General features: G+C 40.5%; 1 long non-coding RNA gene and 2 pseudogenes across 1 annotated transcript; all 3 read right to left on the bottom strand.

The window, feature by feature from the left end:
• Nucleotides 1–6,028: 6,028 nt before the first annotated feature.
• Nucleotides 6,029–10,232, bottom strand: LOC138922195 (uncharacterized). Its single transcript, XR_011435263.1, has 2 exons — nt 9,341–10,232; nt 6,029–9,226 (listed from the first exon to the last, which is right to left on the bottom strand). It is a non-coding gene; the product is annotated as an uncharacterized lncRNA (long non-coding RNA).
• Nucleotides 10,233–46,955: 36,723 nt separating this feature from the next.
• LOC138922192 (large ribosomal subunit protein uL15m-like) lies at nt 46,956–55,246 on the bottom strand (annotated as a pseudogene).
• A 5,215-nt stretch (nt 55,247–60,461) lies between these two features.
• On the bottom strand, nt 60,462–61,491 carry LOC138922194 (ligand-dependent nuclear receptor corepressor-like protein; annotated as a pseudogene).
• Between the last annotated feature and the right edge of the window lie 10,598 nt (nt 61,492–72,089).

Genomic DNA, 72,089 nt, shown 5'->3' with positions numbered 1-72,089 from the left:
TGAGGGTGCTAGAGGGTGGACTGCCAATCAGTGACAGTCCCAATCGCTCAGTGCTCAGCTTATTATTTTGACTTGAATTTTACTAATGAGTTTGTGTCATTTACTCAGTATACAACATGCTTGATTGGGCTAAATGAGGAGAATTCCATAACTCAGGACCTGCAGGGAGGCTGATGCATGCACAGCAATCTGCAGTACTGTCCCCAAAGTGGGATTACACAAGTCTGGGCAAAGTCCTCGGAGGACCAGGAGAGGGGGCCCAAGGAGGATGTGGTTGAAAACCAGAACAGTGATGACATCGCTTCACATTTTGCTCCCTTGACACCCTCAGACCTCAGGGCTTTGCTGTCTATGATCATTCTCAGAGTGCTGGGAAGCCCGTTATGTATCGCACTACTGCCGTCCCCACTACTGTAGATTTTGGTAGAGTGTTTACCTTGGCTTTGATTGCGTCTCTACAGAGCCAGCCACCTGGTGGTCTGCTCATGTCGGGTCACACTTGATATTTAGCCTTTTGTGGTCAGAGACAGCGCTGTCCTGTGTATTCATTCCTCTGGGGCCTAGAACACAGCAGGTGTCCAATCACTAGGTGGAAGGCATCCATCCTCATAGAGCCTTCAACTCTGTGCTTTGTAATTATCGACTTTAACAGAAAGATTTGAAAGTACAGTGCTTCGCAGTAATTTTCTGATATTGTCAAGAAAGACTGTCCCATCAAGAATATGAAGCGTATCTTTATGAAGTGTCTTTACTTGAATGGGGATTAAGTTGGCTGCCCTGGAGACATTTTCCTGTCATTTCTGTTCGTCTACTTGCTAGTTGCATTGTATCTTTGATAAGTACTTTCTCAAGATATTGAGCAGTGTTTGCTAAATCTTGACTTCTGTTTCTTTTATAGATAGTCACTGATGATTTTCTCCCATTCCTATCGGTCCAAAACTCTTTCATAAAGAACAGATTTGAGTATCTTCTTATTCACTGTGGAGGCTTTTGTGGTCATGATGTATATCTCATAGACTAGACCTCAGGGATATGATGCTTTTGATTAAAGATGAGTATTTATTATATTATTATGGTGTATGTAGGAGGAGAAAAATTGAGAAGGAGTGATGGTTTTCAGTTTCTCAGGTATGTGTGTATATATATATATATAAACATATATATTGAAAATTTTGGGGGCCGGCCCAGTGGCGCAGTGGTTAAGTTTGCACGTTCTGCTTCTCGGCAGCCTGGGGTTTGCTGGTTTGGATCCCAGGTGCGGACATGGTACCGCTTGGCAAAAGCCATGCTGTGGTAGGCATCCCACGTATAAAGTAGAGGACGATAGGCACAGATGTTAGCTCAGAGCCAGTCTTCCTCAGCAAAAAGAGGACGATTGGCAGTAGTTAGCTCAGGGCTAATCTTCCTCAAAAAAAAAAAAGTTTCTTAATAATGAACGTGTTACTTTTTAACTCAGGATAAGATAAAATTTAAAAAAAAGAAGCTTGTTTATGATATAAAGGTGGAGTTGAGAACTGGGATATAATGCAGGTAAGTCATACCCAATGGAATTTACTGCAGAGCCGTGTGTTTTCATCCCGCCATTGACAAGGTGGACATTCACGCGGGTCCAAGTCAGGCTGAGTTTGCCTGGTGACCAGCTCTTTCTTCTGACCATCACCTCTGGGATGTGAGTTGCTGTCAGTGGCCCTGCTGTGGGGACCAGGGCCGGTCACAAGGTCTGCTGCAAGCCCAGGAGAGTCCCCAGTGATCCTGCTCCAGGGCCAGAACATCAGCATACCGGTGACTCCGTGTGGCTTTGTTTCCTGGGTGTATCTTGTAGGTAGCCTTGTAGACTCATCGGGTCATATTCTGATCCCTGGAATCTATGACCACGTGGCTCCTCTTACTGAAGAGGAAAAAAAAAATGTACGAAGCCATTGACCTGGACCTAGAAGAATACCGGAATAGCAGCCAGGTTAAGAAAATTCTGTTTGACACCAAGGTATGATCACAAGTTGATGGATAATCTGAACAAAGAATGATGGTAACAAATATTTTCCCAAGGCTTAATTTACTGTGTCCTGTTTATCTGCACATCTTAGAACTGAAAGCAGATGTTAATTCCAAGGGGGACTTTCACTTTCAAGGCCACTTCCCTGTGGTCTAGATCAAGCAGACCTTTATCTGGGGTCCCACTGGCACCGGACTCAGGCACCTAACCGTGGAGCAATTGCTCATTTCACAGATGCGTTTTTCCAAATCAGTTTTCTGGACTCAATCCCAAGCCGGCCTGCAGCCGGTGAGCTGGGCTCCCTAACTGTTTAAAGATTGAGGATAGTCTGAGGTTATTCCAGCTCCATGACCCTAATTGTTCATTTTTCTAGACAAAACCAAGAGACTTAGGGGCTAATCTGTAGACTGCCACGTCACTGCTGCCTTGGTGTAATAAGTAGACCCAAAGCCGAAAGCGTTACTGGCAAATTTAGATTTTTTCCTTTTCCCTTCTCCTCCTCCTCCTCCTCCTTTCTAAAACGCTTGCCTGCTAGGGTGTTTGCTAGCTATGGCTGGTTCCTGGGGGAACAGCCAAGAGAGGGAGAAGCATGCAGAAGAGAGCGATAGAGTTTCTTATCATGAAGTGTAGCTCTTCCTCAGACTAGCTCTACAGCGGCCATAGCAAGATTGAAAACTGGCTCAAACATCTGCAGAGTTCTTTGAAGCCTTCTGAAAAATAAAATACATTTAGCACACAAATTATCATCGCAATGACTGGGATAGAAATTTATAAATGAACCCAAGTTTCTGAAAGGGCCCTTTTGCCATCTAGTAACTGCAAACTTCAGCGACGAGGGGCCCTCGCCAATGGGAGTGGCTTGGGCAGGCGAAGGCAGCAGAGATCTCGTGTCCTGAGGGGAAAGTCCACTTGTACTGTTTGTCCAGACATATCTAAGTGAGGCGATAATTAACTTGCCATTAACCGTGTCACAGATGTACAGAAATTGGTGATGCAAGCAATACAATTCAACTGAGTTTTAATTAAACATTCTTTCATATAATAAAATACTTTTATTTCAATTTAGGAGGAAATTCTAATGCACCTATGGAGGTACCCATCTCTTTCTATTCACGGGATTGAGGGCGCCTTTGAGGAGCCTGGAGCTAAAACAGTCATACCTGGCCGAGTTGTAGGAAAATTTTCAATCCGTCTAGTCCCTCACATGAACATGTCCGTGGTGGAAACACAGGTAACAAACGTGCATTGTTCTTCTGTCCAGCAGCGCCGTTCCTGAGAGCCACATGCCACACAGTAGTGAGCAACTCAGTTGTTAGCATTGAAGTATCACTTTTTTCCAATACAGAAGGGACTGGAACAAATGTCAAGAAACCAACAGGATTTTTGTTCAGTAAAAATCTCTTCCCTCAATTATATGCAATTACAGTCATCAGACAAATAACCATTTGGAGTTGGAGTGATGGGAAATTTTTGAAAACTAAATGGTGCATAAAAAGGCAAGATGGGTTTTACACACAGACGGAGAAGCTACTTGTCTACGGCTGGACTGAGCCGGAAAATCTTTACCCCCAGCGTTGGTTCGTCCATGATGTCTGAAATGAACCCCCTGAAAGCAGCCACCTTAATGAAAATGTTTGTGTCTGGAAGGAGGTGCGTGCCTGAAGTATCGACCTATCATCAGTGTACCTCAAGTTGCACAGAAGGTAGACTCTGAAGAAGGGAGCTCAAGGAATACCTCGGCGCCCTCTCTCCATCCACTGTCCGCTTTTATCGTCGTCTTAGCGCTAATTACATTCTCAAAGATCCTCCTTCCCCTCTGCGTCCCTCCGTCTTTTTGTTTCCATCTTCCTCCCTCCTTCCCTTTCTGGATGGACTGTTCCTCCTCCTCACAGCACACACTTTACATGAGCGCAGGACGGTCTTCGTCTTGCTCACAGCTATGTCCCAGCACCTAGAACAGTTCCTGCCACGTGACAGGTGTGCCTTAAATCTTTGTCGAAGGGATGAATATTTCAGAGTATGGAGTTTTTCTCTGGTGGATTTCCATAATGGCAACCGGAATGGAGCCCAGGGGAGAGAGAAAGATGCTGTCAATGAGCCTCCTTCACAGCTTAGCGTGAAATTGCTCCCACTTTTTGGAAATTTCCAAGTGTGTAATGTTCCCAAAATATTCCTTAAGATACTGATAAGTCCAAAAAGAGGGATATTCAAATTGAGAAGTTCTACTTGTGTTGTGTTTCATAATTACCTCAAACATTCATCATATTTGTATTACCCACAATATCATTCAAGGTTTCATAATTACCCAAATTCATAATAAGCCGACATTAACAGTGAGACACTGTGGTCGGGGAGGGGTGGGGACAGGAGGGGGGATTGGGGGGTCTCGGGAGGGGTGGGAGTGAGAGCAAGCATTCCTCACACTGGGCGCAGCTCTCCGTCCTGGAGACCCGGCTCACTCCGCGTCCTCCCTCTGGAAGAGCTGAGGGAAAATCAGAACGCTTGAATGCGTCAGCTTGGGATTCCAATCAGTTTCTTGATACAAGGCTATGAGAGCTACTCAAAATTTTCTCTTACAACTGAAAATGTTACCTTTAGGTAAAGCAGCATCTTGAATATATATTTTCCCAAAGAAATCGTTCCAACCAGACGGTTGTTTCTATGGCACTAGGACTACACCCATGGATCGCAAATATTAAAGATAATCAGTATCTTGCAGCAAAAAGAGCCATCAAAACAGGTTAGACTTATGCTATTTTGATTGCTGGTTTACACTGGGAACAAGGGGTGGTACCCGGTGGGGCTGTAGATAAAGCAGACACTTTTAAAACTTCACTGTGGACTCTCCTTTTATATGGGCTGCATTACTGACGGTAAACGGTGTGGTTCAGGGCTCTTTACACACACTGTCTCATGAATCCTCCCAACAGCCCTCCCCGGGGTGCAGATTAAGGCGAGAAGAGATTAAATAATTTGCTGGAGGGCACTCAGCTAGAAGTAGCGAAGCCAGGGTTCAAACTCACGTTCTGGAGACCTGAATTTGGGGGAAAATGATGGACTTGGAAACCTCCCAACCCTCCTTCTGCAAAACTCATGGAAATATTGGCCGATACATAAAAACTTTTAAAAGCACAGCTGAACTTGCACGAAAGTAAAGGAAGTCCTCTGGGGTTAAAAATGAAGAAGCTAAACTGTAGTGGAGCGAGCAAGCTGGCACCGGGCTGCCCTGTGGGGACTTGCTCTTCCCGGTCACAGAGCTCTGGGTTTAATGGCCTCCAGACCTCCTTGGAGCACTAACTCTCTGCGTCTATGAGTACAAGGGACACAGACGTCAAAAATTAGAGGACAAGTCCAACACCGAGAGCCATACTTCTCTACACAATCATCCCCACTGCCCTCAATTGTAGCAGTATTTTACCAGTAAAATTTGGGGGTGAAGAAAAGAGGAAGAAGAGTTAGGAAGTTGAATGGAATGCCAGCTGAAGAGAGATGTGTGATTGAAATGTCAAATTCAACAGTAAAGACATGAAATACAGGAAAATGCAGGAATGCATAAGGCACCTTTTTGTCTGTCTGTGTGCTAAACCAGTCCTGCCAACAAAGGACAGTCGTCTGCCACATAATGAGTTTTTCGTCAACAACGGACTGCATGTATGACAGTGGTCCCATAAGATTAGCACCATATCACCTAGGCGTGTGGTAGGCTATACCACCTAGGTTTGTGTGAGTACACAACAATTAAACCATCTAACAATTAAATCACCTAACGATGAATGTCTCAGAATGTATCCTGTCGTTAAGCAATGCACGAGTGTACATCATCTTTATTCACATTCACGCCTTGCTCTGTGGATCCAGAAGACACGGCATGTTCTCTTTTGTGTCTTCATTTATTTTTCATTCCCACTCCATCTCTGGCAACTTTCCCTATAGCCTAGAAGGTTTCAACTCATCTCTTTCTAGACCCCAGGATATCCATTAAAACTGTTTCCTGGGATACCTTGAAAGTTGAGTACAAACACTGCAACATTCAGGTGAAAGTTGAGTACAGCGATTTATTCATATGTTGGTTACAAAAGAAACACAAAACACCAAAGAAATGTGTTCCTAATATTTAATATTAGTGTTTCTAATACTTAATTCGTGAAGCAACCATAAAAGTAGGTAGGTACATCTTCTGTGGTACTCTGGCCAAAAACACATGACCTCTTCCAATCGTGAAAAAACGTCAGATAAACCCAAACTGAGGGACATTTTACAAAACAACTGATCAGTACTCTTCAGCAGGGTCAAGGTCATGAAAGACAAGGGAAGACTGAGAAACAGTCACAGACAAGAGGAGACTAAGGAGCAATGACAAAATGCCGTGTGGGATTCTGCATTGGATCCTGGTACAGCAGAAGGGAAAGAGTGAAATTCAAATAAAGGCTGAGTCTAGTTAATAATATTATCCAATGTTAATTTCCTATTCTTGATAATTGTACAATAGTTATGTAAGATGTTAACATTAGGGAAAGCAGAGTAAGGAATATATGAGAACTCTCTCTGTACTACTTTTGCAACTTTTCTGTAAGTCTAACGTTACTTTAAAATATTATTTAAAAATATTTTTTGAAAGTAGATAATAGTAAATAAGGCAACCACAGTTTTCTTCTTGACTCTATTGACTATTTTAGAATATAAATTGCATGATATCAGGACGCTTACTTATCCCAGCCACCAAATTTCATGGTGGGAAAAAAAAAAAAAAAGAAAGAAAGATAAAGTGAACACGACATTTGCGGAGATCACTGGGGGTAGTCTTCTCATTAATTTATTCAATGCCTTCTTTTCCTGTGTTTCAGTGTTTGGAACAGAACCAGATATGATCCGGGATGGATCAACCACACCAATTGCCAATATATTCCAGGATGTTATCCAAAAGAGTGTGATGATGCTCCCGCTGGGCACTGTGGACGATGGAGAGCACGCGCAGAAGGAGAAAATCAACAGTGAGCAGGTTCTTGAGGGGGCTGATCTCTCAGTGTGCAAACCACAGGGTGTCCACATCAGTAACCTTCCGACATGCTGCATATTTTAGATTGAATTTATGTCATCAAATCTTCCTGTTTAAATTGTAGACTACTTTTCCTCCATTATTTGAATGGAAATAACAGTTTCTCTTTATTTCTTCTTTTGTTAGGTGGAACTACATAGAAGGATCCCAATTATTTGCTGCCTTTTTCCTAGAGACGGCTAAGCTGCATTAACAACGACGGGAACCTTCCAGCTTACATCTGAGCTGCTGACATATCCCCTCTCTCACATCCCTGGACAGGAATAGAATCTAAATATCCAGAGAATTTCTGTCCAGTAAACAATATTTTCCCTCTTTAATACGTCTTTGGACATTTGGACCAGTAATAAACTATTTTAAAGGTAGAGACACTGGAAATGGCTTAATGTCTCTGTTGCACACCTCTCTAAAGTCACAGCTACCTTCAACAACTTGATTTCCCCAAGTCTGGCCCCAGTAGTCCCCGGACTGGACTCATTCTGCCCTTCCAGCACAAGGAGGGTTCTTCGATTAGACTTCTCTTGCCATTTGATTGGTGGAATTGCTCTAGTTTGCTGTGTCCTGAGGTGCTCAGGACACATAATCATTCATCCACTGACTGTCAGTACTTATGTCACCGTTGCTTTCACCACACATTCCTTTTATATTGTTAATAAAAACATTGGTCTACCCCACCGACTACCATGATTTCCCTGGGGGTTCATTTTCAGATGAGTTATTGAAGCGTGATACATATTCACTTCTTGCCTCCCCTTCACTTTTTCCTTTCTTGAAAAGTTTTGAAACAGAAATGACCAATATTCACACTCTTATGCCATTTGGGATTCCTTGTGAGAAGATGCGTCTATCTTTATTCTAAGCCTCTTTACCTTTGCTGTGAGTGACGCCAGCCCACCGCCCCTCCTGCATCCTGTTCTGTCTCACTACCCCATCGGGAGAGGCCACTCTCCCTCTGACACCTGCGCACGTGGAAATTCACCACAGCAGAATCAGCCCTGATGGAATTCTCTCACCCCGTTGGGATTTTACTCAGTGACTACATCTAAATTGTTCAAAGCTTTAAATAGCATCAATTTTAGACAGAGAACTGATCAACCTGACATCAGTAACACATCCCAAATTTAAAGCTGTCAGCTCAGGTTGCATTCATCAGTCATTTCAGTCGACCATCTTGTTTGGCTTGATTGGATTTGATGGTGTAAACAAATAAACAAAAGCACGTAAGTTTTCTACAGCTAAGTATAAGTAAACAAATCACTTCAGTCTTTATGAATTCACTATTTAAATAGCATTAATGGAGAAGAAGTTAAGGGTTTATTAAAAATGTTTCTCTTATGATTCCAAATAAAAACAAAGTGCCACACATTCCATCTCTTTGTGGGTGCTTGAAACGTCAGTTTTAAAGCTTGCTGCGTCATCTCTAAAACGGCTGGATCATGGGGCCAGCTTACCCTGCCTCTTGTCACAGAAACGGGACCCACCTGTGGCATCAGCCTCGCTGAGGCATCCATAAGGAGCCACTTCTTCTCTGGTGCTGGACAACATCAAGTCCTCTTGGTTAAATATTCGCAGGTGTTTGGTACTCGTCACTATTTAAGCACAGTCCATGCTCGCCAGATTTGGTTGAATCTTGTGAGGTTTTCGGATTCCGTGGACCTACCTGATGTATTTGGCAGAGGTCCCAAGGACTAACTGTACACGAGGTTTCTGACGCCAATTTATATTTTAACAAGGGTGTTCATAGTAGTCAATTAACAAAAGTTGGTTGTAAAATATAACCATTTCTGAGCAAGGGAACATCAGTTTTACCAAGTCACTAAATAAGAAGATGTATTTGCTGATCTGCATTCCTGCTGAATCTCTGAGACCTGCAGTGTCTTGGTCAATTATTCAGCTGCCACCAGGTGAGGAGAGGAGGAGGACGAATGAGGTCATTGAATCTAGGAGATTCCAACCCTGGGATGCCTGAGTCCAGAGCCGTGGTTTTCTGCCTCCCCGGGTCATGATGGGTCTCCCCAGCTCTCATTGATGGGTCCACGTTTTCTACCCAAACCCAAGCCATGTGGCTACCTGGGTCTTGCTGTGGTTTGGGAGCCAGATAGGAAGTATTTTCCGGATAGATTACATTCAGAGGGATGACAGAAATCCGCCCAGTGATTAGCCAGAAGACCAATTAACTAGTAATAAGAAGACAAAGAGGTTGGGGATAGAGAAATTTAAGTATTTGCTTTAAAAAATTTTACCAAAGAAGCATATGCACATGGATAAAGATGACCACCCAGTATACTTACTGGGAGTATATAGTGACATGATCAGGAGGGGACGTCATCGTATTGAAGGAGGGCAACATGTCAGGTTTGGGACTGTCCAGGTTTGGACTGTCAGTTAGATTTGGTAGATGCTCTTATGGAAGATAACGAGGACTGGGAATGTTCTTGGTTTTACGTTGTATTCATAAAAATAAACCTTGCGTGAGTGTGTGCTGGACAGTGCAAGAGCCCTGTGGTGACACACGTTCTCTGCACTTGCAGCTGGAGGAAGGCAGTCGGCCACAGACACACAAAGAACCTGGTCTGGGCTTCTTCTCGCTCCACATGTTCATTCCAGCGCATCCCTCCCTCAGCCTCTGTGTTAGCCAGACACCAGCCCAGCCCAGCGCAGCCCAGCCCCCTCTTCTGAGAACTGGACCCCGATCCTCCTGCATTTTTCATTAGAACCCGTTAGAATCCGAATTCGGCTCGTGGCTTCCTAGGGTCTGCGACTCTGAGGACCCCTGCTAGGAGCATCCAGAGGCTGTTCTCCTAACCCGGAGGTGCGCACGCGCCTGGCACAGCAGGAAAACCTCGCTCCGTTAGAGGAGGCCTCAGAGGCGCCGGGCATCGCTTGGGCCGGTGGAGGCGGAGGCCGGCCGCCCGGCCCGCAGGCCTCCGGCTCCCGCCCGGCCCGGGCGCGTCCGTTTCTCCCGCACCGCCCTCGGGGTTCTTTACCGCGGGCGGGCGAGCGAAGGGGTGGAGTGAGGAGGGATGGAGAGGGAGGAGGCGGGATCGCCCGGGGGTTACCCGCTCGGGGAGCCGCTGGAAGTGCCAGGTGGCCTTCCCGGTCAGACGCCGCCAGGCTCTCAGCCTGACGCGCGTCTCCCCTTCCTTAGATTGACTCCTTCGGCTTTCCGTTTTCCTCTTGGGTAGGGGTGGGACTTCCGGTTTCATCACCGGAAGACGACGAGCCGGAGGAGTCCGTCAGAGGGGCCAGCAGGAGCGATTGCGTCGGCAAACGGGTAAGTTATTCTCTGACCGGGCCGGGGGGGGGAGGTTTGGAGGCGGGGACCGTCCAGCGTCTGCGCGGGGCCTGGGGGCGGTGGCTTGAGGGCTCGGGCCGGGCAGCTGGGCGCCGGGAGTCCCGCCAGGGCCCTTCGCTCTTCCTCCTCCCTCCTCCCCCCGCCTCAGCCCCTCCCCCGCTCGCCGGTCCCTCCCGACGCCGCCCAGACTCGCCCGACACCCGCCCGCCGCCCGCGCGGCGTCGCAGCCGCCCTGCCCCCGCCGTCACCTGCTCGCTCCGCGAGCCGGGCTCCCGGGGACCCGGCGGGCCTCCGTTTCCCCGCGGGCCCGGGCTCTCGGCGCGGAAGCGGCGCCCCGGGCGCCCCACGCAGCCCTGCACGCAGTCGGGGCGCTTCCGACCGCCTGGCTTCTCCGACTGGAACGCGGGCGCCCAGGCGGGGAGCTGCCCGGTGGGGGCGGGTTTCTAGTCCGGGCGGTGGTGTCCGTGGCTGCCCGCCCACTCCCTGTTTTCCCCAGCGCACCGATGCGCTGCTGCCACCCTCGCCTCCTTCGGTTGAGGATGCTGGTGCCCGAGAGCACCACGCCTGGAAGTGGACGGTCCTGGCCACTCAGGGTCCAGCTGCTCTCAGCAACTAGCGGGAGACCCCAGGCTGCCGCACGTCGCTGCTGGCAGCAGCGGGATCGTCCCTGGAGATACCCACCTCTTCCTAGTGGGCGAGCACGGCCTGAGTGTGCGTGCCCGCTTTCTGGAGCTTAGTCGGGGGGAGGTGGGTGCCAGGAGCTGCTGACCCCTGCGGTTGCGTTGAGTTTTGAATAGCCTGTTTATTGGGTTGGGGGGTTCTGGACTAGGACATCTTGGCAGGGTTGGCATCTGTGGACACATATGTAGGATTATTTTCTAGGTAATCATAGCCCGAATGGTGATTGTGTCGGGACTTTACAGTCTGTGCCGGTGGAACTAGTTACAGTATGCACCTGGTTTGCGGTGAAGCGTTAGTCCAGATGCAGCACTGCCTGGGGAAGGTCACTAACACGTATTGATTAGAACATCGTTAGGAGAGATTTTGATGCCTTTTGCTTTAATTAGCAAAAGGGAATGAACAGATATAATTGGGTTTTGAAATAAGCCTGTCACTATCAACAAGCATCCTGTTTCCTCCAACTTTGTTAAATGTACTTCTAGAGGCAGAATTCTGTGGAGGGAATGACGTTTTTCTGTTATTGTCCACATTAAAATGTTGCCATATTAACATTAATGCAAATTTTTGAACACTTCAAATAGTTATATTTTAACAGAATTTTGACCTGAAAAAGTCTATAACTTCCGTTCAAAGAGGTGATAATTATTTTGTTTGTTCATGTGAATATACCAAAGATGGAACTTTCACTGCAATTTTGTACTTGTATATTTGTGATAGATTTTTAACCCAGTTTTCAATTAGGAAAGATAAATTTTAACTTTTAAAAGTTTACCAAAATGTATAAACTTTCATGATTTTTGGATATTATGTCTATTTTATTTAATTACTTTGGCTAGTTCTACAGAGTTTACACACATTAATAGAAAAATGAAATTGAAGAAATGGTATAAACTTTTCCAGTGTGGTATGAGATTTCTAATTTTCATTTTTTCTAGTGTAGGAGTATTGATTTTTGTTTTAATATTTTCAATTTAAAATTCTAATTAATTCAGATTTCTCTTACTGAGTAGAAATGTGTAATTATACATTTTCTTCATTTTTTTTTCTAATGATCATATCTAAAATAATTGAATAGTGTAGTTTGGGGAAATGTTATAATGTTTTTACTGAATTTAGGTTTTCCCCCTCTATCCTTAATAGGTACTATTCTTTTTCCCACAGCTATTCAGACAGTGTGAATACTGTCCTCATGGGCCGAGGCAGCTGTACACTTAATAACTTTGGGATTGTCAACATCACCTCTCTTCTCTGAGTGTTATTGAAAAATTTGAGTAATATTTCTGTAACTATACCTCACAGTGATGCTAGCGTCAAATGAGATAATAAGAATGCTTTTTAAGTGGTAAAGAGCTATAAGTTTTACTACTGTATTTTTAGTATCTAATATGTTTACTAATGTTCACTAGCTTACAAGTTGACAATCAAAATGAGTTAGTCATTGTCTTTGAGTTTTGCCCTCTGCATTTTAAATCAATGTAGTGAACCTGAGTGGAGAAGGGAAAAACAGTCTCTGAAAATAAAAGTCAGAGCAGTCAAACTTAGTTGTATAAGAAGGAATAGTTCCAAGTTCAATGAATGTGATAAATCCTTCATTTTACTGGGTAATTGGGCAGAGTCTTTTAAAGTAGCACTCTTGTTATTTTATCTGATGTCCTGTCAGAATTAGACAAGTGGATATGAGTTGTTTCTGTCCATTCCTCATGGACCCATTTCATGGAGAGGGGGCACAAAACTTCAAAATTAAATTTGGATTTTAATTAGTATCCAATTGTAATCTTGCTTATTTTGGTTGGCAGAATAATGCAACTCCTCCTTAGCCCTATCCCTCCCAATACAAAAGATTCCACGTCCTAGTTGCTAGAATCTGTGACTATGTTATGTTACATAGTCTATGGAATATGTAGTAACGTGTAAAATGTAATAATATGTAGTGTTATAATTTAAAGCAAAGTTATTCGTTAAGGTCTATTTCAAAGTGAAATATTTTTTTTGGTAAGGTTGATTGGCCCTGAGCTAATGTCTGTTGCCAATCTTCCTCTTTTTGCTTGTACACTTAATAACTTTGGGATTGTCAACTGACCTAACGTCTGAGCCCATCTTCCTCTATTTTATGTAGGATACTGCGAAAGTGTGGCTTGACAAGTGGTGCTAGATCCGTGCCCAGGATTGGAACCTGCGAACCCCTGGCTGCTGGAGCAGAGTGTATGAACTAACCATTACACCACTGGGACGGCTCCAAAAGTGAACCATTTTATTAATGTTCATTCATTCTGTTTTTTATTGTGAACTTCAGAAGAACGCTAGGTGAGTGGTTTGGCCCTGGCATGCATCATGTATGTGTCCTGGGTTAGTGTTCTGAGGCCTGTATTGGACATCTTTAAAATGTGGTTGTTAGGGAGGCAATGTAGTTAGTGTTAGAATTCTTGGGGGTTCATATTCCAGCCTCTATGTATTAGTTGTAGGAAAATGGCCTTAGTTTCTTCCTCTCCAAGTGGAGAAATGATGTGTCTTTGAGTAGTTGATGAGATAATGTGTGTGAGCGTGGCTTAGAAACTATAAAATGCTGTCTCTGCACAGATTATTAAGACTACTCTACAGTCTTTAAATCCAGCCTTAATACATGCAACGTGAGAGTTCTGCACAACAAGAGGTCGGAAACATGGATTCTGTACCATGGGTTCTGTGGAGCAGGCAGAACCTTACCTTGCTGCCATATTGGTTTTGCCTTCTCTTACTTGAAAAACCAGACAGGCGCTTCCTTCCTTCTTTTTAGTCCCATTTGTAAGATTGATTCAGAATGGGAGTATAGGAATTAGTTTGCATTTTTCCAGAACTAATTTGTTACCTTTTTCATTTCTTGTCAAACATTTTAAGTTTAAAGAAAATGATTATTTTCCGTTTATTTAAATTCCCAAAATGCTTTATGTTCCAACAAATTCACTTCATTTAAAATTAATGAAGTTTTTGAAAAGTCTTTGTGCTAGGCACAAAAAGTAAACCATCCCACTTCTTGTCCTTGTAATCTTCAGTAACCCCAGCAGTCAGTCCCAAGATACTGGCTGCAACAGAACATTTGTCAGTGCCAGAGGTGCACGGCGGAGTAATTAGGTTGGCCTGGAGAAGTCACAGAAAATATCACAGCAACGTGGAAGACCCATGGGAGTTCTCTGTGCGGATGTAGGAGGAGAGGGCTTTTTAGGCAAAGAGGGCAGCTTGTTGGAAGGCACACCTGGTTGAGAACCAGTCAGCAGCCTAATGTGGGTCTTAGCAGGGCCTAAAAGAGGGAGAAGCGCCGAAAGAGGACAAGGTTTAGTTTGTCAAGGGCTTTGAATTGAAGGCTGTGTGCTTTACTTGGTACTTTTTCCTATGGTCAAGTTGAAACCGTCAAAGCTGTCAGATCTCCCACCCTCTGGTGTTGTCCCTTTTCCTTAATAGGTACCATTCCCTTTCGCACAGCTATTCAGACACTGAATACTGTCCTCAGGGGCTGTGTGAGAAGCTCGCTTCAGTAACTGAGGCTTTTCTGTGGAGGCCCCATTAGAGGAGGCTCTCTCCCTGGAGCCACTGAGGCACGCGAGAGGCTGGAGTTGATGACGTTCCACATAAGGCAGTAGAAGTAGAGTACAGAGGATAGAGTGGAGAGACATTTTTGATGTGGAAAGGACAGGATTAAGGGCCAGTGAAGGAGGAGGTGAGAGAGGGAGGAACTAAGAATAGTTTAGAGCACTGATCTTTGTGTAGAGAGCTGGCAGACTAGCTCCATGGAAGCAGGTTTGGGAGAGGAGAGCAAGATGAATTTGTTTTTGGTTGTATTGAGTGTTTGATATCTGTAGGTCATCCAGGAAGAGATGCTGAGATTAGAAGTAAGGTAGAGACTGGAAATAAAGGCAATGAGTCCCTGGACCATTTGAGGTGGCTGGAGAGCACGCAGAATGAATGAAGTAGACCAGGGAGGAAGATCGAGGCTGGGCAGGGGAAAGAAAAATACAAATAGCTGGGATTTGAGCATGTTCCTTCTTAGTATATGCCCGATGACGTCTGCAGAGTTTATCATTCCCTTTTAAATAGCAGGGGTCAGAACAAAGAGGACCCGAAAGGCCAGGTATTTGCTTTATTGGTGATTGTGTTTCAGCTCTGTGTGCTTTATGTTTCTCCTGTTGTACGATCAGTGTCTGAGTTGGTGATCTCTAAGCAGACGTGGAACCGTGAAATAGCATATCTCAAATTGCAGTCCAAGTTAGGAAAAAAACACACGAGGGATTTGAAATAAAAGATTTCCAAGATTCTCAAAATTCTAGGACTTTTTATTAAGTCTTGAATATACATTGAGTTGACACCTTCACAAACACAAACCCCTTTAGATTAGGAAATGACGTGGGAACGACGTTACACATTAAAAAAATCGGTCATTATATATTTATTAAAATCCTGAGGAAAACTTCAGATTTATCTAGAGCATTTTAGTATCTTACGTTCCTTTTGTATAATGCAGTGAAAATATCCATTTTGTTAGTATTATGTAATTAAAACATAACTTCTATTAAATTTTAAGTCTCTAAGTGATAGAGTTTTTAAAAAAAAATATATTACATAGTTATTTTTTAAATATCCTCCTCCAGTGAGCAGATTTGACCTAGGCATTTGGAAAACTTGGCTCAGGTTGTTTTGTCCTGATAATTAACATTAATCTTTAAATAACTCTTTTGGCTTCAACATGGGGGAAGTTTATTAAAAGGGAAATGTCATTTGCTCTCTTTTAATGAATAAAACAAAACATAATAGCTGCCAAATTTTGTAGTATGTGCACAAAGATACTATATTATAGGGAATAGCCTGTGTTTTAGCAATGTATGATGTCCTACTGTTTTATTACTATTGAGTATGTGACAGTGACCGTCATTGCAAATATTTTAAATTTAAAACAATTTACGCCCTGCGGATAGATTATTGTGCAATAGCCATTTCTTTCTAAATGACGGTTAATGGATTTATCCTTTGAATACTATGTTTAGCATAATATAGCAGAACTAAAAGTAATGATCAAAAGACCAAGGTTAGCATGTGACGTTTCCTAAAGGCTTGAAATAACTTGGCGTTATGTATTAATAACATTCAGAAAACATAGTCATGCCTTAACATATTAATCTGCTTATATATTTCAGCTGAGGTGGTGATTTTTACTTTTGGCCGTCTTATAGAAAAGCTTTTTGAAAAGTTAACTTTCTCACATCAGCTGAAGTCTTTAAAAAATCTGATTAGTATTTTATAGAGAATACTTTCTTGCCTCTTTTGAATAATATAGGCTAATCATAGGCAGTAGCTTCATATATTGTTGGAAGAAGTGTAATTACAAAAATTAACTTGTCATACACCACAGCTCAGCAAAGTAACTTTCTTATAAGTCCATGGTCACAGTATGTTTTTGCAATTCAGCATCTGGCTCTGTGGGATATCGATGGCTTCTATGAAGAAAAGTACCAGGGTGAGCAATTAAATGCAAAATGACAGCATAAAATATGATCATTATGGTTATACAAAAGACGCATTTATGAATTTTGCAGATAACTGTCATTTTTCTGCTCATATTTTTCTGTTGCTTTGTTAGCTTAATAATTTTAGTACAATTTATTTTTTTCTTCTAAAAAATGAACACTGCCATTTTTATTATCCTGGCACTTGTTTATATGTCTTTTTTGTTTGTCAGTTTTGAAGATTAATGATAGTTGTTTCACTGTCTTTTGACACAATACTTTCAACTTGATTTCAAAATTGAAGAATTTAAAAAAATTGCATAGCAGTTGTATTATAAGAGTACCACTTCTTATGGTGAGTAGTATTTTATCACGTGTGGTTTGGATAATAATCACCACCCGAAAGTAAGTTTTGCCAGTAGTTTCCTCGTAACATCACGTAGTGTTTTGAAGTATTTTTTATGGTATCAACTCTCTGATTTGGTCCAGGGTAAAACAGTGTTGACATGAGGAATCATATAGCAAAGTTGTTGTCTTTCTTTTGTCTCTTACTTGCAAAATGTATTCTACATGCAATGAAACTGCTGGACGTTGCGGAGAGGGAGTCACTCTGGAGGACTAAGTGTCCGTGTGACCTTTGGAGCATGCCATTGTGTGAAGCTCCGTAATGTTAACCTCCATTTTGTTAAGTTCCATTATGTTAACCCCTCTTGGCTCCTCTGCAGCCCTGCCTGTCTTTCCAGCCTTACCTTTCACTGCTGCCATTTTTGAAAACCTATGTGTTACCCAGTTGCTCTCGTTTTCTTTTACTTGTGCTTATAGTATCCCTGTCTCCCGAAATACAGTAGTCCCCCCTTATGTGGGGGGGATACGTTCTAAGACTCCCAGTGGGTGCTTGAAACTGCATAGTACTGAAGCCTGCATATACGTTTTTTCCGACATGTACACTGCTGTGATAAACTTAGAAATTGGGCAAAGTAAGAGAGTAACAGCAATAACTTCTGTTTGGCATATCCAGATTTCCAGCACGACTGCTCTTACACGTTGGGGAAATTATTAAATAAAATACGGGTGACTTGAACACCAGCACTGTGATACCTTGACAGGCGCTCTGATAACCAAGAGGGCTACTGAGTGACTGACAGGCGGGTATCGTGGATCCGGTGGAGAAAGGGATGATTCACGGCCCCGGTGAGAGGGAGCTAGATGGCACAAGATTTCATCACGCTACCTAGAATGGCGAGAAATTTAAAATTTGTGTATTGTTTATTTCTGGAATTTTCCATCGAATATTTTTAGACCTCTGCTGACTATAAGTAAGTGAAATTGCAGAAAGTGAAACCACAGGTAAGGGGGGGACCATTGTACTTTTTTTAGCCATTTGGTTAAATTCATCCTGAGCTTGAATGTGTGGTTGGAACTCTGTCCATTCTGTGAAGACTTTCTAATCTTAGCAGTCAACAGGAACTTCTTACTTTATGCTCTTGTGGCATATTTTGGGTGTCTGTTGTTATTATCAAAATATGCTTTGCAGATAGAGCATAGCTTAAGTTTTTTTTAATAAGTTTAAAAAAATCGTATTTACTGAAATCCTACTATATGCTGAGTACTGTGCTGGGTTCTGGGATGCTAGTGAAAGAGTTTATTTCTTCTGCTCAAGAAGGTCACATGCCAGTTGTAACGCAGAGTAGTAAGAACTGTGGTGGGGGCAGATGGGAATGTGCAGGCAGAGGGCTAATCCAGTGTCAGGGTTGGCAGTCTGGTTCTTGGAGGAGGCAGCAAGCCTGAGGCCTGAGGACAGCAGAGCACAGCCATGGAGCACGCGCAGGCCTTGCCCACCAGCCATAACTGCTTAGATGGCTTGGTGGATGGACCCGAATCATTGGGGACTTATGTCTCATGATGTTCTTGTTTTTTGTTTTTTTTTTTTTAAATTTAATCATTTTCGTGAGAACCTTTGAAAAAATTAATTTCCTAGTTTTCAACTTTTGGAACCTCTCCATAACCTGATTTAATATTGTCTCAGTGACTTAGGATTATTATTTTGTGCGTTGTCATGTTGGGCTCTAAGAAATCATGTCCTCTGGGCATTTTGACCCAGAGAAGGGTGTTTTTAAATATCTGAATGTTCCCTGATTACTTTTAATTTTTTCTGTCTGCTTTTTCTAGTTTTTCTTCCCTTTTCCCGTTTCACTGCTATCAGTGATCTTGTCTAGAGTAGCACAATTGCTCTCCATTATTTGCCATCGATAAGAAGCCAATGAATCAGGTTTATCAGTAAGTATCAGGAAGGGGTGATGGATCTGAGGAAGGAACTTAGAGACTCACCTTCAATCCCAGTACCTAAATTCAAACATCATCTCTTCAAATATGTTTTGCCGCTCCAAGCCCTTTTGGGCAGGTTTCTTACTTTTAGCTAAGGCTTGGTGGGTGATGTTGCTGCCTTGGTGAGTTTTTGATAGCTGAGGTGTTCGTGTTTCCCTGCATCACGATTCAGGTCATTTTGTTTTCGTTGCTCTCCTGATGTGGTCTAACTGTTTTGTCTGATTTCAGGAATGCTTTTAAATGGTTTATGTTTTAAGAATTAATAGACAAGGCTTATATTATCCATTTGTTCTTATATAACTTACTTCAATTATAGTATCAAAGCAGGCATTTTTTATTGTGATCAATTTTGAAGAAATTAGGTATATCAGTTTTATTTATTCATTATTAATTTCGTTAATAATCAAGTTCATGAATGATGAGTTTAGGAATCAGTGACACCCTCTGAATTAATTGCTTTGTTTATTTGGCAGTAAAGCAAAACTAGGACAGTATTATACATTTGCGATATGTTTCTATATTTAGATAGAGAGAGGTACTATCTGTTGTTATTAATGTTACTGTTATCTTTACCTTTTAAAAACAAATATATATACTAACAAACATGTCTGTGTGTGACTGAGAGAGAGAGTGTGTAAGTGTGTGTTTTTGTGTGTGTCCATACATATCTTTTAGCATTTCCAAATTGGCCCAGGTGATTCTAATCTAACCTTTCTGGTCAGAATTTTAAGTATGTAAAAATTCTGTATGAAAATGGTAATAAAAACGCAGTCATTCAGTTTCATAGTGCAATTACTTATTGTGACAATTCTTGTTCAGGAGGAGTCTGTTTCCACCAGCATTGTTTTGGACAGGGAGATGGCAAGTGTAGACTATACTCTTGAGTCTGTTAGGGAGTGACGCTTTTTCTACTGTAGTGCTGTAATAGCTTTACATTTTGTGATTCTGTGGGCTACGCAGACGTGATGTGTTCAAGATGAATCAGACGATAAAATTGACTTGTTTTCCATCTGATAGCTGGTACTGCTTTCAGCAGTAAAACTGAATTATTTCTACAGATCGAAAAACAATCTATGAGATATGAGGTCATTTTCCTTATATAGCCATAGTTAAATGATTTGTTTCTATGACTGGTTTTTATAGTATAACCTGTTAAGGTTTTATCCCCTTATGCTCAAGACAGATTTAAGACTTAAAACAGACAAATTAGAAGAAACAAAACTAGAGATTTTTTAAAAAGTGTAACTTGTTTACAGAGTTTCCTCACCATTTAAATTTTATTCTTTCCTTTTCAACAGGTGTATAATGCTTATTTGCTTTAAAACCCTTGTTCATTCACTCACTTATTCTTTTGTTTATTTTTTTGCTCAAAAACTTTATTGCAGAATAGTTTACATACAATAAACAGCATCTATATAAAGTGCACAATTTGATGGGTTTTGACAGTTCTATACACCTCTGAAGCCATCTACAGAATCAAGATAAAAGAACATTTCTCTTACCCCCTTAAGTATCCCCATGCCTCTTTGCAGCCCACCACCTCTTCCTGCCTGCCACAGGGAACCCGTGACCTGTTTTCTGTCACTGTAAATTAATTTGCTATATCTTGTCGTATGTGCTGTTGTCTGAGTCTTTGTGTGAACACGTGTTTTCATTTCTCTTGGGTAATTACCTAGGAGGGAAATGACTGGGGTAATGTGATGACTCTGTGTTTAACTTTTTAAGAAACTGCCATCGAGTCTTCTTTAATTTCTCTCAGTCGTGTTCTCTAGTCTTTAGTGCATAGGCCTTGCACATTTTTTGGTTAAATTTATTTTTGCACAATTTTAAATCAAATCGCATGCTGTTAATATTTAAAAGTGCAATTGATTTTTGTTTATTAACCTTTTATCCTTTGAATTTCCTAAATTCATTTAATTGTTCTAGTGTGGGCGTGTGTGTGTGTATGTGTGTATTTTACATCCTGAGGATTTTCTATGTAAACGAGAATGGAAGTAGTTTTACTTGTATTTATCCGGTATTTATGCCTTCACTTCTTTGTTCCTCTTCACTTTTAGTAAGTCTTCTTCCTAAAATCTGTTCTTAGATCTGGCATTCATCTACCCACTCTGGCTGTCCTGTGGTTACAGATTGCATGAGAGTATCATTTCCAGGTTTTATATTTTGAATATATTTGTCTCTGAATGTTAATTGTGTCTTTTATGCTTAGCACATAGTTTTGATCTTTTAATACAATCTGATAATTCTTTTTAACTGTAGTGTTTATTAACATTTAATGTAATGTAGTTGGTTGGATTTATACTATTTTGCTCTTTATTATTCTGCGTCTCCTGTGTTTTCTTTGTCTGTTCCTCCTTTACTGCCTTATTCTGTGTTGACATGAATTCTGTCATCTTCTATTTATCTGGGAATGTCTTTACTGCCCCTTCATTATTAAAGTATAGTTTTGCTGGATATGTGATTCTTTATTGATGGTTTTTCTTTCAGCACTTTGACTGTATTATTATTCTGGCTTTCGGCCTCTGTTATTTCTTCTAAGTCAGCTCTTATTTGTATTTTTTTCTCCTCAGTGTGATGCAAAGTCACCTGTTGAACATGTAGCTGTTCCTTGTATGTGGTGGATTTGATTGCTTTCCAGATTTTCTTATTGTCTTTTTCTTTTTAGTAATTTGACTATGATGTTTGTAGGTGTGACTCTCTTTGTGTTTGTACTTATTCATGTTTGTTAAGCTTCTTGTATCTGTAGATCAATGTATTTCATCAAATTTAGAAAGTTTTCAGCTATTACGTTTTAAAATATTTCTTCTACCCCTTTCCCTCTTTTCTCTGTTATTGGGATTCTTACTGCACATTTGTTGAAATACTTCAAATTGTCCCATAGGTCTCTGAAGCTCTTTTCATTTTCCTTAAAGTTTTCTTTCATTTCCAATCTTCTGAGTCGATAATTAATATCATTCTATCTTTAATTTGACTGATTCTTTCCTCTGCCTTCTCAAATCTGCTGTTTTCCCATGTAATAATTTTTTCATTTCTCTTATAGTGCTTTTCATCTCTAGCATTTGTTTGGTTGTTTTTATCATTCTCATTTCCTTATTCGCATTCCCTATTTGTGGAATCACTGTTATTATATTTTTAAAAAATTTTTGAAAATTTGAAAGAGTTCTTAGAACCTCTTTACAGGAGATACTTGAAGACTTTCTCTGCTACATTGACATCTGGGCCAATTTTCCATTGACGTTTTTCTCTTCCTGAATCTGGACCATAGTTTATATTTTCTTATAAACACAGCTTATGATTTCTTTCTTTGTTGTTGTTGAAAATAAGACATTTTGTATAGTGTGATGTGGAAAGTTTGGATTTTGATGCACTTTTCTAGAATGTCTTTTTTTCCCTTAACTTGCATGGTCTTAAAAGCATAGAATTTTATCTCCCTGTGGTGTACAGACACTGATGTTTATGTTCAGTTTTTAAATGCTTGCTTACTTGTATTTTGCTTTACTCTCTGGGTGTTTCCCCTGTAAATGTAAGAATTAATGGTCACACAATGATTTGGGCAGAATTTGTAGTCAAACACCTTGAGCCCATTATGATCTTTGCCATCTGTCTTTCTGTTTGTGGGTGTACAGGGGGCACATTCAAAGTTTACCTAGTTACCAAGCCTCTGTTCTGGGGCTTTTACTGTCTACCACGTTCCCTCGAAGTTTCTTTGCTTAGTCAACCAGGCATGTGTGGGGAACTTCATCTGGTCCTTTTATTGGCCTTTCATTTATAGGATCTCCTTGCTGAGTTTCTTGCTAGTCTGACAGTTGCCCAGACTGGGCTCATACCTCTGTGGACCAATGTTGTGAGATTTCTTTGGTTGCTTCCCACCAACTTTGGTCCCTTCTGGCTGACAGAGCGATAGAGGTTTGCTGCCTGCTCCAAATAGCTTCCTCCCTCCACCACCTTAGCTCATAGCTCCTCTTTTTGTGCCAGTCATGTGTTGGTAGAGCTAGCATGCTCTCTCACCAAGTCGCGGGGATGGTAGTCTCCCAGGCAAGTGCTCCTTTCTCAGCCTCTTACCTAGGGCTTTGGATAAAGTGCATTTTCCACTCGTTGCCTGAATATGGTTTTCAGAATCATAAAATTGTTGCTTTTGACAGTCCTATGCAGTTTTATACTTGTATCTGCTGAGAAGGTTCACTGACTTCTTTATTTTGCCAAAGCTGGATATTCCTGAGTAAGCCGTTGTTTCTTCAGAAGTGTCTTCTGCTCCGTTTTCTTTCTCTCTCTCTCTTTTCCTCTGGGACTCTAGCTAATTAGTTATACATTAGACCTTTTGTAGTCCTCAGATAGGACCCTGAGAGTCTCTTTTCTTTTTTAAATTTATTTTTTATTTATTTTTCTGAGGAAGAGTGGCCCTGAGCTAATGTCTGTGCCATTCTTTCTCTATTGTGTATGTGGGATGCTGCCACAGCATGGCTTGATGATGGTGTTGTAAGTCCTCATGCGGGGTCTGAACTCATGAACCCTGAGCCGCTGAAGCAGAGTCCGTGAACTTAACCCCTACACCACCAGGCTGGCCCCTCTTTACTTTTTTTTTTAATTCTGTCTTTTTCCTTAGATTCTTTTTGTTAGATGATTGCTGTTGATCTGTCCTCAAACTCACTGATTCTTTACTTTGTCATTTCCATTTTGTTATTAAGCCCCTTTTTTTATTCTAAATATTTTATCTTTTGTTTCTGACATTAACATGTGGCTTTTTAAAGAATAATGTTTATTTCTTTGCTGAAATTTATTATTTTTTTTTCCATTTGTTTCAAACATATTTTCTTTACTTCACTTAATATTGTTGTAACAGCTACTGTATGGTTCTTTTAAAATAATTCCATCATTTTGACCATCATGTTTGCCATACATCTTTTTGCTTGAGATTTGGACACGGTTTTCTGACTCTTCCTAACTCAAGTAATTTTGGTCATTTTGAATTTTATGTTGTGTGGTCTCTGGATTTTGTTGTGTTGCTTTAAATATTGTTGGTGTTTTCATTTTAGCAGGCGGATGACTTGACTACGACCACATCGTTATCTGTCATGTCTGCAGTAGTCAGCCACTCCTATCTCATTCCTGGTGTTTAATTGCAATCTGCTTTCACTCTTGTTCATACATGGTTTATGTTTTCTGGGTTTATTCATAGATTCAGGTGTTCCTTTAGCTCTCTCCTTTATGGTATTTACTTCTTACTCTTCTGTGGCTATCATTGCATTCGGACACTTTCCCTCTGATCCAGAAGTACAACTGGTTTTTCCCTTGTGATTTAGCTGCCTGTCTTTCGTCAGTGGTCTCCGACCCTGGATATCCTCTGGGTAAAGCCTCCCAAAAGGGGAGGCGTGCTGGATTACCTTTTGCCATTTGCTTGCTTTGGGCCTTGACTCCACACTAAAAACTTCCAGCTTTTGTTTAGTCTCCAGAGCCATCACATAGTTATTTTTTTAGTATTTTATCCAGACTTCGTAGCTGTTATTTGTGAAAGGTTTGGTTTGTTAGAAGCTTAGTATTTTGTACCAGAAGTATATGAAGTGAAAGAAAAAAAAACCAAACCTCTTTTTTTTTTTTTTCCAAATTGAGGAAGATCAGCCCTGAGCTAACATCTGCTGCCAATCCTCCTCTTTGTGCTGAGGAAGACTGGCCCTGAGCTAACATCTGTGCCCATCTTCCTCCACTTTATATGTGGGACACCTACCACAGCATGGCTTTTGCCAAGCGGTGCCATATTTGCACCCATGATCCAAACTGGCAAACCCTGGGCCGCCAAAGCAGAACGTGCACAGTTAACTGCTGCACCACCGGGCCAGCCCCCAAACCTCTTTAAAAATAGTTCTAAATTTTGTTGTCAAGGCATTATATGCTCGTTGTAGGAAATTGAGAGGAATTAATAAATTCTAATGAATCTGAAAAAAAATTACCCATATCCACTTTAATATTTTGATTTTTTGGGGGGGTATTACACAACTGAATGTGCTATGCATAATATTTTAAAATCTGCTTTTGGTTAAAATCATGTGAGAAGTGTTTTTCTTTGTCATTAGATATTCTTGGTAGATATTTTTATGGCAGTATAATACTTCGTATGCATGCATATGTTGGTTTATATGACCATTTTTTAATGCTTGTTACGTTGGTTGTTCAGTTTTTTACTTTTATATATGACCCTGTGGTGGACATCTTTTTGTATACATCATTGCAACCTTTTCATATTATTTTCTTAGGACAGGCCCCTAGAAGTAGACATACTGGGTTTCAAAGTGAATGATGAGGTTTTAAAGTTGTTCTTAGATACAACTGAATTGCTTTTCAGAAAGTCTGACCCATTTGACACTTGTGAGTGCTGTCCAGCTTACTGCACCTTCTAACCATTAGCATTAGATTTTTGGTATTTGCTCATTTAATGGATGGAAACTCTCATAATCTGCTTTTGGCAGTTTTTGATGAACTATTTTGGCCAAACTTCTTTATCTAATTTTTAAAAATTTACATCTCTCTGTTTTAAAATGATCCATTCATGTTCTATGCCTATTAAATGTATGTTTCAGTCTATTGTTTAAATAACTGCTTTTAAAACTATTTTAATGGTAGATGAGACAGAACCTAATTTTGTACCTGTAATACTATTAACTATGAAAACAGTTTTTTAGTATATCATTTCTTTTTGACTATCTCTTTGAATATCTTCATGTTTGCGTCTCCCCTTCCTTAGATTGACTCCTTCGGCTTTCCGTTTTCCTCTTGGGGAGGGGTGGGACTTCCGGTTTCATCTCCGGAAGACGACGAGCCGGAGGAGTCCGTCAGAGGGGCCAGCAGGAGCGATTCCGTCGGCAAACGGGGAAGTTATTTTCTGGCCGGGCCTGGGGGGAGGTTTGGAGGCGGGGACCGTCCAGCGTCTGCGCGGGGCCTGGGGGCGGTGGCTTGAGGGCTCGGGCCGGGCAGCTGGGCGCCGGGAGTCCCGCCAGGGCCCTAGGCTCTTCCTCCTCCCTCCTCGCCCCGCCTCCGCCCCTCCCCCGCTCGCCGGTCCCTCCCGGCGCCGCCCCGACTCGCCCAACACCCGCCCGCCGCCCGCGCGGCGTCGCAGCCGCCCTGCCCCCGCCGTCACCTGCTCGCTCCGCGAGCCGGGCTCCCGGGGACCCGGCGGGCCTCCGTTTCCCCGCGGGCCCGGGCTGTCGGCTCGGGAGCGGCTCCCCGGGCGCCCCACGCACCCCTGCACGCAGTCGGGGCGCTTCTGACCGCCTGGCTTCTCCGACTGGAACGCGGGCGCCCAGGCGGGGAGCTGCCCGGTGTGGGTTTCTAGTCCGGGCGGTGGTGTCCGTGGCTGCCCGCCCACGCCCTGTTTTCCCCAGCGCACCGATGCGCTGCTGCCACCCGCGCCTCCTTCGGTTGAGGATGCTGGTGCCCGAGAGCACCACGCCTGGAAGGGGACGGTCCTGGCCACTCAGGGTCCAGCTGCTCTCAGCAACTAGCGGGAGACCCCAGGCTGCCGCACGTCGCTGTTGGCAGCAGCGGGATCGTCCCTGGAGATACCCACCTCTTCCTAGTGGGCGAGCACGGCCTGAGTGTGCGTGCCCGCTTTCTGGAGCTTAGTCGGGGGGAGGTGGGTGCCAGGAGCTGCTGACCCCTGCGCTTGCGTTGAGTTTTGAATAGCCTGTTTATTGGGTTGGGGGGTTCTGGACTAGGACATCTTGGCAGGGTTGGCATCTGTGGACACATATGTAGGATTATTTTCTAGGTAATCATAGCCCGAATGGTGATTGTGTCGGGACTTTACAGTCCGTGCCGGTGGAACTAGTTACAGTATGCACCTGGTTTGCGGTGAAGCGTTAGTCCAGATGCAACACTGCCTGGGGAAGGTCACTAACACGTATTGATTAGAACATCGTTAGGAGAGCTCATTTGATGTATACTCTGTAGACTTCATGTAGCACGGCAGCCGTGTAGGGTCGGAATTACTAGTCCCTTTTCACAAACTGAGACTAAAGTTAAACAGTTTGACCAAAGTTAAGGTCAGGATTAGCGTCTCAAGTGTTTGTTACTCATTGTTTTTCAAGTTTGCTACATGTAAGGTTACTGACTCCTGCTGGCACGTCTGAAAAACACTGAGGCAAGGCTCTCTAGTAGCTGGTGTCTTCTTGCGTGACATGTAAGGCAGGTGTGATTATTACTGATAATACACTGGCTCCTGGTGCCTTTTTTAAAAAACCTGTTTATTTTGGAATAATCTCAGATTTGCAGAAAAGCTGTGAGATAGCACAGAGAGTTCCTCTTGTATTCAGCAAAGCAGAGTGGCTCCACTTGAGCAAACTGCTTCATGCCAGTCACCATTCTAGGTGCTGGAGAGAGTAACACGCTGCCCTAGATGATTTCAAGGTCTGGTGGAAGAGACAGATCCATAAACAAGTATAGTGCCTTTTGCTCAGTGCTGAAATGGAGAAAGGGGAGCACAGAGTAATTTATGTCTGACTGCCTGGGAAGGAGTGGCGCGAGCTTGCAGGATACAGCATTTGAGTTAGGTCTCAAGGATTAGTGGGTATTCACTTGATTGATGGGACATTTCTGCCCACATTCGTGCTACCTAGGTTTGTGTTCGAAGAGAACTCTCTAACCTTTATAAAACGGACTCTTCTTATTTGATTCTCCTCTCTCCCTCTTTCTCACATCTCCTCTGAGAGGTTTTTGTCATAGTTTCCACAGGCTGTGAGAAGAATCGCGGTTTATAAATCCATGACTAGGAGATGAAATTAAGCTGTGTTTCTTAGTAATGGAAGTATCTAGATCTGTACGTTTTAAAATTCTTTCTCTTTCATAGTTGCTGAGTACTTCAGTGGTCTGATCACACACGTTCTTTATGCGAGGTTGGAGCACAGTTCTTCTGAACTATGCCCACAGCAGAGGGGTATTTTGAGTGAGTGTGTTGGTCATTGTGGGCTGCTCTAGGAAAACACCATAACCCCAGGTGGCTGAAACAACAGTCATTTACTTCTCCCAGTTCTGGAGGTTAAGTCCAAGATGAAGGTGCTGATTCCTGGTGAGGGCTCTTCCTTGCTTACAGACAGCCACCTTCTTGCTGTGTCTTCACATGGCAGAGATGGAGAGAGAACTCTGGTCTCTCTTCGTCTTCTTCTAAAGACGCTGATCCCGTCTTGGAGACCCTACCGTTCTGACCTCATCTAAACCTAAGTACCTCTCAGAGACCTCATTTCCAAATACCATCACATTGGTGATTAGGGCTTCGGCATCAAAATTGTGTGTGTGTGTGGGGGGGGGGGGTGCACAATTCAGTCTGTAGTAGGTGGGTTTCTTGGAATTTTTGTTATTATGAGGAATTGCTCCAAAATAGACTTGATAGAGAACTAAATAGGAAACTGTAAAATTAGCATTTATATGGCTTTTGCTACAGCAAAGTAGTAAACAGAATTTTATTTAAAATCAGAAGAAATTATTGTAGCTATGTTAACTCTGATTCAGAGGCTGGTGGATGCCAAGAAGAAATTTTAATTGTTTCATTTGGATGAAAGAGAGAGATACGTGGTGAAATACTGCAGTGGTGTTTTCACTTTTAGGCCTTATACAAATGAATGCTTTCATGGTTATCAAATTAGGGTGTAAGGACTGTGGTAGTGAGCTATTGCAGTTCCCTCACTGATCAGGAGGCTGAGCCCCACAGAAGCTGAGCGGCTAATGCATTGTAGAGGTGTTAGTGGCAGAGCAAGGATTGGAATCAGGCCTCCGGATTCACGGGGCCAGTCTTTCTGCTGTTCCATCAGTGGTCCTCAAACTGATGGTGCATCAGAGTCAGCTGGGGGGGCTTGTGAAAACGCAGATGCTGGGCTGGGTCTCTGAATCAGCAGGTCTGGACTGGGACTGAGAATTTGCATTTCTGACAAGTTCCTGGGTGATGTTAAAGCTGCTGACTCTGAGGGCACACTTTGAGAACCCCGGCCTTCTGTGATGTTGCCTTTGACCTCTTCTAAGAGGATAGTAAGTAAACGTCTGTGGGTTTATACCAGCTTGACCCTTCCTTGACGTTCAGAGAATCAAGTTCTTTAATTTTGTGTTGTGTACTGTAATGCACCAACAACATAATGATTAGATGGAAAAAAAGTACTAGAAATGGAGTATGTTTTAGAGTCATTTTGGCATCTTCAGGGATAATTTTTGGAGATAATTGTAGAGGTCAGAACCGCTTATGCTGAAGGGGATGCACTTGAGCTCCTAGCAGCAATCACACTAAAAAGGGTGCCGGTATTGATTGCTAGATTGTATGGGAGTGAAAAGTTCCTTCCAGTTTTGTTACTCTATGTTTTTCTTTGTCATTTTGTGTACTGAAATGTTCTTAATGTATCAAAATCTTATCAGGCCCCAGCACAGTTCCATGCCCATAGTAGATGTTAAATAAATATAAGTTGAATTGAATTAAAAAAGATTAATAGGGAAAATGAGGTAGATTATTTATCTGGAGAGACTTCAGTGCCCTAGGAAAGTTAGTCGGCTCTCTAGATTATCCCAATCACAGGTTTTTAGTGAATACTTACAGATTATTCTGGTTTACGCCTTATTTGCAATTACTGGGTTTTTTTTAGCACAATTATTGGAGGAGGTAGCATAGTTTTTTTTTTCCTTTTTCTCCCCAAAGCCCCCCAGGACATAGTTGTAGATTCTTCGTTGTAGGTCCTTCTAGTTGTGGCATGTGGGACACCACCTCAGCGTGGTTTGGTGAGCAGTGCCATGTCCACGCCCAGGATTCGAAGCAACGAAACACTGGGCCACCTGCAGTGGAGCGCACGAACTTAACCGCTCAGCCACAGGGCCAGCCCCGAGGAGGTAGCATATTTTTATGTAAGAGTTATTGAGTGATCCCCCATATCTCTTTATCATTCATCTGAAGTTACTTTTGCAAACTTTTTACTTTGAAATAATTTTAGAAGTAGAAAAAAATGGCAAAAATAGCCCGGAGAATTCGTATATACCTTACACCCAGCGTCCCTTTGTTAGCCTCTTATGTAACCATAGTGCGGTTATTGAAACCAGGCAGTTGATAGAGTTAATCTAAAGTCTTCTATTCGGGTTTCACCCGTGATGTCTTTTTTCTGGTCGAGGATCCAGTCCAGTAGCCCACACTGCATTTAGTTATGGTGTCTCCTTGGTGTCTTCCAATTTGTGACAGTTTTTTATCTTTCGTGACCTTGGTACTTTTCCAGAGTACCGGTCAGTTATTTTGCAGAATGTCCCTCAGTTTGGATTTATCTGGTGTTCTTTCATGATTAAATTGAGGGTTAAGCATTTGTGACAAGAATACCACAGTGGTGAGGTTGTTCCCTTCTCAGTGCATCATATTGGCACATGTGTGATGTAGATAGGTCTTATCGCTGGTGAATGTTAACTTTTGATCTCTTGGTTGAGGTGTCTGACATGTTTCTGTGCTCCAAAGAAAAAAATTTTCCCTTTGTAATTAATGACTCTCGTAAGTTTACTGATTGTAGTGCAGATGTTTAAATGAAATGAATATAGAATGTCAGAATCCTTTGAGCCTGACCCTAATTATGAGATCTTTCTTATCTTGGAGGCTTCATTATTATTTGTTAGATCCCAACATAGTAGGGAAGGGTAAAGCTGTAGACTTGTAGAAGAACAGTTATTTGTTCAAGAACTTGTACCTGATCTTGGTCAGTCTTAGTCTTGAATTGTCAACAGCGGAAGCTCTTTGTTCCAATTCTTTTTCTGTGGTTCTGCGATCTGTCTCGCATCTGTCTTCCAGTGGATGACTTTCCATAACTACATTGCGTTTCTTAAGATTCTCCCTAGAGCATTTTTGTAGAAGATTTGTGTGCTTCAGTTCATCACAAGGCAGTTGCTCCAAGTATCCTCTTGTTGACCCACTTCCTAGTCCATACAGCTGAGCGTGTGTGTTCTCTTTGTAGACTATGCTGATGAGGTGCTGCAGATATTACATAGATACACAGACACATATAAATGGTCTGTATTTTCAAAACGTATATCCCTTTAATATGCCAACAGGAGTCAGTTGGAAGATATGTATGTGGCCTGTCTCCCTCCCCCTCATCCCCCTCCAAAGCTTGTAAGCTCCTTAGAAGCAGGGAACAGATCTCTTTTTGTTTACCAGTCACTTGCTTGGTGCTTGGCATACACAAGGCTCTCCATAAATATTTCAGAATAAAAGAATATCATATGTGCATCTTGTTAACTGGTTTTAGAAATTACCAGACTATTAGAAACATCTTTCCACATTAACACAGCTATGTAATCATCATAGTATTCCACTATAGTCATGCCTTGCTTAACAATGGGGATACGTTCTGAGAAATGTGTCAGTGATTTTATCATTGTGCAAACATCATAAAGTGTACTTTCACAAACCTAGATGGTCGAGCTGTTGACACGAATAATCAATAGTCATTCTACAGCGGGGAGTTTTATTCGAGCCAAGCTGAGGACTGCAGCCTGGGAGTGCAGCCTTCGTAAGTGCTGTGAAGAAGAGTGATTTTTCAGCACCATTATATACCATTTCCAAACAGACATACATCAAGTGTGACAGGGGTACATTCTCTCAAGGGTTCAAGGAGATACTTTGTTATAGATGAGTACATACACAGTGGGTCAGCATGACCCCAGTGTCATGGGAAAGGACACTTATCTTCAAAAAGTACTGGTGTCATAAGAAGAGAGGCATTGGTTCTTACCTTCAAAGAGTACATTCTGGGGCCGGCTCTGTGGCTGAGTGGCTAAGTTCGCGCACTCTGCTGCGGCGGCCCAGGGTTCGCATCCTGGGTGCGGACATGGCACCGCTCATCAGGCCACGTTGAGGTGGCTTCCCACATCCCACAACTAGAAGCGCCTGCAACTAAGATATACAACTGTGTGCGGGGGGGGGGCGGGGTTGGGGAGATAAAGCAGAAAAAGAAATATTGAAAAAAAAAGAGTACATTCTTTATTTTGGGACAATATACAACGAACATTTGACAGGCTGTAAGTCAGGCTTCTTTGGTTTAAATAAAATTTAGTCCAAATCGCATTTAAACCAGAACGGCTTCCCCATACACCTCAATATATAAAATTTTCTTCTATCATAGCCTCCTACACATGTAGGCTCTGTGGTACTAATCTCATGGGATGGCCATCATCTACGTGATCTACTGTTGACTGAAACGTCCTTAGGTGGCGCATGACCATATATGGATGTGCTGCAGCAGCTACGTCTGTAACCCATCCTGCGTTGTTGGAGATTAGGCTGTTTCCAATTTTTTCTATTAGAAAGAGTTCCATGGTGAATATTCCTAAATATGTATTTTGTTCAGTTGTTTCCTTAAGATAAGTTCTGTAAAGAGTCATTGATAGCTCAAAGAAGATATGTATTTTAAGGCTTTTGATATATTGCAAATAACCCTCTAGAAAGTTTGTATAGATTTATATTCCAGCCAGTACTGTTGAGAATGCTCATTTTGCCACACTTTCCCCAATGCTCAACTTTCAGTTTTTTAGAATAAGACTAAATTTAGAGTTAAAAAAATTTGTTTTTTGTTTTTACGATTTGCACCTTTGTTTTTCTTCTTCTTCTCCCCAAAGCTCCCCAGTGCATAGCTGTGTATTGTACTTGTAGGCCTTCCTGGTTGTGCTCTGTGGGACGCTGCCTCAGCATGGCCTGATGAGTGGTGCCATGGCCCTGCCTGCAGCCAGGATCCGAACTGGCAAAAGCTGGGGCTGCTGAAGCCGAGTGTGTAAACTTAACCACTTGGCCACAGGGCTGGCCTCTTTTTTTGTGTGTGTGGTATTTTTAAGGATTCTTCCTGGAGTATGGTGGGGTGGGGATCATAGTCTGACTAATTTGCTAATAACCCTCCAAGTTTTCCGTATGAAAATTATCCAGTGTTTGGTTTGCCTTGATGAGAGAGCAGAATAAACCTCAATAAGGTAGGGGTTAACAGGAATCATTATCCTCTCTGAAGTTATAGTTGGTCATATCTGTGGGCCTTAGCCAATAGGAAACTTCTTGAGAGTGGGATACATTTCTAATTCATATCATTCAGAAAAATCAACTACAGGTGAATTAAAGGCTTAAATACAGAAGGCAAAACTATGAAATTTTTGGAAGACAATGTAGGACAGTAATTGTGTGAGTCTAATACAAGGAAGAGCTTCTTAAACAGATCACAGAAGGTGTAGACCATAAAGGAAAAGATTGACCGCTTTGACAGCATTAATTTGACAGCTTGTGGTTATGAAAAGAAACCATCAAGAAAGTGAACAGACAAGTCACAAGTGAGAATAGATATTTTCAGTACGTATTATTGAGAAAGGATTGTATCTAGAAAGGTAAACAGTGACAAATCAGTAAGAACAATAGAAAAATGGGCCTATGACCCAAGTAGGCATCTCACAGAAGAGGAAACCTGCATGCAGAGATTCTCGACTTCGTTAGCAATTAGGGAAAGGCAGTTTAGGACCAACGTGGTGTATAGTTTCATAACATTGGGTTGGCAACAGTGTAAAAATCTGACAATGTCTGCTGTTTAGGAAGGGCGGAAATAACTGGAATGCTTACACACAACTGGTGGGATTGTAAATTGGTACCATAACTTTGGGATTACCTAGTAAAGTTAAAGATGGATGTACACTTTGACCCAGTGATTCTACTCCTGGGTCTTTATCCTGGAGCAGTGCTTCTAAATTGTGTTTTCAGCATCTCACAGGAACTTCTTATAAATGCAAAATTTGGGGCTCCACCCTAGACCTATTGAATCAGAGGCTTTGGGGATGAGCCAGCTTTCAGTCTTAACAAGCCGTTCAGGTGGTTTAATGCATGCTAAAATTGGCAAACTGGTGCCCCAGAGAAACGCATGTATGTGAGTGCCTGAGGACATGACAAAATGCTCACAGTTGCACTGTTTGTAAAAGGCAAAAACTGGAAGCAGTGTCCATCCGAGGAGAATGGATAAATTGTATTCCTATAGGAGTGCAACTGAATGGATTTTAGCCACCTGCACCACTGAGGATTATTGTCAGGAATATCATATTGAGGAAAAAAAGCTACTTCCAGAAGAATGCACATAGTATTTTTCCTTTTTTAAAGTTTTGAAACATGTGAAGCAAAAGTCCATACTGTTAGGAATACAGATATGGCAAAGTAATAAAGCAGATTAATTACAAACACATTCAAATTAGTGGGTAGCTCTATTAGAAGAGAGAAGGTGATAGGGATCCCGAAACGGAACTGAAAGATAGGAATTTAATTTTTTTCTTTTTTTTTTTTGGTGGGGAAGACTCGTCTTGAGCTAACATCTGTTGCCTGTCTCCCTCTGTTTTGTGTGTGGGATGCCTCCACAGCATGGCTGATGAGTGGAGTAGGTTTGTATCTGGGATGCGAAGCTGTGAACCCAGGCTCCTGAAGCTGAGTGTGCAGAATTTTAACTGCTTGGTCATGGGGCTGGCCCCCTGAATTTAATTTTCTTAAACTGTGATCTGTACTCAGGGTTTTCTTATGTTATGCTTAGTGCCTCGCACATATTCAAATTATTTTTTGTACCTGCCAAATTTTTAAAAAACATACACTTATGTCTTTTCTTTTTGCGAAGTCTGTCTACACAGGGACTATTCAGTTTGTATGAAAAAGATCTGGTGGGGGTGATGGTGGAGAAGATATGTTCTGGCAGCATTATGGTCTGAAAGTACTTTCAGCAGTAGGGATATCAAACAGAAGATTGTTTTTGATGATGATGATGGTTAATACTTGCTGAGCACTTGCCAGGTGCCAAACACTGGTCTAAGGACATTACGTACTGAGTTTATCCTCAGTTAACTGAGGATTGAGCCTCACAGTGAGCATATGGGGGTTGGTACCACGACTCCTCCTGTTTCCTAGGGGAGGAAAGGTGTGTGTGGATACAGAGGTGAAAACGGTAGAGGCTGGCTGACTCCTAACACTCTGTCAGACCTGGTCAGAGGGAGAGGACAGCCAGACAAGACTGTTATGCCTGAGAGCGTTGGAGTTTCGAGACAAAAAGGAAAAGTCAAAATAGGAATGGGAGTGTGGAAGACTGTGGAGAGGGAAGGCTGTATATACCCACATTTTTGAAGTTGCTTTCTTTATGTTAGTAGGTTTGTTTCTAAACCAGCGTATATGAGTGTCATTCTAGCAGATGCTGAGTCCCTAAAGCAGAAAAGTAATTGGATTTTGTTTTTAGTTTTAAGGATTGCATCTTCCAGTTCATTAGAAATTGGTAAGATCACACCATAGGATTTGGGAAATCTTACTTCTTTGCTTAGGCAGTTTGGTTGCTAAAAAGGGCACTTTTGGGGACTCTCCCTTTGCCTATTGTTTTCTAGCCTTTGATAATTGTTTTTGTATCATAATTATCTCATATTATGAGGACTATTTCTTAGATACACATTGGTTATATTGTAAACTTTATTTTAAGCCACCGTAGTATGACAGTCACTCCTTAAAATTAACAAATACAGAAAAAATTAAAAGATGTTCCAGAAGCCATAAGTCAAATGATATGAAACCAAATAGCACTACTGTTTTTGTTTGGTATTCAATTCAGAGTGCTCAAATTGTCTAAACCACATGAACTGTCAAGCATTTGTAATTGTGTAATGTCATGCTTTCCAGCAGAGTCAGCCCCTTACTAAGCTGACAGCCAGGAGAGTCCTTCCATAGCAGGGATGTCTGCATTTGAGACACATGTAGTGCTTGTTGGAGATCCGAACATAGGCTTCTTAAAACAAATTTTAAGTACTTCAGCTCTTCTAGTTTCAGATGCATTTTGCTGAAGCTGGATAATCTCAGTCTTAATTGCCAGTGCTTTTCAATGTGTTTCATGTTCCTATTTCTCTTTTATTTTCTCTTATATGCTTTTTTCCTCCCTTTAAACAAAAACACGAAAAGTTTTAAATAAAAACAAGTAAGGTAATAGGAAGCCTAATAGGAAAAAGATATTTATTGTTTGATGCATTTGGAATAATAGCAGTGTAATCATCAAATGTAGCCAAAGCCCAGCATGCTTGTCAGTTACTAAGGATAATGGAAACTTTGTGTTTTAAACCTAGAGCAAGCAACAAACCACTTCTTTCAAAGTGTGTAATTCACTTGTGATTTCTGCTGATCGTGGATTCCGGACCAGAATTTGATGCGTATTATTGGATCAATTATTCTAGAATGAGAAATCACAGTTATAGAAGTTCATATAACTATAAAACCATTAGAATTTAAACTAAGGTGGTAATCTGCTTTTACAAATAGCTTAGACAATTTAGATCATTCGAGGAGAGGTAGTAGGAATTATAGTCTTTCAAAAAATGAGACCAAATGGTTTTCATTAAGAATCTTCAGGGTCTGTAATCTGGTTTTCCATATGGGTGGTGTTTAACACCCTAGGATTTCAGGGTGGGAGGTGGAGGCAGTGTTTGCTAAAAGTGACATTCCTCAGAGTCATTTTGCATGAGAGATTGTTTTGGAATCCCTGTGTGACATCCCTATTGAGTGCGTTTGTTTACTCTCCTTCCTCATTCACCCTTCTTCTCCTTTTTTCCCCTCTTCTCCACACTTCAGCTCTCTGTCTAGTAAATATATGTTAGGTTTATATTATTTTTTTTTGAAGTTAGAAGGGACTTTACTCCAGGGGGTCCCAAATCTGGCTCATCAGAATCACTCAGGGAGCTCTCTGAAACTACAGATCCTTGTCCTTACCCCAGACTCTCTTAATCAGGATCTCTCCATGGGTGGGACCAAGGGATTCATGTTTGGCTGATTAGCTAAACTGATAAATGATTGGTATTGTCTGTGGCTCCCTTGTGTTACAGACGTGGAGGTAGTAAGTCCAGGCATGCTCTTCCAGGGACAGTTGCATTTCTCAGAAAAGGTTGTCGAAGGTCTTGCAAAGCCTTCATTAATGGTAGAGTGACAAGCGATATGATAATTTTTGGGCATTGGTATGTGGCAGAGATGGCTAGCTGTCCATCTAAATCGGTTCTGTCCTTCCATAAGATACAGTTCTACAGCTCCAGGTTTCACTTTTCAGATTCCCTTGCGGCGAAGCAGGTATGAGTGGAAGTGGTAGATGCCCCTGTCCGGGAGGGGGAAATTTCCCCCTTATTCCTCTTGAGTTCTTGTGGCTGGCCTCATAGTAAAATGAACACAAGACAGATTAAAGAGAAAACTCGAATGTAATGCGTACACGTGGGAGATCCTAAAATTAACGCTCAGAAGTGACCAAAGCAGGCAGCTTTTATACTTTTTACACACAGAAACACTAAATTTGTGAGGATTTGACAGGACAAAGATACTTAGGTTTGGGTGCTTCATTAGTAAGCAATCTAAGCAGAGTTTGGACTTGTGGTGGTAAATTAGTAAAAAAGTAACAAGGTGTGTTTATACAGGCCTCTCCGCCCTGAATTCCACCCCCTCCCAGCCCCACCCTTTTTGCTTGAGGAAGATTGTTCCTGAGCTATCATCTGTGCCAACCTTCCTCTGTTTTATGTGGGATGACGCTGCAGTGTGGCTTGATGAGCGGTGCTAGGTCCGCCCCGGGATCCGGACCTGCAAACCCTGGGCCGCCGAAGCAGAGCACGCCAACTTAACCCTTATGCCGTTGGGTCAGCCTCGTGAGGAAGCTGTTTTTCACATGGGAGATTCGTTTGCTGCTTTCAGGGGGAAATGGAAAGGGTCAAAGTGCAATTTTTGCATCAGCTGCTTCTCAAATAACTAAGTCAAAATAATCAGCGTGCCATTGTAGCATATTTTGGGGGCAGTCTGCCCTGGGTCCCAACACTGCTTTTGAGTCAAGATTGCAAGACTACTGTTAGTTATGTCTGACCAGATACTGAAAGTCAAAGGTCAGCAGATGGAAGCAGAGCTGGTTGGGACATGGAGAATTGTCTCAGAGCACGTCTCGATGATACTTCATCAAGAGTCTGCTGCTTCCAGGCTTGCTTTCTTCAGTCAGCTGAATGCAGGGAACGAGGAAGCTCCAGGGCAGAGCTGCAAGATGGAAGGAGCCAGGATCCCTGAGTCGGCCTGCAACAGACCGCCTGCTGACCAGGAACACCTGCCGTGGAAGTTTACCAGAGCGAGAGAGAGACTTCTGTTGTGCTTTGGCCAGTTGTAAGTGCACGTTTTATACCAGTATGGTATTAGGGCATTATCTTCTTGTTAGATGGATTCTAGCCACTGTATCCAAATCTCAAAGGAAAGGCAGGTTCTGAGTATGTAGAAAATTAGTATTCTGCAGTTTTCCTTCTCCACGTGTATAATTCTGTTATCTGTTCCTCAGAATGTAGACGTGTGATGTGACAGAGTTGGGACGTTTTATTAGGCTGCAGTACTTTCTTAGAGGTGTAATCTGAAGGAGGCTACTACTCAGGTGAAAACTGGTGAATGAGGATTTGTGATGCCAACTGTGAAGGTTGCCAGCAGTGGAGGAGAGACTGATCTTCAGAGCACTCTCGTTTAATAATGATCTTAGGGCTAAGAATTGTTAGTTTTTATTGATTTCCTAGAATTTACATAATTGAAAAATTAGCAAATGTATGAGGTATGTATGATGTGGCATTTTCCAAACTTAAGTCATTTCCCTACTCCTTCATTGTTTTTGCTGTGTTTTATACCACAGCATTTTATCTCACTCTTGTTTTTTGTTTGTTGTTCTGTTTGTTTGGTAACGTCTGTTGCCAAGCTTCCTTTTTTTGCTTGAGGAAGATTCTCCCTGAGCTAACATCTGTGCCAGTCTTCCTCTATTTTGCATGTGGGATGCTGCCACAGCATGGCCGATGAGTGGTGTAGGTCTGCACCTGGGACCCGAACCCACCAACCTGGGCCACTGAAGTGGAGTGTGCCGAACTTAACCACTACACCACAGGGCCGGCCCCTTTCTCACTTTTTTCTTTTTAAACTTAGCATTGTCATAAGAAGTAATACATGTGGAGTCATAGGTTGGTGTGTTATTTTTTCCTAATATCTATTTGAATAATACATACTTATTTAAAAATCCCAACATGTGGTAGATAACTTTATTTTAAACGCCACTAGTGATATTTCTATCATACCTGGGAAATGCTGTTCACATAATGAATATTATTTTTTAGGATCTTCAGTGCTTAATCCATAAAATTCTAATAGAAATAGATGCAGTCACAGGAACTAGCGGACGTACTGTGTCTAACAGGGCTTTGGTTACAGCTTTTTCCTATCACAGATTAGTATTCTGTTTGATTAATATCTACATTTGTTTGTGACTGAGGGACAACGAAAACAGTGTATTTAAATAATTTTTGAACAGTGTTAAGCAGGATGTGCTTCTAAAGTTAGTGAGGAATGGGCCTAAGGAAGTGCTAATGACCGTGACATTAAGATACAAAAATCTTGGAAAATACTGATACTTGTGGTAGAGAAAGAATTGGATAATCCCGTGATCCGAGGGTGAAGAAGATAATGAGGCTTGAACGGCCCGGGGAAGCGTTGTTCCCTGCTCAGGTGAGTGTCAGGGCATCGCTGCTGGTGAACAGATGGGAAGGTCTCGAGCCCCTCCTTCCTGACCCTGACCAGCTCATTCCCTAGAGACCATCACAGACAATAAGAGGCTCGTGTGGTTTCTGAGGCAGCGGCTTGGTCAGAATCTAAAATGTTTTGACTACAAATTACTTCTGGGTACCTGCATTAATTTCCTAGGGTCACTGTAACAAGTTGCCACAAACTGGGTGCCTAAAAAAACCATAAATGTCCTCTCCTCCAGCTCTGGAGGCAAGATTCTCAGATCCAGTTGTCGGCAGGGCCGCGTTCCCTGCAGAGACTGCGGGGAGCATCCACTTCACGCCCCTGTGGCTTCTGGTGGCTGAAGCTTCCTCAGCTGGTGGCCACATCCCTCCAATGTGTCTCTGTCCTCACGTCGCCCCCTCTTCTATGTCTGTCTTCTCTTGTGTGTGTCTTATAAGAACAGCTGTCACTGGATTGAGGGCCCACCTGGATCCTACAGGATGATCTCATCTCAAATCTGTAATTTAACTACAACTGCAAAGGCCCTTTTTCCAAATAAGGTAACAGTCACCAATTTCAGGGGTTAGGATGTGGACATATCTTTTGGGGACCACCGTGCAGCCCACTACAGTATTTGAATAATGTCTATGAAGTTTAGGGCTCATTTTATTACATTTCCCATATTTCCCTAATTCTTAGCTGTTTTTCCTCTTATTTCTTTCATTAATAAAAACAAAAACAAAGAATGCATCCCTCTATGTCAGGCATCTGTTGTCACAATAACGAGCATAATAAACCCACTTCAAAACGTAACTTGGGTAGAACAAAAAACCTGTTACTGACCATTTCTGCACAGTCTCGGGGGTAGCTGGCTGCTTGCGCTGGTCTCGGACGGGCTCTGCCGAGCTCTGTTGGGCTCACTCAGGTGTCCGCATTCAGCTGGCTTGTCAGCTGGGTGCTGGCTGGTCTGGAATGTCCTCTAGGGGGAGTGAGGCATCTCTCCTCCACATGGTTCCTGATCCCCCAACAGGCTACACAGACGTGTTCTCATGATCACGACAGAGGGGAAATCAACTCCACAGGCACACACAGCTTCTGAAGGCCTAGGGTCAGAACTGGCACACTGGCACATTTGCCCACTCTGTTGACCAAAGCAGCTCACAAGTCTAGGCCTGTTTCGAAGGGCTGAGTTGGCAGACGGTGCAAGTCACATGGCAAAGGGCACAGAAACCGAGGGATGTGAAATATTGGAGCCTCCGTGCCACCCAGCCACAGCAACTTCCTACACCCAACCAGGAATCTGCCACTTCTAACAGGGTTCATTGAAACTCTTCCAAATGTCATTTCAGTTAAGATAGAGGATTCAAACTTTATTAGCTTTTTAAATACATATTTTGCATCTCATTTGTGAATGGGTTTCTCCTCTAATTCAGCAAAAATATGTTTTAGTTTTCAGAACCTTGCTGTACTCACCTTACAAGGCTTGAACAGCTGTATAATGAGCATCTTATTACATTTAAATGATAAAGAAAAACTCAAGTTGCTCTGTAGTCAACATATTCCACATAATAGCCAAATTCCCAAAGAAAATGTAAACTATTGTAAAATATTGAAATAGTCAACAGCATGAGGAACTGTGGTAGAAGCCTTTACTCCAATGAAAAAAAGGACATGCGCTGCACCTGACGTATTTTGTGACACTGTTGTGTCACAACGGTGCAGGATGAATCAGCACAGTGGAGAGTGGTCATCTTGCTACATCTGTTCTAAATAACTTAATACAGATGTGACTGCAAACCACAAAAATCAGTGCCATTCAGCCAAATTTAGTCATACCCTAAGTCAGCTTTGTCGTTCTCAAGCCTTCTGATACGAGAGAATATGGGATGTAGGGAAAGTTGAGAGTTGGAGACAGGAGTCAGTTGCATTTAAAACTATTTCAACGTTACAAAAAAATCTCTGACCAGGTGAACAAACTGCTGGATTTTATCCCAAGGCCCTTAAGGAGTGCAAGCAAGTGTAGGAACCCTGATGGCTGAGCTTCATTAGCTTGATGGAAAATGCTTAAGATCATAGCTTTTATGGATTAATCTAGGATCAGAGTGGCAGCCGCTAAAGGGAATAGTTCCAAATTTGCTTGAAGCAGAGGACCGTCTCTGGACCTCACTGTCACATAGCTGCAACTGGCTGAAGGATCAATAATACAGATGATGATCCCTGGGAGTAAAGACCACACCCTCCCCCAGGCTTTCATATGATTCCTGAAACAGGGTTTTATCTTCTCTCTCTCTTACTTTCGTGATATTTTAACAATTTTAATAACTGTCATTCATTTAAGAATGTCTAAAGTTAGTTATGATTAGTCTCCTCCCAAGATATACAAGATGACGCATATAATTTATAGGTATTCACTTTGGTTCTTTTCCAAATCTGCCTGGTCCTTACTGAAAGAGTTTTTCTTTTTCTTATTTTCAATTCCTTCTTTTATCTGTTTAATCACTTACACATATTTTATAGTTTATTGATTTGTTTAGTGCTAGCTGTTGCTGCAAAAACGCAATCAGTCTCTGTGCCATGTATTCCTTGCAAACAGAAATCAGATCAACAGGTATTTGGGGCTGAGTGGTCTTCCTTGTGCCTATTTGAGTATACATCTTGGATCCTCCTCCTCCAAACCCATACTGTTCTCTCCATTCTGCAAGGTTGAGAATGGAGGATTGTATTTTGGAAGTTTCTATCAAGTAGGCCTGAAAGTGACACATTCCATAGGCCAGAACTTGGTCATATGGCCATAGCCAACCATAAGGGAAACTTGGAGATGTAATGACTCCATCTCTGAATCCGAGAGGAAGATGAAATACATTGAGAGAACAGCTAGCCAGTCTACACCACATAGTCTCCGTCCAATAATTCTATTCTGCTTTTCTTGACAGATTAGTGATGCGATTTGTTTCTGTCTGCTGCTGACATCATGATAGCTTGCTTCCTCTTGTATTTTGTTATTTTAGATTCAAAGTTTCCATTTGGTGCGACTTTATCTCAGAAATCCTGTGTCGTCTGAGTTCCCAGACCTCATAAGTAAAGCAATACAAATATGAGCACAAAAATCCATGTGAATGGAAGCATGTGGTCATAAAATGTTAGGGGGAAAATTTTTTTTCTACCCTTCCCACAGCCAGAACTGAAGCAGACAATATTTCTTTTCATTTCCTATTGAAGGTGGGCATTTTCTTTTGGTCCACATTTACACGGAGAGCAGAGATCCTTTGCAAGTCCCGGCTTCATGCTCAAATCTGTTGCTCAAATTCCCACATCCTATGTGACCATTAGCACTCAAGCCCTTTGATCACCACTATCAACAATTGCCACAAGCACGGCTGAAGCATCGGTGCTCCCTTTCAGCCCTAGTGTAGAACTTACACGTTGTCTTGTGGACGACTATCAGCCAAGCCTTCGGTCACCACTATACAGACGTGCCTCCTGGCACAGCAGCTGTGTCAGCTCTCACTTTCCACTCCAGCTGTCCATTCACTCTTTGTTTTTGGAGCCGAGGTGTTACACTTTCAATCATGAGCATTTCAGTATACCTTTACAATGGTGTTTGCAATATTCTAAGTGCTTTTGTCATGAGAGAATTTTCAAAGTCCCTTCTCTTCTATATTCCTGAAACAGAGTTTTATCTTCTCTCTCTGACTTTTGTGATATTTTAACAATTTTAATAACCGTAATTCATTTAAGAATGTCTAAAGTGAGTTATGATTAGTCTCCTCCCAAGATATACAAGATGCTTATTATCTGTTACTTCCAGTTACTCCACTGCCTCCTGTCTTACACACTTTTCTTTTCCATAATTTTTTATATCTCCAGAACTTGGGTAAACCTTAATTGGACTTACCCATGTATCTAACAGATTCTTCGATCCCCATTGGATCTAGTATCCTATTCCTTCCTAGTGTGGAGACTTCCCTCCTCCTAAATGACACCCTTTGTAAGTTCTTTTATGAATGTCTATAAGTGGTAGACACCTCCTGCCTCGTGGTTTCTCTAGAAAATGTCTATTTCATGCCTACGCTTAATGGTAGTTTACCTGGGCTTGGAATTCTAGAATGATAGTTAATTTTTCTGAGCACCATGAATATATAATATTATCTTTCGACATTTTATTGATGTTAACTTTAACGTCAAGCTTACTGTTTTTTGTAGTTATCCTGTCTTTTTTCCCCAGGCTGCTTGTAAGATCTGACTCTGAAATTTCCTTTAGAATATTTCTAGGTATAGATTTATTGTTACTTATCCTTTTGGGGGGTAATTATACTTCTGGGATCTAACGATTTAAGATAAGTCTGGAATATTTTCAATCATTTTCACATCATATATTGCCTCTTTCCTTTCCTCAAAGACATTCCATTAGATATGTTAGACCATACAGTTTTATCCCACAAGCTCATTAAACCTTACATATTTGTTTTTCACTCTAATCTGCATTCCCTTTAGTCCTTTCTTCTGGTTAACTAATTCTGTCTTCAGTTGTATCTAAACTGTTATTTTACCCGTGTAAGGTGTTTTAAATTTTAATAAAACTTTTGTTTATAAAATTCTACTTTTTTATACCTACCCCTTCGTGGTATCTTATTTTTCAGATTTTAAGATTGTGTCTTAATCATTTAAAATATGCTTTTTATAATTTATCATACCACTTTTATAAATTCTTAGCATTCTAAACCTACTTTCAGTTGATATTAATTACATTCAATCATGTTAGGTTTTTTCATAATGGGCCTTATAACTTGGCATCTTTAGCTCATAATTTGTCATGCTTTATCTATGGAAATACCGTGCAGCTTGTCAGAGTACAGAACCAAGAAACCAGAAGTCAAAGCCAAGCACCATGGGGAAAGCAAAACAAAAGCAAGAAAAAAACCCTCCAGAGAGTAGGGCTGAGCCTACATCAGAGAACTGCCAGCATGCACCTGGGTGTACCTCAGAATTGCTGTGGATACACAGCATATGTATCCGACACTGTATCACTGTTACATAACAAATTTTTTTTTTTGCCATCTTTTTAAGTGGGTATATCAGTAGCAGTTATCCAATGCCTGTATCCCCACAGATGTGTATGTTTGGAAGAGGGGTGTGGCTAGAGGGGGCAGAAAACTTACCTCTTTGCTTCACAGGTCTTCATATCAAGGGTGACTGTATCTGAAGAACTTAATCTGGCCTGGATCTGATTTAGATTATGAGATCCTGGGCCTTGAACCGGACCCAAATGCTGTAATGAAATCAAATTTTTGAGGGGTCTTGGGAGAAGGTAAGTATGTTTTGCAAGTGAGAGGAATTTAAATAATTTGTAGCCCAAATGCAGACTGTGGTGTTTTTAAAATATGTCCATAAATCCTTTAACACTCTTCTCATTGAGGGCAGTTTCCGTGTCCCCTTCCTTCAAATCTCAGCTGATATAAGTAACTCACTTTTAACAAATAGAATATAGCAGATGTGATGCTGCAGGACTCCTGAAGCTATGTCATGAAAGGCAATGTTGATTCTGACTTGTTTGCAAAGACGCTTGCTTTTGGAACCTTGGGGCCACCATGCAGTGGAAATCCCAAGTCACACGGAGAGGCCAAATGCTGGTGCTCCTGTGAACCCTCACTGAGGACCCAGACTACAGCCAAAATCAACTCACAGACATGTGAAGACTCCTCTGATTGATTCCAGCCACCAGCCACGGAGTCACCCTGACCTGTCAAGTCTTCACGAGCCTGTGCCCCAGACACCATGCAACATGTAGAAGCTTCCTCCTATGCTTTTCCTGAATTCTAAACCCACAGAACCCATAAGTATATGGAAAGGTGGTTTTCAGCCAGTAGTTTTGTAAGAATTTGTTATCTAACAATAGAAACCCCAATATAGGATTTGTAAATTTATATTTATACTAGAAGCTAAAACTTCATAATGCTTTATCTTGAAACTGTTGTGTAGCCTGGGTGTAGAGTTTCTCTTGCTACGGAAATGCAATTAATTTAGAATATACTTTTATATTTATTTTTCGGCTAGACTTTTCCTAGGTACAGTTGTGGTGGACACTGAAGCCACACCAACTGGATGGCACACATTTAGTGACAAATTCTTAGAGGAATCCCAGCTGGAGTCCAAGAAAAAAACAAAGACTTGTCTGTCAACTCCCTGTGTTTGTGGGTTTCTATTTCAGCCAAGTTTTTCATTGAGGGTTAGTTTTACTGTAGGGGTTTCATTGTGAAACACGGATCCTTCAGGGTCCCAGTACAGAGTTCCTCTTCCAGTAGGGATAGTAAAACCCAATCCTCTAGGTTCTAGAGAAGCTCCCCACCCATCCTCCCATACCCATCAACTTAGGGAAGCGGTACACCAGCCTCAGCACTGGATGCTCATTGAGCTTGTTCTGAACTCCTCCTCCTTTGTGGAAAACGAGGCATTGTGCTTTCCTTTATATGACCTCAATTTTGCAGGTACAAGAATGCTTGATATAATTTGTCTTGCATATCCAGGCGTTTACAGTGGAAGGTTTTTCAGATTAGCTACTCATGCACAGTGCCATGCCTTATTTTATTTTTTGTTATGAACAAAAAATGGTGCCTTTAGAAAACATAAATAAGCATTTTCAATGTTTTTTACTATGTATTTGTTCAAATAATGATAAATGTTTTTATTTTACCAAAATGAAGTAATATCAGACACAGTGTCTTCTAACTCTTTTTACTTAAAGATACTTCATGGCTATATTATCCATGTTATTAAACACAACATTTATTAAATACTCATAACTTTTATTGCCTCTATTTTGTACTATTGGATTACTTCAAATATTTTCTGTTAGTCTTCTAATATTGGCTGGTTATGTTTCAAATATTTCAAAATTAAAAGCAGATTTGTGATGATTATCTAAATATTTTCTGATGTGTGGTCTATGTTTTGGCTTATGGTACCTGCTTGATTTCTCTCCAAGGGGAGGTGGTTTTGTATTTTAATTAGGCATGCATCTTCATTATGCACATCAATTCATATAGAACTATTTTAACCCACCACCGAACTTGATTGTCACGGTAGCTGTGCTGCTTTAGTCAACTGGAAACAGAGCAGCTAAATCCCAGATACTCTGGAGTTGGACTGTCCAACACAGTAGCCATTAGCCACATGTGGCTATTGAACACTTGAAATGCAGATAGTCTGAATTGAGATATGCTGTAAAAGCCAGATTTTGAAAACTTAGTACAAAAAAAGAAGATCAAATATCTCATTACTAAGTGTACACTACGTACATATTGAAATGACAATACTTGGAAATACTGGCTTAAGTAAAACAAATCATTAAAATTAATTTCACCCGTTTAGTCTTACTTCTATTTTTAGTGCTTAGGGGACTGCTGAAGGGCCAGATGGTGAATGGGAAGTTCCTTTTGATAGCGAAAGTACACAACTTTATTCCAAGTGGAGACAAAGGTTGGGGTTACAAGCTGAACAGGTGAAATCCAGTCACATTCGTCTCTCCATCTGACGTTGGGAATGGATCCAGAGAATGGAGATGATGGTTTCACCCAAGTATTTTCGCAATTAGGAGCTCCTTTATGAAATAAATGCATATCTAGCCAGGAAAATAGTCCATTTTTATTCTGGTCTCACGGATATGTACAGGAGAAGAAATTAATAGTAAAATGGTGTGTTCATACATTGTTGTAGACTTTCAAAATACATTTTTAAAAGAACAATTTAATGAAACACATTTATAGCACTTTTTCCATTCTTGAAACTTCCAAAAGTGACTTTTTTCAGATTGAAAACAAAAATGAATTTGCCTCAACTTTTGTTATACTGTTACTAATGAGCTCAGAGTGAAAATTATGTCTTAAAAACATAATAATAATATCTTAAACATAATAATGATAATCTTGAACATAATAAAGATACTATTAAACAGTTGTCTTAAATTTACCAAATAAATAGATGTGCTATTATAAGATAATACTATTCCTGTTGTTTCTCTATCTCTTTCAGGATCATATATGTAACTTCAAAATTAAATCGCCCCTTTTAATTTTCTCTTTTCCACGGCCCAATATTGTCTCACAGAACACAATGTGTTATTATCATCTACCCTAAGTCTATCCTATTGCGTTAGTAAGAAAAACCAACTTAATAGCAGCAGCAACGGATCAACGAGTATATAAAAGCTACGGTGCCTGGCAGCACATTGTTAAACCCTCTGTCATGTGCATTATGGGTACATCAGCCCTTTATGTTCTCACAGAAACATCTTTATATCTACAAGTTTTTGCTACAACTATTTACTTCTGTTTTCTAGCGTAGTACCATTCAAACTGCAATACCTGTTTTCATTACATTTTCCAGAATGCCTAGGTACGGTTTTTGAAAGCACATTTTAAAAAATGTACATTGAAAACTTCTATTATGATCTTTTTTTGAAGTAGTGCACCTTTTCTAAAGTATTTTTAATTATTTTATATTTATAAAAATATATTTTGTAAATATCAAGTACCCTATAAAATATATGTATATTATGTTATTTAAATAGAACCTAGAATACTTGACATTCAACAAATATATACTGAATGAATAACTTTTTTGATGACGTTGGCAGTCCTTAGTGGTTGGCTAATCAATTTCCATCCCCAAGGATGTTCTGCCTCTCCCATCTACCAACTGTAGAGGCAGGCATAGTTAAGTCTCAGTGCGTCAGCCTCATTGCCCTTAGAGGGAATCAAATGACACAGCTATGGATAATAAGATGTATATGAAAGTCTGCAAGGGGTGGTCATGAGAAAACTTTTGCTTCCTTATGAACAGGGCAGCTATAGCTTGAACCATTCTCCCCGCTTCTTCCTGCCCTTTAAGGTTATTCTTACTGGAGCCATGGTGATCATCTTAGGGTCTTGGGGAGAGGCCATGAGAATTGCAGATACAGAAACTGCAAGATTATTGAACTGCTATGGCTATTACCGTCACTACCAATTCTTCTTAGGTGATAAAAAATAAGAAAAAAACTAATTTGTTTAAGCCATTGCTAGGCAGACTTTCCTTGACAATGACTATGATAAGAAATAATACAATGACCAAGATGAAAGTATTATTGAGAGCCAGGTCGTAGACATCACTCAAACACAGTGACCGCACCAATTCTTTGTTTTATCGCATGGCCTCCTTTTCCAGTCCTCTTTTCCAACTCTGCTTTCTTGGAAGGGAATTCATGAGCTGTAATACTTGAGGACATTCTCCTCTGTAGGTTTCAGGATTTTCTTATCTGCCATATTCACCACCCGTCCAGGAGCAAGACCAAAGAAAATCTGCCTTGGGTCCTTTCGAGTAGTAACTTTGAAGAGTTCATCTTTAGTAACGTCAGGTAAAATATAACCATACTTCTGGGCGAGTTCAAGTCTTGCTTCAGGAAATTTGGCCGGATCCGCCAGGTCACCACGATTCTTTGCATCAGTATAATACGGCACCAGTGCTTCAGGTGCAAGCATTCGTTTTGGAATGGGTTGTCCACGCAGAAAGAATGGAACAGGTTTGCATAGAATTTCTAAAACAATTTTTAAATTAAAAAAAGAGAAAGGCAAATGTTGACTATTTTATTTACATGATGGTTTTCTTTTAATAATGGTATTTTATAATCATTAATTTTTAAATATGACCAAGATGAGAACTTAATTCCAAGAACTCTTTTAATTAAATAAGCTTGTTTTAAGTAAACAAATGGAAATGCTTAATTTTCAAAAGTTTGTATCTTGAAAGTCAGAGTTACTCCTGGGTTACCAACCATTAGTGAGTTTCTAGACATAGGTAACATTGTATTTAAGCCCTGTGTTCAAAAACAAAAACAAAACCTTTTTATGACCTACTGGCTGAGGTCTATCAGAGGACAGAGCCCCACCAGCCACAGCACTAATAAGAAATCCTGAAACAGAAAACAGAGGTGTCCAAACGGCAAGTCAAACAGCCATGAGGACTTTTACAATCCTCACATGCAGCCAGCATGAGACAAAGAGGGAGAGAAGAAAATGACTGCGGAGCAAGCTTACCCAGACTTCTGGGATCACAGAAGGCTGTAGTAACGACACCACCACTCTCTTCGATTGCAGCAATGGCTAGTTCCGAAGCCAACTGTACTTCAATATTAACTTTCGCCTTAAAGGTATCAGCACCCTGTAACACGTCAAAATAGTCTGTGAGTAGCTAGCTTGGCTAAAAGTAAATTAACTATGGCAAGCTTCCTTTTTACACTGTGTTTCCTCCTCCAAAATGCCCACAATGTAACAGCAATTCCTACTTCAAAGACTTCTGCTTCCAGGTCCTATCAAATAACATCAAATTCTTTTACATTTTCTAGGCCCCCTTCTTTTACCAATTTTCCTTCCCTGTGAGCAGAGATGACTATATTTTCACTTGATGTATTTCGTAGACACCAATATAAGCACCCATTCCCAGTACTTCGGTAATAGTTGGCTGTTTAACCCTCATAACAACCCTATGACAGGATTATTGCTAAACCAACTTCACAGATGGGGAAACTGAAGCACAGATAGGTTAAATACCTTGCCCAAAATCACAAAGCTAGGATTCTAACCCAGACAGTCCAGCCACAGTATGTGTTCTTAACCACAACATTATGCTGTAGGATACAGATCATGACTTATCTTCCTATCCCTTAACAAGCAAGAGGCCAAGAGAAGGTTAAAGAGGGGGACGAGTGGGCTAGAATCAGCGAAAGAATAAAATATCTGAGCTTTGGAGGGGTCACCCCCTCTAAGAAAAAAGGGAGCAAAGGACAACAGAAATTCACTTTGCATTCATTATTGACTTTACTACAGCCTCTAAACTGACAGAAAATAAGTTTACCTTTCCCTACCATGGTCAACACTGAAAAATGTAGTCCTGAACTTTTTTAAGTTCTACTTTTGATCACTTTAGTTAGGATGTGCTATATTTTAATTTCAAAACAGATTCTGACAAAAATAAAAAGATGGCATCATTACCATTCTTTTTGTAGTGATAAGAATTTTTTCCTATTTTGGTGTGGTTGAAACAAGCTGGCTCCCAATCAAGTTCCTTTTATTAATTATGAACCTTTAATATATTTAAAAAATATTCCATCAATTCTAAGATACACTTTTTCCATCTATGATACCGACCTGCATTTTAATAATTATGGTACGTTTGACTCAATAAAGTAAGGTCTTGCCATATTATTTGTGATTTTTTTTTTTTTTTCTGCTGAGGAAGATTCACCCTGAGCTAACATCTGTTGCCCGTCTTTCTCTATTTTGTCTGCGGGTTGCTGCCAGAGCATGGCCGTCGACGAGTGGTGTGGGTCTGTACCCAGGAACTGAACCCAGGCCACAGAAGGGGAGGGCGCCAAACTTAACCACTAGGCCACAGGGCCAGCCCCTATAATTTGTGATTTTTAATTACTATTCCATAGATTGCTTGACCACTCCCCATCCTTGGACATTGGGGTTAGTTGCAGTATTTTAAGTATTATAAAAGCATTTTTAGGAATGTCTTTCTATCAGTTAGGTTTATTTTGTTTTTCCTTGAAAACATGTCTTTCCAAATTGGTAATTTTATGCTGAAGGATCAGAAAGTCTTATTATCCACTATTTACTACAAATCTGAAATCAATTTACAGCGCTGTAAACGATGTGGAACTGTACTTACACAACCACTGCCCTGGTGTCGTTTTCAGGATTATTTTTGTTAGTTTAATAGACACATACCTGTGAGTTGCTGGGATGCGCAGTTTAACAGCTGAAGAGGTCACGGATTTTTCCATGTCAATTTACATGTGCATTCCCTTATACACCCAGAGTAGGATACTGAGACTTAATCGCATATTTGGTAATCTATCTTCAAATCATCTTATTTGAAAATCCTTTATCCGTAAGGTTTACTTTTTCAAAGGAATCTAAAAGGTTTTTCCATAAACATATGCCTCCCTCTAGTGGACACTAAGTTACTCACACAGTTACATTACTGACAACAAGGAGGAGGAGCAGTTAATTAACAACACGTTTATTTGCTTATGAAATGCCTGGCCAATGTCTATAAATAGAAAAGTCCTTTACTGCGATTAGAATTGGATTTGATCCCTTTCTTCCATAAATACTGAGTTATTATCATGAGCCAATATTTCCAATATTGCAAACATAGGAATGAATCACAGTACCTGCTCTCAAAGAACTTACATCACACTGAGGAAGACAGTGAAAAATAAATGCATTACTTAGTAATAAATGTCAGGTGTTCATATATTCAAAGAAAAAATACTTCGGGCAGAGTAATGCAGACAGAGTACGACTGTGGGGGAAGCGGGTGGGGGCTGAGTGTTCCTTTATAAAAGAAAATCAAAAAAGACCTTTCTGATATTATCAGATCTGAACAGAGAACCAAAGGGAGGGAGGGAACAAGCTGAACGGACACACGGGAGAAGAGCATTCCCGGACCATGGGAACAGAGGCCCCTCGACGTGATCATGCTGGCTTTCTAAAACCACAACTGAGTATAAACACAATCACCACTATGTAATGGTTATAACAATTCAAAAGGGATAAAAACAAAGGAGGCAGAGTATAGATTATATGAAAATCAGAAATAGCCTCCTATCTAACTCCAAAAATACTAATCCAGACTTACCTCCTCTACCAGCTGGACACCATAATCCCTTTTATATGGCTGGATGGTCACACCTCTCCCATTGACAAGCTGGGTTAAGTCAATAGGCTGAGTAGGATCAACTCGACCCAAATCAATAAGACACTGCAGCCTGTTGAGACTCAAAGGCTGATACCGGCGTCTGAAGCTACAAAACAAGAAAGTAACAGTTGGAAAACTCAACTCTCTTCCTCTTAAGTTCTCCACATCAACTTAAAAGTTTTGTTCTCTATTTTCCTCCAACAATTTAGATGGTAACAAAATAAGACCCTCCTGACTACAACAGAAACGTTATACTGCTTGATTTTTGGTAACGACACAAAACCAGTATTTCCTTTATTTTGCTAAAAATACTTTGCCTCTTAAGCATTTTACTTCACTCATTTACACAAATCAACAAACAAATTTGGGGAAAATTTAACCCACTATCTGAATTATGCATTAATGGAACTCAAAGTAACCATCGTAGTTGTCATTTATTGGGTAATCACAATGAGCCAGGTTTTTATATATATTATTGCTAAGCCTCTAAACAACCAGGAGAGCAGGCATCATTATCTCCATTTTGCAGGCTCAATGTCTGGGCTTTTTTCCCTGCTATTCCAAACTAATTGCACGACTAAAGATGCTTCAGAGGAACAGGGGCAAAAGTTTGCTTCAAAGTGACTATCAATTTCTACCAAGCTATTTTTTAGGTGATTCTCAGCGAAAAACAGGGCTTTCTACTTTAAAAAGCAGAACAACCTACCTATGTCCTTCATTAAACCCGTATTTTGGGATTTGTATGTAAAATGGAGTCTGGCCTCCCTCAAAGCCCAGTCGGGGCCGGGTTCCTCTCTGTCGTTCTCCTTTATCTGTCGCCTCTGCCACATCTTCTACCTCTTCTCCGCCCCCTCGGTCGTCTTTCCTAAAGGAAAGAACAAAGTTTTATGATCTACAGATGCCTTTTTATAAACTGTATCTCATCTTTTCGTTGTATATTTTTTGTTACACCATTTATTCATCCAACCAACCAGTACTAGCTAACACTACCTTGTGCCAAGCACTGTCCTAGCTGCTCTAGCGTCCAAACACTCTAAATCAGCATCTTTGCCTCTGAAGATGTACCTAATTCTTGCAACCAAAGTGCAAGCTGTGTTTCAAAGGCAAACTTCCAAGGATGGGATGGGGATAAGGGTTCTACAACAGGCTCGAACGGAAAAAAACCTAGAGTTAAACATCCACAACAAACAAAGCTTACATGATAGTTAAGAAATTCTATTTTGGAATTGTAAATATGTCATTGCTACCCATACATTATTTTATTTAAAGATTAATTTATAAAGAAAACATTTTTCTTAATTTACTTCCTGTCACTTCACGAAGGCAACGAACTGATTTTCAAAATTACAGTACGTCACCTAACAGCTTTTCTGGCTGTATTTAGTGATTTGAAGAGACATCTAACGGAATAAATCAATTCAACTCTTTCCCATGAAGCTATACTGGAAAAGTCCTTCATTTTAATTCCAATTTTGAACGGGACAATCATTTTGCAGTGCGACTTCGCTCCTACGCCCTAGCATAATTATGCTTTTAAGCATAAACCGTATTACGAGTTGACACCACGCGAGAAGATTTTCCTCTGCAGTTAAGGAGAACAGGGACTCAGAAACCCTACCTCCATCCCAATACCCTCTGGAGTAAGCAGTCCCCGGAAAGCGCGGGCAGTGCAGGGCCGCTTCCATCGCCCCGTGCGCCAGCGCTTGCCCGCAACGCCACCAGCCACTTACCAGTTTCCTGGAGCCCGGATTCGGCTTTAAGTTGGCCAGGCTAACCCGGGGCAGGGTCCGGAGCAGGTCCAGAGCCCTGGACCCACTGCCCTGCACCGAACCTGCCATGACCCCCCAGCAAGAGCCTCCAAGGGCACCGGGCCGCGTCGGAGCCCACGTGGTCTGGGGCGCTGCTTTACGGCTGCGGCCCCGCCCCTGTCGCAGTGCCGCGAGCGCGCCAGCGCCCTGGAATCCGGCAGCGGCTTCGGAAGCTTTAGAAGACTGACATGTCGGTGTTGCTCTGCCTTTTTTTTTTTTTGTAAATTCGCTGCGGATGTCTTCATGGTTTGAGAGATCGTGGCTTGAGCCCGGGCTTGAACGTCCGGTGTTCTCTTCCGCCACAGCAAACGCGCACTGCAAACGCTGCGGTCTGCGGTCCTCAAGAGGCAGCGTCTTCTCTGACCGCGCCGTGGAGAATGAGATAACCTGAGCGCAGAATTACTAATTTTGAATTTGGCTAATCAAACACAGTGAGATTAAACAATACTCAGAGTCCAGCTAGTAAAATGCCTGGCTAATACTAACCTGTGTAATGAAATTCAACCTACGCATTCCCATCAGTGTGCTTCTACGTGTACTGCATTGACCCACCGAGTCGCTGAGATACGAACTTCACTGAGCTGCTCGTGATGACAGGTGCCATAGGAGCGCTTGGCACGTGTCATCGCTGTGTTGTCAGCCTTATTCGATCAATAGCTTGTGGAGGTAGATGTTACTACCTTTTACGGACCGGGACGGTAAGGGTTGGCAAGGTCGGGTAGCTTGACCAAGGTCTCACAACAAGCGGCAGAGCCAGGACTCACACTTACACTGCCTCCTAGTAGAACAGTAGTGTTTCCTAGGATATAAAATTGAATATCTGCAGCATAGAACACATAACATTATTTTCAAGCTAAAAAATAGCTTCCCTATTTTTGTCTTAAGTGAATGTGGTATAGAAAACAAGGTTCCTTTCTTTTTCTTTCTCTTATTCTTTTTATATTTCACTTGTCTCGCTGGGGAGTTTTCTTTCTGGTTCCTCTTAGTGATCACAAATAGTGAAGGAGAGAAATTTTTGGAGGGGAGCTACTTCTATGTTTAATTAAACCCTTTTCAACTTATTTTAAAACAAGTATAAAATACTACAGAAAGAAAAATTTGCATTCATGCTTTATTTAAGCAATATTTATCAGCAAGACACTGAAACCTGTTACTGAAAAATATACGTGGATGAAGTCAAACAAGATCTCGCTCCCACGTTGTTTGAAATCGAGTAGGACAGACTTTCCCAAATTGAGTATTTTATAAAAGTTAAAAAAAAAAAGTACGTCTCTTGTGGACCTAATAATGCAAATTCAAGAAAAATACAGATATATGAGTTCTATAAAACAATGTGAAGATAAAGTCCAGACTCTATTTAGAAGTACAAAAGAAAATACTGAAAAAAAATAAGCTAGTTCCTGCCTTTAAGAGGTTTCACTTCAATATATTTCATAATCTTTTCTTTAGAATTTTCATACTTCTGAGAGGAAAATTACAAAATATGTTGCAAAATGTGCCCTCATCTACAGAAATATATACAATTTTTTTCTCTACCTAGAAAATCGTTTGCATTAAGTAATGAACTTTTGGATGAGTGTTAACACCAATAATGTTTCTCATGGAAAAAATGTGTATTGAATAAATGAGATACAGGAAATAAAAAACAATGTGCTGCATTTCTTGCAAGTAGATGCTCTTTGTTGTGTAGGTTATATAATGCTATTGGTGAACATCCGTTAATAATAGTGGAAATAATTGTTTGTAGTTAATTGTAGGCCGTTTGTTTATCCCATATCCAACATGTTGATGAAGCATATAAAACTGTCAAAATAATTTAATGAGTTTCATCTGTGTTTTAAGAATGTAGTTTAAGGTGTGTGGTGAATAAGTCATCAACCCTTACCTGAAGCCTATAGTTTTACATCATCATTATCACTGCATGATAATACTTACTAAGCACCCACCTGCTTGGGGTGTTGTGCTATACTCTGTTTAAATGATGTTAATGAGACCTTGCCATAAGAAAACATCTCAACAAGAGATTTAAAGTCCATCCTAATTCCAGTCCCAGTTGATAGTGACTACTGAATCATTACGTAAAAAGAATAAAACAAGCCCTGTAAAGATGGTGTAATTTGAAGTTCCTTGGGAAGGCCTCTTTCTCACACACTCCCAAATAATTTTCCCCTACCTATCCCAGTGCCTTAACAGTCTGCCAACAGAGATGAATTCTTTTGAGCTCATTATTTAGAGTTAAAATTCTCAAGGTGGGTAGAGAATGAGAGAGGGGGATGAAAATAAAAGGGGATAAATTTATCACATGAGGTACTTGGTATGAACCGTAATACTAATACACCGTGCAGTGAAGCATCTGATCAATTTAACCCTCTGTTTCTGAGATTAAAAAACAAAAACATGCATATAAAACTCTCCCATCTAATCTCCCTAAATGAGATCACACATTAAATAATATTTGGCAGGGATGGGAACAGGAGGAGGAAGGGAATTTCAGTTATTAGATTATTACTGATTTTTACCATGAGCCAAAACCAAATCATTTTTATTTTTTATTTATTTTTTAAATTTAAGTGCAAAAGCACTGAAGAGCTTTACTACAAATTACAACCTAGAAACACGTTAACTGAACAATTAAAATTCATACAATCAGATTTAGATATATAACAACACAAAGTAGGAACAGAATTACAGTACAACACAAGACAGATACATGAATTCATTAGAAAATATTGTAATAAATAATTCATGAATCATAGAGCAATTGATTTATGCATAAATATAACTAATTGCCTAACAATCAGTTTATATTAACAAAATCTGTCAAAATCAAGGCAGCCAGAGTTTTACTAAATTACTGTGACAATGGAAATACTGCAATTAAAAAACAAATACAAGTATTTGTACTGTAAACAACTAAAAAAATCAGTCTCACTAAAGTTAGTATACAATTTAATATAAAATTATCATTAGCTACCAGAAATGGTTTAAACAACTTTACTGAGCAGTAGTTTTCTAAAAACAGAGGCACCGTTTTTTCTTTTCCTTCTTTTTTTTTAAAAATATAAAATACTTGAGGAACATTCAAATAAGTAGAAAGCACATAATGGTTGCTTTCACCTTCATTAAAAGTCTGCTGAAACTGGATTTTTCAGAAAATTGTCAATTAATAAGTAATAACTGGTAACTAAATTTATAAAGTACTTTGAAAGTTTAACATAGAGAATATCTTAATGGAATCACTGGGGGGAAGGGGAAGCCATAAATTTCCCTGCCTTTCCAAGTTTGTATGATCAAAAGTGAACTCAGTAACTAGAAACATTTTGTTTCTTTTAAAAGTTAGGAGTTGGGGGCTGGCCCCGTGGCCGAGTGGTTAAGTTCGCGCGCTCCGCTGCAGGCGACCCAGTGTTTCGTTAGTTCGAATCCTGGGCGCGGACATGGCACTGCTCATCAGACCACGCTGAGGCAGCGTCCCACATGCCACAACTAGAAGAACACACAACGAAGAATATACAACTATGTACCGGGGGGCTTTGGGGAGAAAAAGGAAAAAATAAAAAAATCTTAAAAGTTAGGAGTTGATCATTACCTACAAACTATCAAAAAATATTTAATTTACTATTTCTGACCAAAAATAAATAATACAAGTACTAAAACGCGGCAAATTAACTATAATATTACCTATAAAACTACTGAGCACTGTGAAGTCAATAGCAAAATGATCCCTGATTTTATGAATCCTGTCAAGTTTTTGGTCAGGTCATCTTTTAAATGATATAAAAGTGTTCTGTAAGTATCCCTTTACTATAAACTTCTCAATCAAGTTATTAATGTAAATATAGTGTGAGGAATAAAAAAGCTCAATACAATATAAATATTATGTAATGCCTTCAAGCCCCCAAATTTTTGCAAGTAAAATTCTGTATAATGAGGTCAATAAAATTGTGTTGAAACATTAACTTTGCTTTTCACTGGGGGCGCGGGGGGCGGGGAGGGGAAATACATTAAATCATCCAAGTTCTGGCCCTCACAAAATATGGCTTAATTCTTTAAAAAGAAAGATGACCCTGACATCTGCTGTTTTGCAATCTATTATGTATACTTTCTTGGGGGAATAAAAAAGAGCGAGAGGATTCATACCCTAGCATGCAGGTAACATTAATTGCTGAAGAGGGTTCAGTATAGATCGAAGAGACCAAATATCTACTTGGTTGTGTATTTCCCTCTCTTCAGTTTCCTTATACATATGTAAGCAGTTTTTCAATGTAATAGCTGAAAATCTCTTTAGTATTACATGTATATGTGATTATTAGATACACACAAACACAAGTGTAAAAACACAAGTATTTGACAAGGTGCACTTATTTTTTAAATTCAGCTTTAAGTATTCCTTTTGGACTTAGGAAAACTGGCTTAGAAAAATGATCAGAACCTGACTTTTAACAGAGCAAAGGGGCACTCGGAGAACTGTGAACATATGAAGCAAATCCCCAATCTTTATATGGAGGCACATGCTTTATAACATTTTACCACTAAAACGGCATACTCCATAAATCCAACATGGATACTCTGAACCACATTTTAAAACTGCTATATAAAAATTACTGGTCTCTTTTATGAGGCTAGTAAAAGTTAAAATGCACTGCCCAGCTTCTAACTGCCCAATTAGTAGAGTTTACATTACTGAAAGTTCAAAACAGCTTCAGTGTTAAATATTTGTAAATCCATTTAAGACCCTGAACAAACTGCAAATTTGGTTATTAGCAAAACGATAATGTATCGCCCACCAAAATGAAATCTGTAATTCATTTTTGATAAACTGAAAATGTTTTGAAATGTCACAGCAGCAAATATATTAAAGTTACACTGAGGTTTTTCAATAGTAGGAGTCTATCACAATCCTTAAAATTTAAAGTAGTCATAACATCAACCAACCAGCACATTTAAACCAAAATGATCATTCTCAAGCTTTTTCTGTGCCCATTATAAACATGCTCTAAGTTGCATTCCAACTTTCTTTTCTAATCTTACACATTAGCTTATTTTTCAAATGAAAAACAAAATTAAATTATTTTAATAATTAAATTTAAATTACTTTTTGTTCTTAGTATTCCATCTTATATTAAAGGATTTTATAGCTCCTGGGGTTAACAATGTGTCAGTTTTTTTCAAAAAGTGTATACCTTATAAACCCCAACTTCCTGCTACAACAACTGTTAAATGATAAATATTAAATTTCATTATACATATCATTTAAGGTTTTCTTGTCTATTCCTGGTGGATGCACTTGAGTGCATTTCATATTTCATAGAATGCACTGTAGTGTCCTAATACTGTATATATTAATTTTTCTTAGTATGGAGATAGCTGCGTATTTAAACTCTGATTGGTTGGTTGACGTACTTACAGTAACTCTAAGTATGTTAGGTAAAAATGTTTAAAAACTATTAATATCATATTTCCATTATAAGATGGTTTAACTGAATGGCTGGGGTGGTCTTTCACCTATAAAAATGTTTCACTTGACAATTACTTGTTTTCCCACAACGCTTTATGCTATTGACTACTAAAGAAAACCTCAATCTTTTTCACCTATTTATACAAGGATTAAATACAAACTATCAGAATTAAGTAAGCAACTATATAATTCTGTCCACAGTGAAAACCCTGAATAAAACTTTTTTTCAAAAGGCATGTAAGTGGTTTTTCAACTGCAAAATTTCATGTCTCCTGTCAGAGTGAGCATCTGTAATTCCCACGTGTGTGTATATAGACACACAAACACACACCTGTGCACATACACACACACACACAAACACACGTACAAACATTTTCCTAACAAGTAATCTACACAGGCTTGCTGCTGTTTTTGCAGCTGCCAGTCCCTGAATCTGTCATATTATATAACCCAGTGTCTGGTACTCGGAGTTTCTTCGGAGGAGGAGTCTTCAGTGTTCCAGATCTTTCTTTTACCTTGTATTCTAAAGTGCCGTGAGGTACCCCATAAATTCCTTGTGCTTTGGAAGCACTCATTTTGCCACTCATTACCATTGCAATAGCCTCTTCCATTATTTCATGATCATACTGCCGATAACGGCCACGTTTTTTCCTGGGCTGCTTATTATCTTTTCGATCCAATCCATCTTCAGTATTTTCAGAGGTTCCATCAACTGTTCCATTTTTAGAATTAAGACACAAAGGAGAGAGGTCCCCGGGTAGAAAGTAAGAGTCAACACTTGAGTGAGTTACGGGCCCAGAACATTCTATTTTCTTCTGTTTAGGGAGTATATTTTTCAGTTTTTGGAGAGCTGATCCTTCTAGGACTGGAGAGGTTTTGGAAACTTGATACATAACATCCAGCAGACCAGGACCATCAGGTTGTGGTTTTGAAACAGAACTTACTCGTAGTTGAGGAATTTTTAACTGTACAGTAGGACGTGAAGTTTCATATTGTAGGCTTTCATTTTTTTCTTTAAATTAGATTGAGTTTACTTTTTTCTGTGCGCTCTGCTTGAGCTCTTGCCCACAGGGCTACTTTATGCAGCACTGCACAAGTTTCTTTACTGTCTTTATATGAGTAACTATCACTGAAATCTCGAGCTTTGTTTTTAAAAGATGCAGGCTTCCCTGCTGGTAAGGCTTCTAAGTGGAGAAGTAAAGTTTTTTGAGGTATGCCTGCTTTATTTCTGTCCAGTGCTCCAGACTGAATGTCTTTCAAAGCTTCTGAGAGCAAACCATCTGCAAACTCAGCACTTCTCTCCACATAGTCCTCTCTGTTTCTCTGTAGTCTCCCAGCCATTGAATTTTCAGAAGAAGGATCGCATACGGACGACTCTTCAGATTTTATGCTGGTTTTCTTTGTAGAGAGATCTAACACTCCATCCCCTTGCTGAGTATTTTGTTCTTGCATTCGATTCACAGTGAGGTCTAAGGGGCCTTCCTGTTCTTCCTGAAGGGAGTTTTCTGCTTGATTCATTTGAATACTTTTACATATTAGACTTGGTCCAATTGAACCATTTCTATTCTCTTGAATTTTACCACTTTTTGAAATATACTCAATTGCAAACTGACGTATCATCTTTTTCATTAATTCCTGAGCAACTAGGGGAATGTTAGGATCACAGTTCTGAGGAAGGTCTTTCTTTCGAAAGAGTGCATTTAGCTAATTTTCTGCTTGGCATTCAGTCTTTCAGTGTTGGACTGGCCCTGAGATGACAGTTTCTCTGTTGGTGTTGACTGTGAAGAATCAAGAGATGGTAGACAATCCTTCAAATAAACTCAGGGCTCTTCGTAGCCGTGGTCCATAAAGCCCTTCTAAAATACTCTCAAAACCTACACAGTGCATGAGACGGTGGCGCCAAGAGTCGAGTTCCCGCCGGCATCCTCTCCTCTCCGCCGCGCACCGAGGGCTCCAGCACCGGGCGGCGAGGGCAGCGGCCACTCTCTCTCTTCCCTTGTCCATCCGCGTCCCGCGTCACGCGCCCTCATTTACATACGAGCGGCGCAGGCACGAGGCAGGGGCGCGAGCCCCGGAGCGCCAAAAACAAATCATTTTAAGAATGAGACCAAGAATAGACTCATTTTGTAATGATCAAAGTTGAGGAGCAGAAAACAACCAGAGATGTGCTTTTCCTCAGTGAAGGCGGGAGGAAGCCAGGGGCAGGAGGGCAGTGAATCCCTTTGATACTGGGAGAAAACCAATTCCGAGAGAGCCAATCAGAGGGCACGGGAAGGGGCTGGAAATAAATGTCACCTCGACAAAACCTACCCAGTTGTATCAAAGCTTGGCCCTGACTTCAAGGCCTTCATTCGCAGTTAAATAGTTTCTGTTTTAATTTTATTAAAGTATACTAACGCATACATTTGTTATGAAAAAAATCAAGTCATACAAAATAATAATGAGGGACAAAAGTTCTCCACAGGCAATTACTTTTCACTTTGTTTTTTATTTCTTCCGGTGACTGCCTCCATATTTATAAATTAAAGGATCTCAATCACTAATTGTTTTATCAATTTTTGACATTGTGGATTCACTTATGACAGGTGAGGATTTAGATAATTTAAACTATTTCCTCTTAGTATTTTAGTTATTTTATGATAAACCGTATAATTTAAATAAGGTAAGTACTTCAAACATCTGTTTTTTTGGATTTTCAACTTTCAAAATTATACATTAGCTCCTCACTCTGTGCGAGATGAAGATACTTACACACCTAACCTCTCACACTTCTTTGCTCCTTCTACTTGCCAACTTCTGTTAGCTATATATTTTCTTTAACATTGTTATAGATTATAATGTACTTATACACTTTAAGTGATCATTTAGGGTAAATAAGAAGCTACAACAATCACTGTATTTGCTCTCTCTAGAACACTTTTCATTATTGCCCTCTTTCCTGGCCACAAAGAACTGGCTTTCAGGTTGACAAGCTTTCTTTAAATTCCTGATCACAAACCTTAAGCTGGTCATCCTTTTCCAGGGTTTTAGAAAACTTACTTTTTCGCTCTCCGCGATGACTATTTTGTATGTTCTCTCTTGGCCAATGATTTTCCTTTACACTTCAGAAAAAAGTCACGAGATAGGGAACTTCTCCCACATCCCACCACTAAATGTACAATCCTTCCTACAACTGCATTTATCTTCTGCATCATATTAAAGAGAAGGAAGTGGCTTTTCTTCTGTTAATCTTCAGTCTTTCCAGCTGTGATCTGGACTCCTATGTCTGCTACCCACTTAGGGGTTTAGTTGTTTTCCTTATCCCCTCTCTTTACTGCATCATCAATCTCTCCTCAGGCTGGATGGTCTCTTCATCATAAAAAATGTTGTAATATCGCTCACCTTAAAAAAACAAAGACAAAACACCACTTTTCTTTACCCCGTAATCCCTCTAGCTGAGCCTATTTCTCTGCTTGCTTTCATAGCAAAACTTCTTGAAAGAGTTCTACGTGGACTCTCTTTTCCTCCTCTTTGATTCATACGTTTTCCTATGAATAACCTCCATATTGCCAAATCTGATAAGAAATGCAAATCAAAATCACAATTGAGATATCACCTCACAAATGTTAGGATGACTATTACCAAAAAACAAAAAATGGCAAGTGTTGGCAAGGATGTGGAGAAATTGGAACCCTTGTACACTGTCGATGGGAATGTAAAATGGTGCAGCCACTATGGAAAACAGTATGGAGGTTCCTCAAAAAATTAAAAGTAGGGGCTGGCCCAGTGGTGTAGTGGTTAAGTTCAGCTCTCTCCGCTTCTGCAGCCCAGGTTTGCAGGTTCAGATCCCGGGTGCAGACATACACCGCTTGTCAAGCCATGCTGTGGTAGCAACCCACATATAAAATAGAGGGAGATTGGCACAGACGTTAGTTCAAGGCCACTCTTCCTCAAGCACAAAGGGGAAGATTGGCAGCAGATGTTAGCTTAGGGCCAGTCTTCCTCAAAAAAAAGAAAAATTAAAAATAGAGGCTGGCCTGGTGGTATAGTGGCGAAGTTCATTCGCTCCACTTTGGCGGCTGGGGTTTCATGGGTTCAGATCCCAGGTGTGGGCCGACACACCATTCATCAAGCCACTCTGTGGTGGCATCCCACGTACAAAAAATAGAGGAAGACTGGGGCCAACCCGATGGCATAGTGGTTAAGTTCGTGTGCTCCACTTTGGCGACCTGGGGTTCGGAGGTTCAGATCCTGGGCATGGACCTAGCACCATTCGTCAAGCCACACTGTGAAAGCATCCCACATACAGTAGAGGAAGATTAGCACAGATGTTAGCTCAGCGACAATCTTCCTCAAGCAAAAAGAGGAAGATTGGCAACAGGTGTGTTAGCTCAGGGTCAATCTTCCTCACCAAAAAAAACCACATTAAAATAGACTACCACATGATCCTGCAATTCTACTCCTCGGTATATATGCAAAGACTTGAAATTAGGATTGTGAAGAGATATCTACACTCCCACATTTATTGCAGCATTATTCACAATAGTCAAGATATAGAAACAACTCAAATGTCCATCAATAGTCAAGTGGATAAAGAAAATGAGGAAAATGCGAGATAGACACACAATTAAACATTATTCAAACTTAAAAATTAAGGAAATACTACCATTTGTAAAAGCATAGATGGACCCGGAAGATATTATGCTAACTGAATACCATTCACAATCGCAACAAAAAGAATAAAATACCTCGGGGTAAATTTAACCAAGGAAGTGAAGGACCTATATAATGAAAATTGCAAGGCCTTTCTGAGAGAATTGGATGACGACATAAGGAGATGGAAAGACATTCCATGTACATGGATTGGAAGAATAAACATAGTTAAAATGTCCGTTCTACCTCAAGCAATCTACAGATTCAACGCTATCTCATCAGAATCCCAATGACATTCTTTACAGAATTAGAACAAAGAATCCTAAAATTTATATGGGGCCACAAAAGACCCCGAATTGCTAAAGCAATCCTGAGAAAAAAGAACAAAACGGGAGGCATCACAATCCCTGACTTCAAAACTTACTACAAAGCTACAGTAATCAAAACAGCATGGTACTGGTACAAAAACAGGTGAACAGATCAATGGAATAGAATTGAAAGCCCAGAAATAAAACCACACATCTATGGACAGCTTACCTTCGACAAAGGAGCTGAGTGCATACAATGGAGAAAAGAAAGTCTTTTCCAAAAATGGTGCTGGGAAAACTGGAAAGCCACATGTAAAAGAATGAAAACTGACCATTCTTTTTCACCATTCACTAAAATAAACTCAAAATGGATCAAAGACCTAAAGGTGAGACCTGAAACCATAAGGCTTCTAGAAGAAAACGTAGGCAAGTACACTCTCTGACATCAGTATTAAAAGGATCTTTTCGGACACCATGTCTTCTCAGAGAAGGGAAACAACAGAAAGAGTAAACAAATGGGACTTCATCAGACTAAAGAGCTTCTTCAAGGCACATGAAAACAGGATTGAAACAAAAAAAACAACCCACTAACTGGGAAAAAATATTTGCAAGTCATATATCTGACAAAGGCTTGATATCCATAATATATAAGGAACTCTCACAACTCAACAACAAAAAATCAAACCACCCGATCAAAAAATGGGCTGGAGACATGAACAGACATTTCTCCAAAGAAGATATACAGATGGCTAATAGGCACATGAAAAGACGCTCATCATCGCTGATCATCAGGAAAATGCAAATGAAAACTACACTGAGATATCACCTTACACCCATTAGAATGACAAAAATATCTAAAGCTAATAGTAACAAATGTTGGAGAGGTTGTGGAGAGAATGGAACCCTCATACACTGCTGGTGGGAATGCAAACTACTGCAGCCGCTATGGAAAACAGTATGGAGATTCCTCAAAAAACTAAAAATAGAACTACCATACGATCCAGCCATTCCACTACTGGGTATCTATCCAAAGAGCTTGAAGTCAGCAATCCCAAAAGTCCTATGCACCCCAATGTTCACTGCAGCATTATTTACAATAGCCAAGACATGGAAGCAACCTAAGTGCCCATCAACAGATGAATGGATAAAGAAGTTGTGGTATATATATACAATGGAATACTACTCAGCTGCAAAACAGAACAAAATCATCCCATTTGCAACAACATGGATGGACCTTGAGGGAATTACGTTAAGTGAAATAAGCCAGTTAGAGAAGGATAATCTCTGTATGACTCCACTCATAGGAGGAATTTAAAAATGTGGACAAAGAGAACAGATTAGTGGCTACCAGGGGAAAGGGGGGGTGGGGGGCGGGCACAAAGGGTGAAATGGTGCACCTACAACACGAATGACAAATATTAATGTACAACTGAAATCACACAAGATTGTAACCTATCATTAACTCAATAAAAAAAAAGATATTATGCTAACTGAAACAAGTCAGTCACAGAATGACAAATATAGCATGATTTCTCCTATAGGAGGTATCTAAAATAGTCAAACTTAGACAAGCAGAAAATAGATTGGTGGTTGCCAGGGGACGGGAGTGGGGAAAATGGAGAGTTGTTGTTCAGCATCAAGTTTTAGTTATGCAGGATACATAAGTTCTAGAGATCTACAACATTATAAACTTAAGAGGATAAGTCTTATGTTAAATGTTCTTCCCACACACACACACAAAAGCAAAGGGACGTAAGAAATCTTTTGGAGGTGATGGATATATTTATTACCAGGATTGTGGTGATGGTATCATGGGTGTAAGCATATTGTCCAACTTCATCACAATGTATACATTAACTATGTACAATTTTTTAATGTTAATTATACCTCAACAAAGCTGAAAAAAATATAAATTCTCTGTTCTCTTAAATGAGTTCTTAGCAGCATTCAAAGCAGTTGAGTACTTGCTCCTTGAAATACTTTTCTTGTTGGGTTTCTGGATAGCCCATGCTTCTCTCACTTTTAGTGGCTCCTCTTATACTATCTAACCCCTAAATGTTGAAATCTATTTTTCCTATGCAGGTGATGGGGTTCAGGGCATGCCCACACCCCCGCCCCGCCCACCGCAAGATGCACCACTCTGGTATGTGGATTATTTCAAGCTGAAGAAAATAAAAGCTCAGAAGACTCAGGAAGAACATTCCACCTTCTCCCCAACTGACTAAAAGAAATTTAAAATAAAGGCCAGTCCCCAGGACAAGCCATCACCTTAGATAACTCTGGGTATCTGGTAGACTGGGAGGATCCTTGCTAAGCCCATTCTTATCAAAGTTCTATTTACCAAACATTTGCTTTTCCATTTCCAGGAGTTGCCTTCCTCCCCTTTGAAGCTCCAAATCACTACCCCCAACATCCTCCTTGTCTGTAGCTGAAGAAATTTAAACAGGCAGCCTCAGCCAGATGACTGAGTTACTGTTTCTCCTGAGTTTCTCCCATGTATACATGCTATTAAACTTTGTTTGATTTTTCTCCTGCTAACCTGCCTTTTAAATTATTTGACCAGCCATAAGAACCTTAAGAAAAAGGGGTGGGGGAGGAATTCTCCCACTTCCCCAACACAGGTGATCTTAAATGGTTTATAAATTCTCAGGTTTATATCTGCATCCCAAATCTGAGTTCAACTTGTTTGTATTGACAAATAAAAATGGCAAGCAATAGGATATATTGGAGAATATGAGGAAGCCATTTGGTGTAAACCTAATTCGGCCTCACCTTGTCTTTCCAAAAGGGCCTGACCGTGGCTGTTGAGCATGCATTGTATATCTGCTTTAGATATTCCCTATGGCAAGAACAAAGGCCCTTGAGATAAAGGTGCAACTTCCCTCCCTCTCCCAAAGTTGGCATCTCCTTAAGGCTTAAGCGTCTTTCCTTAGGCTAGAAACTGATTGCTGTGCTCACCTGTGACTGCCCAGCTCGAGACAACAGACTTGCCTCCTGCTACGCCCTCTGAGATAGCAGACCCACTACCTGCGGTGTCCATCAAGAGCTGTGCCGACAGGGCAATCTTGTGACTATTGTGGGAGGGACATTTCAATCATATGTGAAACGTCCTGCTTGGCGGTATATAACCACTCTGTACACCTCACTTCTTTGGTGCCCTTTCTTCCTGTGGGAAGAAAGGCCCCGGGCCATGGTCCTCAGATTTCAGCTCAGAACAAATTCACCCATATTTTCGTTTATAGATTGCTTATGGATTATTTTCATGGACAGTATCTAGCTGTTTAATTGATATCTTGACTAGGATGTCTTCATAACATAGTCAGAAGGAAATTCTAGATATCCAACTCTCTGCCACAGTCCCCCCAAAGTGCTCTTCCCTTATATTCCCCATCTCATTAAATGGCACCTCCATTTATCTAGTTATTAAAGCCAGCAACCTAAGAGTCTTCTTGATGCTTCTCTTCCCTAATTCCCACATAAACAAGACCTATCTTTTTGATCTGCAAACACCATACTTGTTCAACCCCCCTTTATCTTGCCTAGAACAATGCTAGAGTTTACTGACTGATCTACTTTCACTTCCACTGTTGCCCACTTCCAGTCCATTCTCCAAAAGTAGTCAGAGTCTCATTACCCTTCAGTGACTTCACATTGCACTTACCATGGCCTGTAAAAATCAGGCTAATCTGATTCTTTCATGTCTCTCTATCCTCAAAGTGCTGGGAATACTGCAGTGAATGAAACAGGCAAGTCTTCTATTCTCATGGAGTATTCTGGGGGCTTTTTTTGGCAGGGGGTGGGGAATAGAATAAAGAAGTGCAGATAAATAAAACCATTTCTGAAAGTAAAGAGTACTATGAAGACAATTAAACAGGGGATTGTGTTAGACAGCAACTGATATTTGCGGTGGGTTTTAGACTGCGTGGTCAAGGATTGCCTCTCTGAAGGGACATTTGAACTGAATGATACAAAGGAATTTTTAGCACTTTCTCAGCAAAGGTTTATTTCTTGATTGTATCATAATCTCATCAAGGATCATCTGGGAACTCTAGTTTTTATCTAATTCCAGGACCCAGGCTGAGAGAGCAGCCACCAAACTGAAACTTGCAGGTTGCTGTGACAAAAGGAAGTAAGATTCTGAAGGGCCTCACACCAGCAATGAAAAGCTCTAGTCTGTAAGTGACACAGATTTCTTCCACCTATACTTTATTAACCAGAACTATTCACATGACCCCACCCAAACCAAGAATCTGGGAATCGCAGTCCTACCACGTCCTGGAAGGCAGAGAATCAGAAATATTCGGAAAACATAATTAACTACTACTATAGTCCTTCATGTTCACAGGGGAAAATATAAAGGAGGGAAAGTCATAGATACATGCATGGTAGTGGCAGGAGTTCTCCTACAACTGTGCAAGGCCATTAGAATTGCTAGTTCTGGTTCCTCTGGGAGGCATATGGTAGAAACAGAAGACAGTTTGGTGAAGCTTTCCGAGTCTTGCTGCTATCTGATCCCTCTAATACTGAGGAAATGGTTTCTTACTGTTTTGCAGACCTGGAAGAATGAATCCACAGAATGTGACCTCATTGTCCCTACTCAGGATTCTAGTTTGCTCACTTCAGTCAAGGTGCCTTAAACTTTTCTAAAAGTCAAGAACAGTCTGGAAATACATATATTCTCCATATCAACTTCTCAGAGCAAAAATCAAAGAAATGGGCACAAGACCGGCTCAATGTTTTTTATGAATGATTGATAATATTAATTTGAAGACTATTTCTTACATATTATACATCCATTTGTAGAGGGAGTAAAAGGTTATAGACACCACTAAGACATACCTGCTTTTTCTTCTAGCATTTTCAGTTTGTCTTTTTAAAAAACTTAATCCTTTGTTCTGTTTGAAATCTTTCAATTGTGAAATATTTCAGGACTGATATTAAATGTGACTAACACTAAGCCAAATACCTATGTGCCCAATACCCAGCTTATGAAATAAAATATTATAAAAATAGTCATAGGTCTTGTTTTTGCACGCTTTTTGGTGAGGAAGATTGGCCCTGAGCTAACATCTGTTGCCAAGCTTCCTCTTTTTTGTCTCCCAAAAGCCCCAGTACATAGTTCTATATCCTAGTTATAAGTCATTCTAGTTCTTCTATGTGGGAGGCTGCCACAGCATGGCTTGATGAGCGGTGTGTAGGTCTATGCCGAGGATCCGAACCAGCGAACCCCAGGCCGTGGAAGTGGAGAGCATGAACTTAACCACTCGGCCATGGGGATGGCCCCCTATAGGTCTCTTTTTATACCTAATCACATTCCTCTTTCTCCCAGCTTCCCCAGAAGTAACCACTATTCTGAATTTAGAATTTATCCTTCTTGTGCTTTTCTTTGTACTTTTACTACATCTGTATGTATCTGTTATCAATATGTAGTATTTTTGAGATTTGGGGTTCTAGCAATGATGGGGTAAACACAACTGGATTAAAAGAAAACAACAAGACTTATCCTCCCACCACACACAACTAAGAAACCGGACAAAACATACAGTGGTTTCCAGATATTAGACAACAGTCAGTGAAAGATAATGATCTCTGAGAGAAATGAAACAAAAGATGTGAGCCATATTATTGCCCCAGCTTACAGCCTGGAGAGAATTTTTAGGCTATGTGCAGGCAGGAAGTACCCAAACGGAGCCTGCTGGTTCCAGGAGCTAAAGATACAGAGCTCATACAAGGAAATCTTATGAGCATTTATGGGATGAAGTATGAGAGAAGACAGATCTGCGCAGGAAGAGCTCCAAATGAGTACTGATCAATGCAGGTGTGTGAGGAAACTACTCAAGGCCAGTGAAAGACCATGAGAAAGATTCAAGTATAGCCATCCCAGAACTCACACAGGGCTGGTAATACTCTATATTCCCACTAGCCAAATAAAAAAAACCTCCTAATACAAGGACATTCTCAAGAGGGTATCACATCAGTGTTGGGACCAAATTAGTCCTATACTAAAAGTTGTACTGGATCCACCTAACAAAGCAAGAAAGCAAGCCTCAAAATGGCAGAGTTGATTACAAATGGCTTAACTGAATCTCAAAACAAAGCCTGAAAATATTTTAGAAAAAAAATACAGAAACTCCAACAACTAAGAAAATAAAATTCACACTATGTGGCACTTGACAAAAAAAAATTACCAGATATGCAAGAGACAGGAAAATAAGACCTAAAATGAAAAGAAAAATCAATCGATATGAACAGACCCAGAGATGACAGAAATAGTTGGCAAGAATGTTTAAACACTTAGTATAAATATAGTTCATATGTTCAAGAAGGATGAAAGATGAGCATTTTAAGGAGATATGGAAGATGTAAAAGAAATCTATTCCTCAGCAATATGAATTTACTTAACACTACTGAATTGTGCTACACTCATAAATGGTTAAGATGGTATATTTTATATTTTTAGCATGGTAAAAGAACCTTTGTTAATCTAAAAGGAAACAAACAAAACAAACCACAAATAAACATCTAGAAGTGAAAATACAATGTCTGAGAAGAAAAACAGTATGGTTAAAATTATCAACAGGTTAGACACTGTAGAAGAAGATTAATGAACTTAAAGACAACAGAAATCATCTAAAATGAGAGAGAGGAAAGATTGGAAAAAACTAAACATCAGCGAGCTATAGAAAAACATCATGTGCCCTAATACAGATATAACTGCACTCCCAAAAAGGAGGAGACGGATAGGACTGAAAATTTTGAAGGACTGACGGATGAAATTTTTCCAAACTTAATGAAAACCATAAACTCATATTTCCAAGAAGCTCAATGAACCCCAAGCAGAAGAAACAAAGAAAACTACACCAATGCACATCATAATCGTATTGCTTAAAATCAGTGATAAGGAAAAAACGTAAAAGCAGCCCAAAAAAAGACACGTGTACAGAAGAAAAATGAGAATTACAGCAGACTTCTCACTGGATTGAATGAAAGCCAGAAGACAACGGAGCAACACCTTTAAAGAGCTGAAAGAAAAATAATGGTTGCCCAGAATTCTATATCCAGTAAACATACATTTCAGAAATGAAAATGAAATAAATACTATTTCAGACATATCAAAGCTAAAATTCATCACCAGCAGCCCAGTATTATAATACATATTAAAGAAAATCCTCCAGACAGAAGGAAAATGACACCAACTATAATTCTGGATATACACAAGGAAATAAAGAGCACTGGAAACGCAAAGTTTGTGAGTAAATACAAAATACACTTTTCCCTAATTTTTAAACATCTTTAAAACATTACTGACCGGTTAAAACAAAAATGTAACAATGCATGTGGGGTTACTAATATATGTAGAAATAAAATGTATATCCACAATAACCTAAAATCTAGGAAAGGTGAAATGAAAGTAAACTATTGTAATGAGCTTATACTATACATGAAGGATAATAATATGATCAGAAGGTAGAGCGCAATAAGTGGAAGATGTCTAATATAAACCCTAAAACAACTTATAAAATAAAGAAAACAAAGAGTACAGATAACATGAAAAGAATATTGACTTATTCCTAACAAGTCAATAAAGGAGATTAAATGGAATTAGAAAATGTAAAATTTTCTGCCTTCTAAAAGAAGGCAGAAAAAAAATACAAAGAGATCACAAATAAGAGAGAGAATGAATAAATAGCACAATGGTACATTTAACCACTTTAATCACAACAACCAGTAATCATTTTAACTGTGAATGCTGTAAAAAAAAATCAAAAGGCAGAGATTTTTGAAACAGGAAAAGATAGAGACTGTCAT

The sequence above is a fragment of the Equus caballus genome, unplaced genomic scaffold, assembly GCF_041296265.1.
Source record: "Equus caballus isolate H_3958 breed thoroughbred unplaced genomic scaffold, TB-T2T haplotype2-0000608, whole genome shotgun sequence".
Lineage (NCBI taxonomy): Eukaryota > Metazoa > Chordata > Mammalia > Perissodactyla > Equidae > Equus > Equus caballus.
The sequence above is the reverse complement of the archived record's forward strand: the minus strand, read 5'-3'. Positions and strand labels throughout refer to the sequence as shown.